Source organism: Diuraphis noxia, unplaced genomic scaffold (genome assembly GCF_037042655.1).
Source record: "Diuraphis noxia isolate RWA-SAM2 unplaced genomic scaffold, SU_Dnox_SAM2 contig0003, whole genome shotgun sequence".
NCBI classification, from domain to species: Eukaryota; Metazoa; Arthropoda; class Insecta; order Hemiptera; family Aphididae; genus Diuraphis; species Diuraphis noxia.
In genome coordinates this window covers 53248633-53320721 of record NW_028301713.1, presented here as the reverse complement: position 1 = coordinate 53320721, position 72089 = coordinate 53248633, and the positions used below count along the sequence as shown (strand labels likewise).

Sequence of the window (72089 nt, the reverse complement as noted above, 5' to 3'; positions counted from 1 at the left end):
GGTGTTTTTCGGCGGTTTAAAGTATAAAAGGGACATACACCTAATTTTGTTTGATTATTTTTAAAATATTATTTTTTATCAAAGTATATTTTGGAATTTTTTACTTTTTTATATTTATATTTAAAAACATTAGATTTTTCTTGCACATGTTACTATGTTAGTAGTTACTAGTTATAGAACTTAACTGCTATTTAATTATTAAATGATTATAAAAATGACTGTTTAGATTTATTGGATAAATATTTGATATTTGTAATTCATAATAATAACATTTTCTAAAAATTCTATTATAGAATGTGAAATTAAAAACATAAAATAAAAACACTGTTTTGATAGGTAGTTTGGTAATTTGGTATATTTTTTATGTCGTGCCTATTTTTATCAACAATTCATCATCAACACGCTTAAAAATATAATATTATAAATTATAATTAATAATAAATATATATTTATGTTTTATTTTAAATTTGAATGATGTAACCAAATCCTGGATGGATTCAATTCTCATGAATACGGTTCATTAGAAAATATATATTATATTTAAACAGTCACCAGCATAATCATATGACAGTGTATTGGTATTAACTATTTTTAACAATCAATTAAAAAATATACAATTTCTCGTAGTACGATAATATAATAATATAATATATATTATGTTAATCAGTATTGTTTACCTTCCACTGTAACATCGTAACGAAATGCATATTTTGCAGTTTGTACTTAGTACGGCTTCTTATATAAGTTATAACCTTATAACCTTGTAACTTATAATAATATAACGTTTGCAGATAATATCTACTATATGTCAATATCTACTAATATTATTATACACTTTGGATACGGCTTATGATTCTATTTTTGCACTTGGACTTCACCAAATCATAAATAACAATAATTAATACAATAATGTACTAATGAAATAATAACTATTGAGTATATTTTACTTTGACCATAGACACCGATGAAACACTGAACTCGCAGTCAACAGTTGTCCACAGACCGAGTCTTTGTGAGGTTTGTACGAACATTATGCAATGTTGTTTGGATATTTTAATGCACGACCAGTTTTATAACAACGATAATGATTTGTTTTAAAATCTAAAGAATTTAATATTATTTCAAAGACAACTATTCTGTTCTATGAAGAAGAGCGTAAATAATATATTATTCAGATAGATCCTATCAACTAAAATTTAAAATCTTCACAAGTCAACAAGTATGGCAGATTTGGCAGGATGTTTCATCGTCACCGGCAGTAACGTTTACCGTAACGATGTTCTTCTGTAAGTAGTGTTTTAGTGTTTATGATTTCATTTTTCGACATTATATGGTAGACTGATTCGATTATTGTTCTTGCCATACTTCAAACTATGTACCTGATAAATAATAATAATAATTTGTCTTAGTATTACTGTGCATAGTTCACTTCATAATTGAATTTGTTTAATGCAGGTATTGTTGTGAAGAAAGATACAAATATTTTATTGAAAACTTATTTTTACAAGTCTTAAGACCCGGGGAAATTATTTGCTTGGCAAATATATGTATATAATATATATTATGTTACTAGTACTTATCATATACTGTTATTTATAATAATTTATTGTATTAATATTTAATGTATACTATTATTTAGGTATTATTAATAATTGTTACAGTTCTATGAAAGATTAACAGTTAATTAATCATGAACATATAAGCAGAACGATTATTTTACATTTAGATGTGCAAATAATTTACAAAAAATAATAATAATTTGTTTAGTATATATTTATTTTTTTCCCAGCTATTTCGAATATATTATTGTTAACTAACCTCTCAGTACTATCTAATAATGGACTATGTCTACATTAATTTTTTGTACAAAATAAATTCTCTTAGATAGACTTATATACAGAATAAAACAACAAATAAAACTCTGAAGTGGATGAACAAAATATGAAATAATGTTCATTAAAGAGCTTGGCTTAAGATTTATGAAAAATTAATTCAGCATGTTTTTAATGAAATGATTATACCTATACATCTAAATCTAAAATAAATCCTAACCTAACCTACCAAACTATACTATATATAAACACAACTAAATTGGTATACAATATATTACATGTACTAGTGAACATCACTATTTATACGTACTTAGAATATATGAATATTATTTTAGGTATTGTGCATAGAGAAGAAATAAGAATTGTTCATTAGAAATGAAGTGTAATTGTATAAAGCTACTGGATGACTTATGCCGATTGCATGAACAATTACTAAACATTTAATGAATCAATATTAAAATGGGTCAATGGTTCCTAAACCATGATTCATTGGTCCATGATTGGTCCATAAAATTTTAGTGAACCATTAAATTAATACATTTTTTATGCAATCCAGCATTTATATATCATAATAGTTAGTGCCATGTTAGTGTTTATCATATCATTAATAATTATTAAATATTAATTAATTTTTATACTTGATAGTTTTTAGTTTAAAAGTCCTTTGTTTATATAGTTATAATGTAACTTCATATTTTTAATTGCTTGGGCAGTTTAAAAAATATTTTCTCCATAATATACTGGATGATCACCAAACATGGATATCCAAATCTTTTTCATTTAATTATAAGTTTATTTACATTTTGATTTTTGGAATTTTTAGCATACTTACTCTTAAGAATCATATTTTTAAATTCTTAAATTTTTTACATCATTTAAGGTACATCTTAGTTTGATGACACAAATAATTTTTTTTCAAATGAGAACCAGTCTTTTTTTATTGTAAATATTATGAAGTGGATGATTTTTCTTGAAAATGTAAGTGTAGCCATGTAGATATAATTGAAATTCAAAAAGTAGTTTTTGAGTTTACTTGTGCCCCTACTAATGAGTGAGGATAATATTAGTCCATAAAATATAATAGATTAAGAAGATATAAGGACAATGATTATTTAAAACATTGTAAATTTGTAAATAATATTAATCTACAACAACTTTTATAAAATAATACATCTATCAAAGGTCTATTAAATTTAATAACATTAATACAGTTATACTGGATAAAATTTTTTTAAATTATAAACATTAATGATTCTTTTTTTAAATGCAAATTACTATTTGCGTATATTTCACCGGGTCTTGTTGTCATGCTCCACGTCCTCATAAAATTATCATTTTTTTTTTTACAATTTCGAAATTAAACTAAATAAAAATGATTGAAAAGTATAATCATGGAAAACAGATTTAAATTACAATATTTCTGATAGGCAATATAAATATAAAATTAATAAAACACAGATGATTAGGATTGATGTTTTAATAGAAAATCTGAAAATATGGTAAGAGAATAATATGAATCATCTGAAATAATATTTTACCACATATATTTATATATAGCTATGTGTACAGTGTACTCTGATTGCTTACTATAATTTAAAGAACTTAATTTTAGGAGCTATTACATCTCGCATGAAGAAATATCGACCAAAAAGATGCAAGATGATATCAAAAAACTATCGACACATATAAAAAAGAAATTGATTCCTGCGACTTATTTGGCAAGATTTACGGACAACTATTATATTAACCGAGTAAAACATCCAACTTTTTAAACATTTCAATATAACAATTATACTTAATGTGAATATCACGTCTATTGAACGTAACATATTTTATACATATATAATATATATTTTTTTTTAATGCTGTTACAAATAATATGTCTTACAACAAAGTGTAACTGATATATTTATGTGACATAACATGATATGCCTTTTATAATTCAATTTTAACATATATAATACTATAGAGACAATTAATTTTACAAATATTGAAAAATTTTTTTCTCATTGACAAAATTCCTTGGTCACCGCGGACGTGTTGCAGTTCTTGCGACATTGTGGGTAGGATAATACCTATCGTGTGCAATATGTTGTATAATATTATTATGTATAGTCGGGTCGACGGTCGAGTGTGTGTCGTGGAACATAATAATATATATGCTATATATTTCGCGTGTGGTCGTCTCTCGAGGTGGCATTAATTACGTAAACACTGTCCCTTTCAAATGGTTTAAAGAAAAAAAAAATTCGGGCGTAAAATAACGAATAATAGGTAAGTACCTTCTCCATGTATATAGTGAGTCTAAACTCTGTAAACCGTGTTGTATATACACATACAATATAGGTGTAACGATAATAATGATGCAGCTGTCTAATATAAAAACACCAAGTACCTACGGGGTAGGTACTTAGTGGATCGTCAATCGACTGTCATATTATTATTCATCGTCGTGTTTGTGTGTGCAGTCAAGTGCGGCTCATATAATATTTGAAGAAGTGGTCGTATCTTGCGTCGAATACACACCTTCTATAATCGTCGTGCATACTATAGTCGAAACCTCTCTGTCCGGTCACGTGTGGTTGTCATCCCCGCAACAGCAGTCACAATAAATAGTATAATAATACGCGCGTGGTATATGTATGACACATATATATATATATATATATATTTATAATACATATCACCTTACTGCACAACATATGTGTTTACTGTGTGTGATAATATATACAGAGTGATTCACGAAACCTGATCTCACATTTTTAGTACTAACTTCTATTTTTCAAATGACAATCCCACTTTCTTACTGCACATTATTTTGTGGAGAATTTTCTGTAAGACTGAAAATATTAACGTATTAAATTATAATTAAAACGCGTACCTAGTTTTTGAGTTATTCAACTTTGTAAACCTACTAATAAGGGATAGAGATTATAGGTTTGACAAATACAGGGTTTATGATTGTTTGAAAATATTTGTCATATATATTAATCTATTTATGTTTATAATTTATAAAAGATGTCCAGGCATAATAAATACTAGATCCGACACTCAAATCTACGTGTACCTACCTATCTAAGTTAGTAAAAACATCTCGATAGGTAGTTTGAAAATGTGATCTTGAAGTTGGTAAATTTAAAAAATTAAAAATTCCGAATTTGAATAAATTCGTCACGAAAAAATGATGAGGAGCATGCTTGGTAAACCTGAAATCACACTGTATATTATATTTTGACCAGACTGTCACGCAAAGGACTTACGGTCGTCTTTATTAATGTGTATGTTTACAATGTATGTATATATATACATATTCTAATAACTATATATTTACGCATTATAAGTATTATAAATATCGGGTGTATTCTGGTGCGTGAAAACCGACACGTTTTTATTTTACTTTTTGTTCGTTCCTAATAAGGTGCAGGTCCCGACTCCCGAGTAGGTAGGTAGGTAGGTATATGTATATAATATTATATATGTATAGAAATATTTGCTGAAAACGTTCTGATTTCCAGTCCCCGTGATATATATAAAGATATTGTGTATAATCCTAAGTATCAAATGTGTGTAGGTATAAGAGCGGACGGGTCATACCGGATAATATATAACGATCTAGTGGACAAAAGTGCCCCACACCAAGATGAGGCGTTAAGAAAATAAATCGATATCATATATATTATATAATATGTTTATATTGAAAATGTGGATAAACAGCCGTTTACTAGTTTTTTTTTGGTACTTGAACGCATTCCTGGAGCATGCGTAGTGGTTCGAATCGCCGATGTTGATAAAAATGTTTATTTTACTATATTATAATATACGTCTGTGTGCTGTACAATAATAATATATATAATACATTGTCATCATATTTTATAAAATAAGTAAATATGAAGTATAACTATTAATTTTTTCTTCGAGTTTTTTCGTCATTCCACTTCAACAAATTATGTAATTATAGGTGCACTAAGTTATTATCTTATATATTACATTGGCGTGTATACAATACCTTTAACACTCGTGTAAATCTCCATTTTACGGCCAGTGTTATGACTAAAAAAAACACAGATAAATACATAATTTAACATTCTAAGGGCGTCCTTAAGAGATGTATAAATATTTTATAGGTGATTTCTGTCACAACATCATAATTTATCCTTTCCGTTATTTACTGAATAGAGGTGTAACCAAAATATAATCGACATAGATTCTTAAAAAAAAATCTTTTCCTAAATGACATTCAAAATAACCATGAATCTAAAATATATAATATGTTTAAATTATATTTTACGTTCATCTAAATCATATTATATATATTATATAATTTATATTAAACGTGTAGCGTGTTTGACTCCGGGATCTTTTGTATTATAGTATTATGTAACTATTAAAAATTAGAATCGACGTTCCAAAAACTATATTTTTGTCAATTTTGTAAGTTACACAAATAATCAGAAAATCATATAGATTTAATTTTGATGATGAATGACATATTATTTCTTTTATACTTATGTAATGTATTGTAGTTATGTTTGTCACACTAACAATATGTAATGTACATGTTTTTTTTTTTGTAAAAGTTCGTTTAACTTTGCTCTCTCATTTCAAAGGTTAAGGATAACGGATAAACGAATTATCACGGTTTTTTTTTTTTTGGTTATAGATAATATTATTTTTTTACCCACTTATGTTTTTTTTTATTTTTAAATTTGAGGATTACGCATTCTAGATAGTGCTGTCCCATTAGAATATGTTATTATGATTAGCACCGATAGAGTACATAATATACACATTATACAATTACCGATAATGTATTACACGTAAAACAATTTACTGTTTTTTTTTATTTATTATAAATAACTGTGATTATAATAATAATTAGAACAATTAAAATCTTGCTAGCCAATATATTATAATGTTTTATCACTGAATTAAGAAAAAAATATCTATGCTATAGATTATAAGTTAAAACAATTATTAATATAATAATATGAGAAATGTGATTTTTATCATCTATAAAGAAATATTTTTTATGATTGTTTTAAAAAATTCTTATTTATTTTTAATGAATTATCATTTATACATACAACAACGCAATACACATAACATATGCTATATAAATACATCAATACTTATAAAAAGCTTTAGATGGCTTTTTTCATACAGTCTGAAAAATAAACTTATTTAGTACATTTTTTTTAAAATAACTTTTTCTTTCCCATTTTGCTGACTTATGTAGTTCGGTACACAATATGTCAAAAAATTATAGTTAAATATTAAGTATATATTTACGTATGGTAAATGTAAAAGATTCTGTGAAACTGAAAATTAAATTTGTAAATGTTTTCTTAAAAAGTTTTCCTTGTTTGCTTCATATTTCTTCGATTTACTGCATTTTAATAAGATCTTTTAGCTACAAGAACACTTATTTTACTATACGTAATATGTATGCGTGTTGGATTTTAGGTAACTGATATGCAATGGTTTTTAATTTTTTATGTATGGCTTTTAATTGTTTAATAATGTTTAGTACAAACTATTTTTATATGCTAACTGGTTACTTTTGACCGTGATATAGACGATATAGTTAAAATTTAGATTGTAGGTATACCTTACCCATATAGTCGTGTGTATAATACTAAACGCTTTATCGTCGTAGTAACTTTTGACTTATCTTAGTATAACAATCATATAATTATGTACTTAATATTTTCTTATTTTGAGTGAAGAAAAGAATTTAATAATAAAATTATGCTATTCAAATTATTTATTTTCTGCTTAAAGAGAGACGTGATCAGAAGTATCAACTCATGCATACGTTATTTTTACTATAGTTTATTTTTTTTAATACAATGATTTGTAAAGAAATAATAATATTATTTCTTCTGGATAGGTATTCAGGTATTCTAATTTATTGTAATATACTTACTTAATAATAGTAAATATTAGAAAACACCGATATCCGGTGCTTTTGCGAGTGTAGTAAGACAAGCGGTCTACATCTGATCTCTCCCAAATTGCTACACACCTATCATGTCTGGACTTTTGTTGCTTTATTAAATCACGTGAAAATTAGATTATATCTTTAACGGCAATGAAATCTTAATGGCCGAAAAGTGAGGCGGTGGAATAACGCAGGAGCAGAGGATAGTAAATGCGTTGCAGATTTGATATCTATCTAATAATATATTATACAGCAGAGGAGCCACCTCATCTTCGCTGCAGCAAGGGGAGGATTAGGGCCGAATTTTATGACCGGAGGTAATAAAGTAGCCCTCCTGTGTGATGTTTGCTTTTAATCTGGACCTTGGGTACGTCATCGATTAAGACAATAAACCGTTCGAGAGCTGATGCTGTTGCGCCGCGTATGTTCCATAAATGCATGTATATATATATATACATACATACATATATATTTATATAACAACTGTGTCGCCGCCACCGCTCGTCGTCTACTACAGCCTCGCGTGGTGTTTGTTTTCTTACTCATCCGCAACCGGAACGCGCCTTTTCTCCTCACAGTTAATTAATAAAATATATAAAACCGTAGTTGGGACATAATCAGGCTGCTCCGATGTTTTGCTAACACATTTACGATTGGTCAACACACACATCTATAGTTTAATATATATATATATACATATTACATATAATATAAATACATAAACGACTTTCGGACGTACACTAAAACGAAAGTCAACAGCAGGAAGTCGTATAATCCGTTTTGATCGTCAAAATAATATTAATATTATTATTAACCGGCGCACTTGAACGTTTCATCGCTCGTGATAAAAGAAACCATTATCAGAGCATCAACATTTTATTTTTATTATTTTAATGTAAATAAGTATAATATTACTAATAAATCTCATGAAATTTCAAATTTTCATACTATTATACTCTATGTATGTATTTTTTGCAATATCGTTTTCCACACCACTCGAACTCGTTTTGTGCATGTAGAAATATAATCCAAAGCTATTTCGGCTTTTAAATAATTTGTTCGACGCAATAGTTTTCAAAAATGCCGTATCATTTTTAGTGAATCACGTCGTTTGACTTAAAAAAAATGAACAGGACATGAATTAAAATGTTTTCAATATACAGTAGGTATAATATATATATAGTGAAATATTAACATTATGTATGGACCGTAAAAATATACTGACTGGACAAACAATCTGCGACAGTGTGACATTCTGCAGTTATGTGCATACGATCGAGCTTTATCGACTGCAAGAACCACGCATATATAGTATATACATACGTATACGTATATGTATATATATTTTAAAGAATCGACTTCCATTCATCGCTGCAGATCGTTATACTATCATCCGTCACGATCTCCAACGACGTTTATTTGTGTACAATAACACAATTAAAATAATAACATTATTATAATATGCATGAATCCTGTGCAGCACATGTAATGTGGTCGGTTCGCAGCAATGGCTTTTCTATTCTATACGATAATTTACGTTATTGTAAACTAATATATAAAAATATTATTATATTTTATGAACACGTAAACACTACACGTTGACAGTAGAAAAGTAACAGTGTGTCTTACTGATGTTCCTCCCCGCGGAGGGCGAAAACCAACCTTGAATTTGTTCTACTGACCCTTATATTATGTATATACAACGTATTGTGCATACGTCATTAGGTCATTTATTTATATATTTATATATACACACTCAACAATAATGGACCTTCAAACGAAAGTGATCAGTTGCAGCATAAACATAAAATGTGTGGCGAGACGATCGAAGGTTTCGCGTCATCTCGTTTTCATATTATCATATTATATAATATATATATATATATATATTTATATATATTACACATTTATACAATCGAATTTTGAACTCAAGGGCGCACATCAATCCCTTATTTTTATCGACCATACAATAATTGGTTCAAGGATTATTATACACGTAACCGATCCAAGGACATTTATTATGGACATATTGTATATTATGGCGATGGCGTACGCCCTGCGTCATCGCATGTCATTGCAATATGTCCCATTATTATTGTTTGATTGTTGTCGATGTAATATACATAAACATTTAATAATATTATTTGTATATGCCCCATCCATATACATAATATTATATTGATATGTTTTGGTTCATTCTTAAAAATATATACAACTCTATAAATTAATTTATTGTATACCTAGTTACCTACCTAATAATTAACATACACATGTTTAGTATCGTATGGAGTGGTTGTGTGAGGTCTAGATACATCTTGCGATATGAATCAAATTTAACGTTTTCAACGCTAGTTTCTCAACTTTGCAATGTGGGTACATATATAAAATTAATCAGCCATTCCACGACAATTTTTACTTGCAGTTTTGCATTGGCTTGGTCTGAATACTTTAGCTGACAGTATATTAATCAAATACGTTGATTTATTCAGAACAGATTCGTATATATGGTGAAAAATAAAAGCTTAATTTAACAAACGTATAAAGAGTAAAGACGTATAATGAGGAGAATCATAACGATATATTACTAAGGCATTCTTATATTTTATCTTATACCTAGGTACAAGAATATCGGTAAAAGATTATATGATTATTGATTTCACAAGTTAAATATATTAATAAATTATATTAAATTATACATCTACATTAAAAGTAATAAATATAATGCCTTTTTTTTTTTATTTATCAATAAAAATTTAAAATTACCATACACAATTTGATAATTACAATACTTGATTATCTATCTCTTTTAAGCATAGTTTGAGTTAGAGATAGAGAGTGTAAAAATGTTCAAAGATCAAAAATATTTAAAAATTTACCATTATATAAATAAATAAATAAATAGTTATTTAAATAAAACACTTTTTAAAATAAAATTATAGAAAAATCAAAATTTCAATAAAGATAATAGATTTAGTTTTAAACATAATTAAAATTTAAAATTAAGATTTTAAATACAAATAATACAAAATACAGAATATTATTCTGACATTATTTGGTTAAATTACTTGAATGTAACTATCTAGTAATATATTCATAATACAGTAATTAGATTAAACTAATTCTAAGAATAAATACTTATAAACACATATTTTAACACTATTTTGATGTTGATGGATGTTTTTGAAACTCGTATGGCATTAAGTTAAAGTACGTACGCCCTAAGTAGTCCACAAATGATTGACCAAAAGATTTTTTAGCATATTTGACGGGAATAAACGTATTATAAAACATATTTTCTCTTTTATTTTCAAAAAATGTGTTATTTTTTTACGTTTATCTAAAAATTTGAAAAATAAACGATGAATCTTTATATATTCTATTTATTTTAATACTATATAACCTAAATATTTTTATAATAAATCTGAATATCTTACATCTTGTAAGTTTAAATTAAAAGCTACTGATAGCATTATAGGGTGTCTTAATTGACTTACAGTTAACTTAATATTTAAAACAATAATAGCTTATAGGGAATAACAAAATTAAGTTTTAATTTTGTTTATATTTTATGCAATGTAATCTTCTGTATTGAATAATGATTTTCAGAATGTTTCTATTCCTAAACATATCTTGAGCTCCTATGGTCATCATAAATTCTTACTATTTAAATTAAATCTTACCATACATACGTCATAATGCCTTTATAACATATACTTGCAGGAAATAAAAATCATTCGCCGTGTGCAACTACATCACACTTGGTATTGGTCAGGGTCATGTATTTTAATTGGATAAATAACAATCATCCATATAAGAGTATATAGAGTACATATAAAGTATACAATGCATAAAAATTAAATAAATCGAAACTACCAATCACTATTATAGTATTATATATAATCATCACTCAAAAAGTATACAATGTATACGTGTAAACATACGTGGGATTTTATTAAATGCGTATAATATACGAAAGTATTCAATTAGTTACATAAAAATATATACATCATACCAGAGCTTGCGCTAAAGAAATATTAGAACTGCACAATATACTGTTTGTATTTCAGAAGTAAAAAAAATAATAATAATATATAATAATATTATATTAAACGTCATAATGTATACATTATTTTATGACCGTAATTTTAATCTTTTGATAATCATAGATAAATATTTATTATTATAATATGCCTTAAAAATAAAAATAATATGTAACAAATATAACAATTTGTGTTGTACTGCACATTAGCGCAAACCCTGCATCATACATAGTATGTAGATGTAGGTATACGATATCAATATATTATCATGCTCATTGATCATACATATACCTAACTACAAATAAAAATAATTGTGCATTTGTGCCTAACAAGACGTTTGCCAAATTTGGGATGTAGCATCTGTTTTCGAGTCGTCATGAAAATCGTGTAATAGACGTGTTGTTTTCTTGTTTTGTTCTAAAAACCATTTTTTCTCCGAACCACCATAACTTAGATATTAATTTAAAAAAAAACATACGTTTGTTTCCATGTGACTAATTGTTTCATATTTTAAAGCCTACTGGTATATTTCATAATTGTGAATGTACTGTCTGAAAAAATTTCAAAACATGCATGGATGTTCCGATAGGAAGGTGGTATAATACAAAATAATAATAAAAGATGCACATTAGTTCAGCTGTGCATAATCATTGTTATATAAAGATTTACTCAATACCTTTAGCAATTTCAATACCATTCTTTCACTTTAATTCTATACAATTTAACCATCGCTATTCGTTAATAGTATATAGGTATATATAGTTACACGGGCACACTGTACACAGGTATATAGAAAGTTTATGATTATAGCTGCAGTAAACCATAAGTATGTAGGTACTTTTCCTATATTTGGCAGGAAGAAATGAATTATTAAAATATAAATACGTATTACAAAATAAAATTTCACATGGCCTATATTACCTATATTTTATTTATATATAGTATATTTGATAATTAAATGATTAATGTGCCCATAATATTGTTAGTTGACCATAGCCGTCTTCGGATGTTGATTTATAGATTAAAGTTATTGTTATTATTTATTATAATTATTATTCATTACCTATTATACTGTTACAGACGTTATAGTACCCAGGCACGTAACTAGACATTTTTCTATAAGGGGGCCAATAGTTTTTGGCCCCTTTCTGTTTTTTGTACCCAATTCCACTCCTCTCCTTATCAGACAATATCTGTAAAAAATATTACTAAATTTCACAATGTATTGTCTGTATTAGTAAAGCGTTATATTTTTGTTATTTATTAATATAGGTATAGGTACAATATACATCTTAAAAAACTATATTAGGAGAAGTCGTCTATTTCTATGGTTCGCTGCTTAGTGCTAAGTCTCTAACTCGATAGATAATAATATTATAATGGGACATATCATTTTGTTAGGCATGTTTATTTTATTATACGATTACCGTATTGGTCTACTATTATATATATAGTATTGTCTGTAGTTGTGTTTATCAAATGTGCGTTCGATACCCGTATTTGGCATTCCTAGATTTCAATAGACGTATTATTGTCTATCTTGTATTATTGACGAATATTTATAAAATTTCGGAATTTAATTTTTGTTATACGATCGTTAACTTTAATATATTATGGAGTACCATATAATATACAATTAGGATTTAACCGGCTTGGGACAATTATATTACACACCATAATATTTAAAAATAAAAAATCAAGGGGGCCAGTCCGAGGCCACTAACATTTCTTAGGGGGCCAGGCCCTCTAAGGCCCCCCCTTGGCGACGTGCCTGATAGTACCTAATATTTATTATTGGTACCTATATATTGCCTATTGGCCTATTGCTTTCCAGTTTGGTGTTTTGCTACCTAATTTCAATTTGCAATTCTTGCTATGAAAAAACTTACGAGATACCAATAAAAAAAATAACCATCAATAATTAATTATTGTTACTTTGCAACAGGCTACAGCCGTGATATTTAGTAGGGCACGCAGTGGCACTGTTAATTATAGTTAGTATACTATCTAGTCTTGATAAGTGGCCCTTAATTTTTTTATTAATCATTTAATAGTGGTTTTTTTGAGATTTAAGATGAAAATTTGTATTTATAAATGCTGTTTGTAAAATTTGTTTATGTTATTATAATATTGTATATGTATTTAAACATTTAAACATAAACAAATCTTTGACGAGAAGGACACATAATATATGCATAACAGCATAACTACGAATAAACAGATAGTATTAACAAATATTATTCATTTAAAAATATAGTTTTAGTTAAATACGTTGGTTGTCTAATAAAGTTTTCTAAAATGTGGAAGGAATTATTTATTGGGATTACATTTGGCGTTATAGGTGCAATGGGGATGGTAAGTTGTTGCTTTTCCAAGTTGAAGAACCGATCAAAAGATAATCAAGGGAAGCAAATAAACGAGGATTTAGAGGTAAACAACATTTTTTTGTCATGTTTATTTTAACCCGTACAATCTGTATAAAATAATTTTACAATAAGTACAATACATGGAGAAAACCATAAGAGGGCTTGATTGGCTTGATAGAAGAAACTATTCAATAATAGTACTTAATGGTGTGGTTAGTAATGGTTAGTCAACTATATTAAACCACGAAAGCAGTTAAGCTTCTAAACAAAATATAATAAATGTATAATATTATAACATAGATAGCTATCTTACAGACTTAGCATAGGCCAGGTTTAAGATAGGAAACGGGTAAAACGTACCTATGAAATCTGCAATAAAATCTGTTATATAATATGATTCATTCTTTAAATAAAATAAAATAGATAGGTAAATATGTTATTTAAAATTTAAAAGTATATTGTATAATGTGGTAAATAATTACCTACCTAAGTTTTAAAATAAAATAGTGATATGATCGTACCTATTGATATTAATAGGATGATGATGGAATAGACGTATTTTATGACGCATAGTCGGAAAGAAGTATTAACATAATCGAAAAGGATACAAATAATATTGTTATAGAGCAAAGATTGAATTCTATATAGAAGATTAGTTATTTTATATATTTAATATATTTTATTAAGTATTTATTGTATTTGAATTAAAAATATTATCACATTAGATACAATCTAATTATTCAAAAAAGAGATTACATCCATAAAACGTAATGTTACAATATATCGATCTACCTACAATAGTATTTAACATTATTTTAGATTCTGAGCGAAGCGATGAATGTATTAATTTTACTATGATGTGTGTGTGTTTTTTTTTTTTGTGTCTGTCATCACGTTTTGGGGAAGTATAAATGCTTCGATTTTTGACTTCAGTACCTCGTTCGATCAGAAAGTGAATCTAGTTGGTACTTTGGGGGGTCAAAAGTAGAAAAATTCTTAATACTTTTCTAAATAATCGAGAAAAACAAACTAAAAATTAAGGGAAAAACTGGAAATTTTGCGCATACTCATTTTTCGACAAAATCGATTTTGGTTTTTGATGTCACTTTAAAACGAATGACCATAGATACATGAAATTTTTACCGAATGTTTATATAAGTATATTCTATCCACCAAGCAAATTTCAAAAAATTTCGACTTAAGTTGAACTATAAATAGGCATTTGAAATTTTCGATCATTATTAGTTTTTTTTTTAAACTTTATGTATTTGTTAGGCAGAAAAGCTTGAAAATTTAATACAAGGCTCTTAACATATTGTTACAATAGCAGTTGAAAAATAAAATAAATTCATAATCACAAATTTTTTTTATAAGCATTCAAAGTATGAATTTTGACAAAATACCTAAAAATCACAAAAATTCGCAAATTATTTTAAGCTAGAAATTAATAAAAAATTTTCTTTTTAAATCTAAGATTTGAAAATTTAATACAAGATTCCTTACAAGTTTGTCAATCTTTATCACAAAAGAAATGTCCACCGGAAATTCAAATTACATTTTTATGAGCATTTGAAATTTAAATTTTTACAACATTGGATTTTCACTTTTAGCGATTTCCTTATTTTAGTGTAACTCTGAAACAAATGACCGCAGATACTTGAAATTTTGACTGAATGTTTATATAGACATTTTATATATTTGATAAATTTAATACAAGGCTCCCAACATATTTTTACAATAGCAGTTGAAAAATTAAAGAAATACATAGTCACAATTTTTTTTATAAGCATTTAAAGTTAAAATTTTGACTAAATACGTAAAAATTACGGCAATGTTCAAATTATCTTAGATAGAAATTCATAAAAGTTTTTCTTTTTAATTCTAATATTTGAAAATTTAATACAAGGCTCCTAACATATTTTTACAATAGCAGTTGCAAAATATAAGGAATATATAGTTACAATTTTTTTTTAAGCATTCAAAGTTTGAGTTTTGACAACATATTATGTAAAAATCACGTAAATTCAAAAATTATTTTAAGCTAGAAATTCATAAGAAATTTTCTTTTTAAATCTAAGATTTGAAAAATTAATACAAGATTCCTTACAAGTTTGTCAATCTTAATCACAAAACAAATGTCCACCGGAAATTCAAATTAAATTTTTATGAGCATTTTGCAATTTAAATTTTTACAATATTGGATTTCCACTGGATTTCACATTTAGTGATTTTCTTATTTTGGTGTAACTCTAAAAGTCTATTTTGTTTTGCTGGTTACTTGTTGATTGAAATACTAGTACCCGAACCTGGTTATAGGTACTCCGTAAAGAGAAAACGCAGTCTCACTACGTTCCCTAACTGGCTTAGAGCACACTATTTAATATTCATATAGTAAGCATTTTTTATTTTTTTTTCGTACCTAACTTAGTATTTTTAAGCATTTAGCTTAATGATAATAAGAAAACAAATAAGAATAATAAATAACTGATAACCAAATAACTAATACATATTTTATTTGCATTCCATATAATATTATAAATAATAATTTGGCCAATTTGGGTAAACCTAATTGAAAAAATAAAGAAGATTTTTACAATAATTAATATAATATATTCAACTACATACCTAATAATACCATAAAATATTTATAATATTAATTTACTTTTTTATGTTAATAATTCAATGTGATTTTGAATTGCATAAAAATGATATTTAAATCAAACATAAAATATTATCCGTAGGAGATAAAAAAAATTATGCAGGAGATATCGTTATTGGTACTAATGCTACCTTGGAAATAGAAAATTCAGGAAAAATATTTTGTTGCATTCTGATGTTTTGAAAAAAAAAATCATTCAACTATTGCAAAAGCATTCGATAAAGCTATGTTTATATTATGGCCTCAAGGAATAAAACTCGAATATGTCCTCATTTTGTATCTGATGCTGCCCTATAGATGGTGAAAGCAGGAAGAGCTATTTTTGCACTCTGTATTCAAAAATGGCGCATGCAATCCATAAATTTGAGAAAAATAAGATTAAATTTTCAAAAAGTCAATAATATAAGTTGTGTAAAAAAAATTTTTAAATTCATCATATCATCCAAGGAAAGCTGAGGCATTTCCCCTCCCTGGATTTTTCAAAATATTTTTTTAAATTTAATGTTTTAAGATAAATTACTATATACTAAACAACAAATTTAAAGTATAAAATAAGTTGTAATATAATAAAATATAATATATTGTATACGAGTATAATAAAAAAGGTTATTATTTTAAAACACCTAGTCAAATTATAATATTTATCCTCAAATCCTAACATTGCCCCCCCCCCCCCATAGAAAAATTTCTGCGGGTGCCTATGTACACGGTACACGCATTTTTAAAACTCTTGTTCCAAGAATTCCATTCCTACCCGAAATGTTACTACAGGATGGAGAATCTGGCTAAATGCTGTAAATTACTATTCTGAGAATTTTCATAATATTTTTTAAAATATGACATATTTTCCATTCAATTATTTTAACTTATGATTTCATTGATTTTTCAGAATAATTAAACCAGGAATAATATAGACTATTAAGTCAACTTGAATTTGAATATATTTGTTCAATTTACTTCTTAAAATGACATTTCATCTATTTTGTGTAATATAAAAAATAAATAAATTATAATAAATAATAAATGATTATTATTATTTTAAATTCAAATTTTCATCCAAGTATAGTTTGCGAATGAAAAAGTTGAGAAAAAACCATTAGAAAGTATTTAATAATAAATTGACAAATTTATATCAGTACTGTTTTTATGACAATAATTTTAATTTTTGTTTTATGAAAAAAAAAAACTATGATGATTAATCTTTTACTTTGAAAAACGAAATAGTAAGACGTTTGTATTTTTGAAAAACGTAAATTATTTACTTTTCATAGACTATACACATTAAAAGAGGAGTAAATCATATCCAATTATAATAAATTAATTTTTATTGTAAACAAATATGTTTACAACAAACTTCATCTCAACTCGTGTAGAACATAAAGTTGTCAAATACAATAACCGTTCTACTCCCACGGCCCCACATTAACTTCACTCGCCTAACTCTAATATAATACAAACAAAATAGTACCAATCAAAAATCATCATACATCAATAATAATATTCAATCTAATATATCCATATCATAGATGTCAAAGGACCAATGTGATAAAAATAACATTTTAAAAACTATATAGCACAATTTTACATATAGGTACCTACTAATTTTTTTTTTGGCGGTTCCATTTTCCTCTAACACGTTCACGGCCACAGTATAATTTAGAAAGTTGGTTAAAAATACCAGGACATAAAAAAAGATTTTTTAGTTACCAAATGACTTTTAAGTATACATCGTGGTACTCATTTGTACATTTTGAAGTTTTTGAAGTTATGTCAACTATAGTTGACATGGGTTTTTTCAAACAGATGTACATTAAAAAAACCAAATGTCAACTATAGTTGACATAGAGATCATTTGCATAAATCCAATAAGTCCAATAAGTTATTTATTGCATCAGGATCCATATTTAACGAGATAGGTACCGTTTTCCTTCACTGTATATTTTCCTCCAAAAAATAAAGGTTCGTTTCTATTTAGCTCCAAAGTATTCTCGACTAAAATTATGACTATTTTCCTTCAATATTTTAGCCAAAGTTGTAGTATTAAATTCCGTATTATAAAGATAGACTTAAGACTAGATAGAGTAGGGGTACGATCAAACTAGTTTGTTGGTTAATGATTTTGTCTGGTATCGACTATCGAAAAACACTAGTCCGAGCAATTACAAAAAGTAAAATAATTATTCACATTATATTTAATTTTTCTTTTCTTTAAACAAGTATTCATTTGTTCCTAAAATGTCCTATAATTATAAAAAAAATATTATATTATAATCAATTTATCTATTTTTTTTTTCTATGTATAAATTATTTATACTGACTATTTTATTATTTTATTTATTATTTATTGGAGGAAAATGGCTATTTTAAATTTTTTTGTAACTATATACCTGTAGTCATCAACTATTAAAAAATATATAATATACATTTTTAATAATTATAAATAACTTGGTTTATTTATTTTTTCTATAAAGATAAGCTTGTGTTGTATGTAAAAATGTACATAGTAAATTTACAAACACAATACTATAATAGATAAAAAAAAAATTATATTATTTATATATATTTAAATATTTTAAGTTTTGATCATAATGAGAATTAATAATTTAAAATAAAAACCAATAACGGAAGCGTTTAAAATATGTTTGTATATGGACGGGTAATAATTGTCGCTAAGCATTGAAAACTCGTTTGCTGGTATAAAACTGCTGATTAAAATAAAAAATGATTTTCGTCGTATCCAGTCCTATAGTGTATTTATGAAAACATTGTAACAGACGTCTTTCAAAAGACACTTGTGAAGATGTATTTTTTGTTCGGCTATTGATTGGTTGGTATCAAATTCCACTTATTTTGTTCATTTGTCACATTACACTGATATACTGATTGAAAAAAATATATAAACGGTATGATATATTAAAATGTATAAGTATTAATCGCATGTATAAACGTTTATAATACTTTACAGTAGCGTGGCAAATATAGATCCCAAACGGGCAATCGCCATTGTCTAATTTTGAAGGTGGGTTACCCAGTACCACTATATTGGACCAACATTCCTGTTAACTGTAATTAATACATTTTGATAACTAAAATTGTGTAAATATTTAAAAAATATTGGTATTTAATATTTTTATTTTTTAGGGGGGGGGGGGGGGTGTTAGGGAGGGGGATCTAAAAATATGCAGTATTTGCCTACGATTTATATATCACTCACCACGCGATACTTATTTATATTTTACTCATGCAAATCAAATATGTATGGGTATTTCACCACTTTCCAGGGCTCGAAATGGACCGGAACGCACCGGAACGCAGTTCCGGTTCACGGCAAAAAAATTGTTAGCGTTCCGGTTCAAACAAATTTTTACTGTACCTACCATATTTTTGTAAAATTTAAACATTTTGCAGAATTTATTGTGCATTGTAAAATATTTAATAAACGACAAACGACTGCGACGCGACTTTTTGAGTTATAAATATAGAATTTAAATAAATATAAGTTTACAAGTAGTTCTTTAAACATTTTATATTTTTATTTTTATTTTATATACCTAATATATACATATTCGTAAGTAAGTAAAAGAAGGTAAAAATATATTTAAATTTTTAAAAGGACTGAAAATATAAAGTAAGTTTCATAAAATAATAGATACAACTTATATATTATTAAAAAAGGGTTAGTATTTCAGGAAGAAGAAATTATAATTTTGGTTGGGTGAAGCCCCCAATTCTATGGTATGTACTCAAAAAAAAGCGTTCCGGTTGGCGGTTCAGAAAATGTTCCATTTCGAGCACTGCCACTTTCCTACGTGAAAATTCGAAATCACAGATCATCACAGGTTATAATAGCCAATAGGTTAGGTTAGGACCTGTCTACGACTTAGTTATAGACTTTATATATAAAATTTTCGGTTCGATTCTTGGAATATCTGACCATTAATACGAAAAAATTATTGTTGGTTTTACAGGTTTTAGTCTAGATATGTACGTAGGTGCAAATGCATGAATAAACTTATTACTTAGGGAATTTATATAAGATAGATCATAATATTAATATAACTTATATAACTTGATATACATTTTTTTTAAATTAGTGTAATAAGTTGGATAAAATTTGAATTTTCAAAATGTTCTTTTTAGTTAATACTTAATTCTAGAGATGTTACGAACCATAACATTTAAGGTCGAACCGAACCCGAACCCAACTTTTCTCTAAATTAACGAACTTGAACAGATCCGAACCTACACACTTTTAATCGAACCCGAACCGAACCGAACACTTCAAATATTTTATCGAACTCGAACCGAACATTAAAAGTTAAATTGGGTATTATTTTATTTAATATTTAATATTTATTTATTTATTTATTTATCATTTAGCCACCATACCTCAGAATTATTGAATAAAGATTTTACTACTATTTACTTAAATACTTTAAATACTTTAATAGTTAATAATTATACATGAGATTTTTAATTTTTAATTATTAATAAGATGATAACTGATAAGAAAAAACGAAAACATCAATATCAGCAAACATTAAACAACTAATAACAATCTATTTTTGTATCGAGGGTTTTCATAACTAAGTCCCCCTTCCCCACCGCACGGAGTATCTACTATTTTGACATTCTCGGATAATGCGCTGAATGGTCATTGGCTATGGGTGGTAGGAAAGGTGTGCGGCGGCCGGTTGAAACACGCAATTAACAATAACAATAGTAATAACTTATAAATAATAAATATTAATTATTAATTTTTTAATAATAATTTATAATTTTAGCCGTTACTCCATCGACTTTTAGTTTTATTTCTCTGGTTCGATTATCGAACGGAACTATTAGATATTTGGTTCGGTTCGATTATTTGGAATTTCCAGTTCGGTTTTCGAACCGAACTCTGGGTGTTCGGTTCGGTTCGAAAATCGAACAGTTCGTAACATCTCTACTTAATTCAAATGCTATAATATTATATTGTGACTTATGAGCAAATCAATAATTTAAGTTCAAGATATTTGAATAAAACTTAAGTTCTAAGCACAATTTTTCTAATAAAACTACAAACATTATATATTATTAAACATACAAATCATATAACTTTCTCTGGTTTTTTTGTATGTGTTTCGTGACATTCAATAATATTCTAACAATACAAATTATACAATGTATGATAACTATAATAGTATAATACGACACCTACCACTATAGCCATATAATTATAATATTCAATTGTATGTTATCAAAGGGTTATAACTCACGATGATGTCGATATCGCGGTTTCTCTTGATGGTGGTTTTGGTGTCTTCGACGGTGGTTTTGATGTCTTCGGCGACGGCGACGGCGGCGGCGGCGTCGTACTATCCGTCACATATTTTAGGGCTCCAGGACAACAATCTCGTGAAGGACCAGTTGAAGGCGCAGCAGAACGGTGGAAAAGCGGACGACGGCCTCGCGGTGGCGTACTTGCCAGCCTACGTTATACCCGATGGGTCACCGGTGGACCCGTGTGTGACATGCAGGCCTCGCCGGACCACGTACAATTGCCGCCGAAACACCGGTGACGGGTGTCCGGGTCGATCTAGTTCGACCTGCACTACGAAAAGTTGCATTTCAACTCAATCCTTAACTGCAGGGTCTAAAAAACACTTCAGTTATTCCACGTCGAATCCTCGTCCTGCTGTTCCTTCATCCTTGTCCTCCGCCGCTGGATACACGACGAAAAGTAGCCATCATTTTTCCATCACCCTCGCGGTCAAATCAAAACGGCAGCGAACATAATGTATCGTGTCCAATATATTATGATAAATAACTCTTGCAGGTACGTGTTATTTATAATATTAAGTATAGATGCCCATATATATTATTTTGATAAACATCAACAATCACAATCGTGTGTGTTTTTTTTATTAGATATATATGATGAATTAAAATAATTAAAAAAAATTAAATGTAAGTATTTATGATGGGCTGATCTTAAACAATAAATTCATATCATAAAAGGGTAGGAAGTAGGTAATCTATCTTCTGTACAGTAGATTTCAACTATTTCGAGTATTCGAGTGTAAACTTCGTGATTGAGTAGGTCAATTATCTAGGTATGAGTTTAATTTGAATTAAATTATAAATTATAAAAATATAAAAATTCTAAGCTTAACGTTTATAAAAAAAAATATTAAACAACTTATCAAGAACCAATTGTATTACATTTTTGAGGTCTTATAGTTTTTGAAACGGTGAAGAATTTTTTTTAGCATATTTTATAGAAAAAATAATTATAAAATAAAATACAAAATTTCAAATGCTGATAATATGTAGCTAAAAGTATCAAAATATTTAAAAAAAATTATCACTCTATGAAATTATAATACGTATAAACATTTGGTTATAATTTAAAGTATTGACAGTTATTCATTTTTGTTACACGAAAAAAACAAAATGCATCATGTCAAAATAAACAGGTTTTACTTAAAAAATGTTTGTTTTGTTATTTTGAAAAGTTACAGGAATTTATGTAACTTGACCACCTAAAGTGCTAATTAGATCTAATTTCCTGGTAGAATCCAACCTCAAAATTAAAAATTAAAGCATTTTTACTGTTCTAAAAGGCGATAACAGTCAGAAAAAAGGCATCATTGTAATAATAAAAAAATAAAAAATGGAATAAACAAAGAGTTTAATAATATTATATAGAAATTTCCTGTAAAATTTTATTAAATTGTGAACAATATTATAAAAATCATGCTGAAAAAAGGATCATTATAGTAGCGCTTAGCGCACTCTCGTTTGTGAATTGGGACCGTGTACCTATGTGTGAAAAGAATCATTAATCGTCCGTATAAGATCACTCTACATTACCATTTCTAGATACATATTACTATTGTTAACATGTAACTGATGAGTTACATTAATTATTACAAAACTATTTTGAATTTTTAAATGCAATATTGTACCTTTGTACCAATAACATTTATTAAAGATCAACCCGCTGCAACCAGCTGGCACGGCTACTAAAATTCAAGTGATCCACGTTAAAATATTTTAATATCAATATGACTATAATATATAAGATATAACATTAAACGATAATTAAGATACAGTACTCATTCGTTGATTATACACGGGTAGTTCATTCAAACAAACACATAAATGTTATATGTGGGTATATTTGGAATATATATCGTAATATTGATAGGAATAGAAGTTATATTATAAAACATAGGCAGGTTGTAGGCAGGGCTTTTATGTTTAAAACATTTTGTTTTAATCAGACGTTTAAAACAAGTCTTTAATAAAAAACCTTATACTTTAAAATAAAACAAACAAAACAGTGTTTAAATCAATGTGTTGAATGTAAACAACACACCTATAGTAATATAGTATGTAGATTATAAGTAAAATTATTCACACTGTAGTACAGAAGACGCTGAATAGGCATTTTGTATTAAAAGCATATTCGTTTTATATAGTAGCCTGTAGGACGATTAGTCGTTGTTTTATATTACGCCTCGGAGCACTATAGTTATTCGTATCAATTATACATATTATTATATTATTACATATATCCGATCTTATTATTATTTACCTTTAGCTTCTGTGTATCTGGTGTACTTCAACACAATGGGTTTTTATCAATATGTTTTAAACATAAAAAAATAATAATAATATTTTGTAAATAGTTAATTGTATTTTTATTTGTATGTATTAACATTGATTATAAATATATAAATACTATTTATAATCAATGGTATTAAATACAAATAAGTAATTACTAATTATAGTGTTTAAAATTAAAATAAATAAACGTAACTTTCTTTTAGTTTTACCTTTAATAATAATATATTAATATGATAAAAAATTTAAAACAAAATTTGAAATTTGTTGTAGTTGTAAATTATAATACTTACAAGTTATGAAAACATGATATACTAATAACATAATATTATAAACTGTATAGAATTTAAAAAAAAAACTTCCCCTTATATAATGAAAACATAACTTGAAATAAAATAACCGACATGATACATAATAATACATAATATTATAAACAGTATACAATTAAAATAAACATACAATATTGATTTTTTTATGATGAAAACAAAACTTTAAATAATAAATAACATAATATTGTAAACTAGGGACTAGGTTGGAAGTACTCGCACTGACGTTAATAAGTATGAAAAACTTTTATATATTAATTAAGTTTTAGTAAAATTATGAACACTGGCGTCACAAAGAAGAGCTATTATTCTAGATCTTAGCTATAGATTCTAGCTAGAACGTCACGCGGTACCACCATCTAGTATTCTAGTGATTAAAAAATTGTTATTTTGAAAACCAATATTCCAAAAAATCGATTTTTTGGGCACCGATTTAAATCAATTCACCGACATGAATCAGCTGAATTTAAAAATGTGACTTTTATTTTAAAAAGTATAGGTACGTTTAAAACATAATATAAAACGTGTTTAAAACATTTTATACATAAATTATCATGTTGTAATAAAAACATGTTTCAAACATAAAAACCACGTTTAAAACAAAGTTTTTTCTTAAAACATGATTTTTAACAACCCTGGTTGTAGGTAAAAAATTAATGTTGAGTGTAATGTAGAATCTGATTCATGTGCCAAAAATGATTTTTCTAAAGAACAATTTGACGTTGTATTGTTTATTTGTGATGGCTTTGTGCATCACAATATTTTTGTAAAATGTAGTTTTCATTTCATATTTAAATTTGAATTTAAAATTGTTTAATACAATTAACTGTTAGTAGTTCTGACTAAACATAATAGTAAATTCCACCATGTTAAATTAAATGTTATACTTTTGTCTTTTATTAACTATTTCTATATGTATACAATATACGTCTAACACTAGTAATAAGGTACTCAGTAGTATTATCAAAAGTAAAGGTATCAATATTAAAATTAAGCTAAAACTCAAAAATAAATTTGAATTTATCTCACCAGTTTGTACACAAGACAGTAAGACACAAGCACACAACATAACATTGTAATGTAGACACAATACTCGCGTTGTATCCGTTTTAAAAATGTATAACATAACAAAAACTATATTGCACGGGAAAGAACCGAGAAGTCATGGCTAAGAAACATAATTCACCTCATAAAAAGGATAACATTGACTATAAAATATCGTTTTTACTTTTTTCATGCCGTACCTAATTAAAAAAAGAGTACCTAATTCAAGTTAAAAAAAAAAAATAATGGATTTTGAAACAATAAAAACTTTTTTTGTATACGTCACGTAGTAAACTAATAAAAACGATATTTCACAGTTCTTAACTATATTTTATAAAAATTTAAAGTCTTAACTAACACGCTTAACAGCCAAAAGTGGTTCAACCCCGCAAAATACAGTTTTTAGTTTTTTTTAATGTACATTTGTAAGACTTAGACAGAGACATCACATGCGGGTATAGCGTCCTCTTAAACGATAAATGTGTATAGGTAAACATAGTTAGGTACTAAAATAGTATATAATAATATATTAATATAGTAGGTATATAAAATAAATTGACATATAGTCACAGAGTGTGTATTAGGTATGTAGGTATGTATCTTATCGGTATTTGTCGCAGATTGTATAATGTCGATTTTTTTTGTTTCAGTTTACACATCAACTTTTAAACATTTTTTATTACAGTTTACCCCCACCAAAAAAAAGACCATATTAAAATTTTTTTCTAAAATACTACAAACAGTAATCTGAGTATCATTCATTATATACTGTCCAATAACCATATGCGAGTATGCATATATTTTTCTGTTTATCCTATCAGATTTTAATAGATAAACTTATTACAAATTACAATAACCAATAGATAACTAACATTAATGTTAATAAACGAGTAACTTAAAATAATTACATAATCACCACTATAAAAACTATCATCCATCCCTATACTAGTTGAAAGTTAAAACTAATTTTTTGTAATTTTTTCTTTGCAAACATGTAGCTTTATGATGCCTTAAACTTTTTTGATTAGTATAGAAACCCACACTGAATTTTCACAACAAAATTCCAAAACATGAGAAATTTGTGTTGAAATGGACATTAACAAGGGTCACCAAGACCTAATAAAAAAAAAGCGGGTAAGTCGTGGATGTCGCTCTGCTGTACAGTAGGTTACTGTAATGGATGGATTAAATTTGAATGTAATGATAGGTATCATTGTATACGAAAAACGATTCTGAACGGAGATGATTTGTCAGTCTAGGATATATTATATTTGTCGGTTCAAACGGAAAAAAAAAAAAAAAGGATATATTATATTTAAATATTGTCATATATTCTATTTTAAAACAAATATTTTATTTTTCAATTAAGACGCATTTTGCATAAGGCATGGTTAATCAATTAGTGTAGTTATCATAATTCATAATACCTTATATTATCATAGATATACATATACCTGGTTTGATGAAAAATCGTTATCATTACGCGATTTCATAAAAATTTAAAACTCAAACGCTCAAAACATTTTTCCTATAATGACGCTTCAAATTTTCTCTATAGCTATTTGAAGCAAAACTTATAGAAAACTTATTGTTGAATTTTATAACCTTAGATAAAAATACAAACAATATTATGAATTTTGATCTACTAATTCGCAAATATTCATGGTTTTGACAAATTTTTGTCAATATTTGAAATTCAAATGCTAATAAAAATTTAATTTGCATTTCCGGTGGACATGTTTTTTGTGATAAAGATTGAAAAACTTGTAAGGAATCTTAAATTAAATTTTTAAATCTTAGTTTAAAAAAGAACATTTTTTATTAATTTATAGCTTAAAATAATTTGTGAATTTTTGTGATTTTTACGTATTTTGTCAAAATTCAAACTTTTAATGCTTATAAAAAAAAAATTGTAACTATGAATTTATTTTATTTTTTAACTGCTGTTGTAATAATATGTTAAGAGACTTGTATTAAATTTTCAAGATTTTCAAATTTTTATCGATTTTAATTTAAAAAAAAACTAATAATGATTAAAAATTGAATATACCTATGAATAGTTCAAATTAAGTCAAATTTTTTTTAAAATTTCATGGTGGATAGAACATGGGTACTTATATAAACATTCGGTCAGAATTTCAAATATCAATGGTCCATCATTTTAAAGTTACATAAAAAATCAAAATTGATTTTGTCGAAAACTGATTGTACGTAAATTCCCTGTTTTTCCGTTAATTTTTAGTTTGTTTATCCCGATTATTTAGAAAAATATTCCCCAAAGTATCAACAAGATTCACTTTCTGGTTTGACAAGGTACTGAAGTTAAAAGTCAAAGCATTTTTACTGCCCCAAAACGTAATGACAAACACAAAAAAAAAATATTCATGGTTTTGACGAATTTTTGTCAATATTTGAACTTCAAATGCTAATAAAAAAAAATTGTGGCTATGTATTCTTATAACTTTTTATTCACTATAAGAATAACTTATGAGGAATTCTGTATTAAATTTTCAAGTATTTTGAGCCAAAAAAATTTTATCGACACTTCAAAAAAAAATGTTCAGACAAATTGAAAATTTCAGTCGTCTATAAATATCTCATTAAAAGTCAAAATATTTTGAAAATTAAATGATGTAAAGAAAATGCCAATCTAAATAACTGATAAAATTTTCAAGTATCTATGACTTATACTTTTTGAATAATAACAAATATTTAAAATCGTTTCAGGATAAATCGTTATCGTTACGCTATTTCGTAAAAATTTAAAATTCAAACGTACTTAAAATTTTTCCTATAATGATGCTTCGAGTTTTCTGTATAGCTACTTGAAGGAAAACTTATCGAAAACTTAGTGTTGTATTTTTAATCCTTAGTTATAAACTCAAAAAATTTTAAGATTTTTCAACTTCAAAATTACTTGCAAATTTTCGACAGATTTCGTAAAATTTTGAACTATAAACGCTTATTAAAAAAAATTGTGACTTACGATTTTTAATTTTTTTAGCTACAATAAGAACAACTCATAATGAACCTTGTATTAAATTTTCAAGTTTTTTTGGTCGTCCGACATTTTTTTACCGACACTTAAAAAAAAAATTCTCAAAAAAATTGAAAATTTCAGTGGTCTATAAATAACTCAAAAAAAGTCAAATTTTTTTGAAAATTAAACTGTATATAGATAACACTAACATAAACATTTGGTGAAAATTTAAAGTATTTACAGTGATTATTTTTTGAATTACAACCATATAAAAAAAATCGATTTGGTCGAAAACTGATTTTTCGTAAAAATTCCCGTTTTTTGTCATTTTTTTTTAGTTTTTCTCGATTTTTTTGAAAACTGTTGGAAAATGTTTACTTTTGACCTCTATAATGCACCAAGGATCTTCAATTTTACATCGGAAACCACCCCCATTAACTGTTTAGAATTTTTGTAGTTTCGTATTACTAGAATGAACCAATAATAAAACAAAAATTGTAATCATGTACTAATTATTCAAATGATATTTTAATTATTTGTGAATTGGAAGGCCAATACAAAAGAAATATGTCAAATGTTTTTATTGTTTACACCAACTAAATACTCTATTAATAAAATAATATTAATCACAAAATAGTGATTTGTTACATTTTTCAATTTCTTTGACGATAAAACCACCTTGCACATTTATATCCTCAATGAACGCATCTAAATTAAATTCAACCTGTTTTATACTATTTGAAGACTTGTGTAATTTCTTACCATTGACATTAGTTATCTAAAAACCAAAAATATAAACTTCATTATGAAATGTTGAATAAAACTTAAATAAAATTTTAGCAATTACCTTAAAGTCAATTTTTTTAAATACATTTGGCTTGAAAACAACTCCTATAATATTGCCACCATATGTGTCATGGAAGAACAATGCATACTCAGAATAGCTATCCTAAAATTAATAGTTAATAGTTTTAATAAAAATTATTAATAAAGTTTTACAGTATACATACCCTTAACACATTCAATAATTCTTTAACTGGATTTAACCCAACAATTGGTATTTTTTCATTATCTTCAGGTGGTTCTAATGTATAAATTTTTGCCATTTTTGCATCAATTGCCATGTGTCTTAGAGGATTCATTATGTTTCTTAGCCTTATCAATATATCATATTTTTCTAACGAAGGCCTAAATATTTGCTATTCAATAAAAAAAAAAACCATGCTTAAATATATTTTTTTTAAATTTATCTAATTAGTAGTTACTTTTAAACTTTCTACAGTGCCATTTTTTAGTAAGCTTTCTTCAGCTATATCTAAAGCTTTTCTAGACAAATGCATGAGACGAGCAAGTATTGTGAATGTAGGGCTTTCTTTTGTCCATGCTGTACCATCTAAATCATAAGGTGTAACTAGTAACATTGCAGGCCTTGAAGACATTTTTTGCTGGCTAGCAATAGAGCATTCCAAAGATGAAATATGTTCTTCTAAATGAAAAAAATTGATAATTAATTACCATAATATTAAAATTTTGTTAATGTAAAATAATTAAGTACTTGGAATATCATTGTTAAAATTAATAACAATAAATTCTCTAAACCAGTCAGTTGTTGCTAATTTGCGTAAAAAGTGTAGCAAACCAATAGTAGGTTGACAGGTTACTTTAAATGGCTCTGGCTGCAAGAAGTAGCTAGCCACTAGCAATTCAATACACATTTCTGGGAAATGAAAATCATCAATTAACTGACTTCTAAGCCATCGTTTAGCTAAACAGCAAGTTGGTCCATAAGATGGATATTGAGAGCTAAGACTAAAAACAAATAACTTATAATTAGTTCATGAAAATATTAAGCTAAATTTTAATTACCCGTGCAATGAGCTTGTTAATGTAGGTAATTGCACCATTGCTCTTTCTAAATTCAGCGATTCTTCAGTATCTCTATACCGGATCATACCATCAGGCATAAGTTCTTTTTTAATAAGCGATATTTCACCAGGATAATATATACGCAAACGAAAAACAAAACCATTCTAAAATTGAAACAAAAATCATTAAATATAATTAGTACAAATTCAGATAATATTTAGAGCATACTTTCATGATGTCTATATAATCAACAAATGGCTGACAAGTTAAATTGTAATCTTTTTTTAACCGTGCTGCTAGATTTATATAAAAAGCTGTAATCATTCTTCTAACAGCATTTAGTTCATTAGGCCATTTCCCACTGGATGCAAATTGTAATACACCTATAAATTTAAAATAGTTTAATTTGAGTTATACTATGTATACATAATTCAGATGTACACGCCTTCAATTGGTTCGACAAGTCCAGGTGTTATTTTTATTTCCTCTTCCGTTGGCGCAATAATACAATTTCCTTTAATTTTCTTTTGTTTTTTATTGTCAACATGAGTTCTAGATAATGGTGGTATAACATCAGCAAATCTCAACACAGGTGATATTCCTTGTACTGAGCTCACAGTTAAAGGTAATCCTTCAAGTTGACGAATTAATTTTCCAACATCATTAAAATTATCAATACAACATAAACTTGCTGCTTCTCCAGTACCATAATCAAATCCAATTGGTACTACCTGAAATTTTGAAAATTGATACATATTATACTATAATATTATATAACACATATTATAATACATTATTATTATATTATAATACATATTATATTATATTATTATTATATTAAATATTATATTATAGTGCACACAAAATATAATGGGCAAAATGATATAAATAATAATGTAAACTAAATACTATCAGTTATTTATACATAATATTAATAGCTAATAGAACTAAAGCAGTTATTCACAACAATTAGGCAAGTACATAGGAAAAAAAAATAAGGAGTGGTAACTGTTAAGTGTGGATTATAATTGTTTAACAATTTAGATTACTATTTTAAATCTTATAGCAAAAAATACTTTTGTTTTAAATTTCATGTGGCATTAAACACTCATTATGTGTGTCAATGCTATCATTATTTTAGGACCAATTAATTGAAATAAAGCAATACTTGCAATATGAAATTATAATGTAAATAATTATACAACTGTTGATATATTGATGAATACTTACAAATGGATTCTCTAGAACTGATTCTGCTTGATCCGCAATATAAATAAATTTTTCTGAACAAATTGATAATTTATGTAAAAATACATAATGCACAATATCTCTAACAATACAACGTTTTTTACTAATAGCTGCTTTGCTATCAGACCATACAACGGCTTCGCAAACATCTCCGTCTTTAAAACGTCTTAATTGAGACTTATCACCCCAAAATGAGCGAAATTCTTTGGCCTTCAGTTTATAACATACATTAAATAATATTTATATTAATATAAACTAATGTACTTGACAAAATACTACCTCAGGTAAATTTGCAATTGGACCACGTTCAACCACTGAATTAGCTTTTTGAGTATTTAACTTTAAGCCAATTAAGAAATTACTGAATGGTTCTTGAGTTTTCCCAACATCAACAGGGTCTTGAAAAACATTGAAACACATTTCAGTAATACGATCTCCAAGGCTAGAGAGCAATAACGGTTCTATAATGTACTGGAATTGCAATGCCAAATCTTCTCTTAAATCCAATTTCAATTTTTTATCACCGTGCTGACTAATTATTTCTTTTACTACCTTAATGTCATTGAAACTAAAATAAATTATAATAATGATTATTGAATATATATATTTATAAACACTTGTGAGTAATGAGTATGTATAACTATACTTAATAAGATGATCAAACTGTTGAATAAAAGAAGCTTTAGTTAAAAACAGACATGGGAATGAATTCATATTTGAGTTATCTAACATTTCTACAGCAAAATTACATTCGTTTTTAATCTGAAAAAATCAGTAAATAATTAATGTTGATTATTAAAAAATATTAACTATTTAATAATTTATTATTAAATAAAACTATTTAACTTACATGAATATAATTCGACTTAAAAACATTGGCACACAAATTCAAATACCCTGAAGAATCGACAAACACAACTTGAAATGATGAGTGGAAATCAGACATTAAAGGTAGTTTTACATCCTTTTTACTTTCATTATCAACTAAACTAATACCATCACTAAGCCAATTAGATTGTCCTAAAAACAAAAAAACATTTAAATTTGCAAATTATAATAATTTAAAAAAAAAAAAATTATGTACCAAAATTCAGCCAAACATTTCTTATTATTTGATAGCTACTCATAAATTTGTTTATTTTATGTTTTCTAAACAAATACACTACATACATTGATAATATATAGTTTGTGATATTTCCAATTCCCTAAAAGTGATATAATACAAATAAAACTTTAAATTATTAAACAAATAAATATAAATAAAGATAATACTAACTCCAAGATTTTTTTGTACAAGCCAAATTTTTAACAAAATCAAAGCATCTTGAACATTTTGATTGATATCAAAGATTTCCTTCAGTAAAATTTCATTTTCATCCATTACCAAATCTTGTAAAATTAGTGAATTGTAATAAGGTGTTGAATCATTTTTTGAATCTATATTACCTATATATTTTAAGGCAATTTTTACATTTCATGTTTAAAAATATAATATGTTATATTTAAATTACCATTCTTCACATTTGTATTAAAATACCACTGAGAATTGATGTTGTTAGTAGTTGGAGAAAACTTATGTAAACTGTAAATATCTTTTTCAGGAACAACTCTTAAACAAAAGCAGCACTTTTTACCTAATGTACCGATTGGTTTAACAATAAGTGCAGGTAAATAATATGGATGACTCCCAAAAGAAAATTGTACATCATTGTCAATCATAAATGGTATTTTTGTTAATTCTTTAGCAAGACAGTGCAGGTAAAAAGCTTTTTTACGTAAATATTTTTCATCAGCATAGTCTTTTTTATGGAAAAATGTCTAAACATTTCATTAAAATTAATACAACTAAAGATTTCAGTTTTAAACAATTTATAATATACTTACTTTTCCCATTACAATAGAAACATCAACTTTAATTAATGGCATTAATGTTGTACCTATAGAATGGGAACCAACAATTTTTACCAAACTTGGCTTTGTAAAACGAAAAGTTCCATCGGTATTATTTTGAGGGTGTAGATGGAATGGTATACTTAATTCAGATGTATTTATATTTGATAATAATTCCTGAAAACAATAAGTGAATATTATTTCAGATAAAAATTGACTATACAGAAACTAAAAGAAATATCACAATTTGAATTAAAAAACATTTTAGACTTATGAATTGGAATACTTTAAACTAAACTAACTATAAGTTTAACATTAAAAATAACAACTATCAACAATATCATTTCAAAAATGAGAACCTAATTAATATTGGACTTTAAAAAAATTAGTTGGTTTTTTCTATTTACTGAAATATAAAAATTTCAATAGCCAAAAAATGTACTTTTTTATATTCTGTGGTGTCCATATCTTGTAAAACAGCTATGCTAAACTTATCGAACCATTCTTGGATTTTCTCCAAAGTAGATTGTTTTGGTTTTACTTCTTTCAACATTTCTTCTATTTGCATACGAAACATATTTGACAAGAAGAGGTTTTCCGTTTCCCGGAGCTTATTCAATTCTTCAGCAGTAGGTGGCTTAATCCTCTTTCCCCCGTCACTGTTTTGTTTCTTTTTACGTTTCTTGCCACACTCGTCGCCGGTGGTCGGCTCCATCATTGGAACAGTGTCTAAAGTCATAATAAAAATGTCAACTGATAGTCTGAAAGGCTGAATTTAGCAACTGGATCTCATAGAACCAAAATGCAGTACTGCAGTATAGTGGGCTTGCAAGAGACAACTGAGACAAGAGTACTAAGAGTATAAGCGCAAGTGCACGTGTTTATTCAAGTATTCACACTATTCAGTCTAAACGGGCACATGGCACATTTCAACAGTTTAGTGTTTTGTTGATAATAAACAAAAACAAATGATTAAATGTTTATTAAACGATAACAGAAAGTCAGTATCGGTCGACAGTGTAGGCAATGTTCCAGTACGATAGTGCGCAGTAGGTGAAACATCTTTGGCAGCGATTTTCTGCCAGGATACGCCCCCACCATTTCGTCTTTATCACAAATCACAATCACCATCTCCCGAAATCGCATTGAATTCTGAGAATTATTATTTTTTTTTATTTTAATAAGCGCTCGTATTCGCCAACAGGTAGACGTCGTTATCGCACGCGATCGTTTTCCTTCGTCTCCGTCGCCGAAGTGCCGAACATTTATATTTGATATTATATTATTATTTTGTTGATTTCATTATTGTATTTACTGTCAATAGTGTAATATTTACACCTAATACTATTAATCGACAGTTCTCCGTCGTCGTTTTTTTTTTATGATTGTTCGACATGTTAGCGATTCTGCTGTTGTCGCAAGTGCGTGCCAATGGTTCCGATATTTCGTCTGTGTTTTCGGTTTTCGTGACGACATTATGTCACGAATATCGCGCGATACGTAGTATGTTATTATAATATTTAATCGATTCGTGTGGCTTATATTATAGTATTTTTTTTCTCGCTGTTCCCCGATTTTTGCGATTTTCAGCGTGAAGCCGCAGTGATGAGAAAATGTTTATTATATTATAGCAACATCGCATCATGTAAATGTAATGCCCTCATTTTATTGAAATTGTGTTAATGTCCAGGCAAACGTATAACAGCTACCGTTACTCTTTGTCCGCGAACGAATAAAGTGTCAATTGTTGACTGTCCCCGGAAAGTGAACAATTATTATGGCAAACCCAAGAAAATTTAGCGAAAAGATTGCTTTGCACAATCAGAAACAAGCAGAGGAAACTGCTGCTTTTGAAAAAATCATGCGTGAAGTATCTGATGCCACTAATGTTAAGGTATGATGACATTATGACTTGTACACAACTTGTATATTCTTTTTTTATCCCTTACCACCAACTTCTCCTTTCCCACACCAATAAATGTTACCTATGATAAGACCCAACTGTACCTTCAAAAACCACTAATTAAATATAATGATTTTGAAGACTGCATGTAATATGGGCTCATATATTTCACCTGGACTTTGAAAAAAAGTAATCACCATTATTGTTTGTCTTTAAATTTTTGATTTACTGATGTTAAATAACATTTGGAACCTCAGAAATCATAATTATTGTTCAAAACCTATTAGCTAACTTACCTAAGTAACTAATAATAATCAGAATCATCTAACTTTATTTAGCCAATTTAAATGCTTTGGATTATTAATTTACTGTTTTGCAAACTGTAAATGAGTATTTAAATTATTTTAAAATATTGTTATGGACTGCTATACAAAGTAGATAAACAAATAAGTAGATAATTGAAATGGTAAACTATGTTTATTATGTGTCTACCTACCTATCTATTTAAATGTTTATTAATTACAATCAATGAAATAAAATGTTTTGTAAAATATATAATCAAGTTTTTCTAACAAATTTTCTTAAAACTAGCAATGTTTATATTTAATATTATTATTATTATTACTGTTAGGTAATGTATAAAGTATACCTCAATTGATTATAATTTTTTTGTTTCCAAATAAGTTGTTTATTAACAATAAATTGGTCTTCCGTTTAAACTGTGATTATGTAATCTATAGTATGAATATATATTATGTAAAATGTAGGTTTTTAATTTTGTAAACAAATATGTAAATAATTACCTACCTTTTTATTTTTTATTTATTGTAACTTATGTTGGCACCTGTTTAAAATATTTGGTACATTTTATATTTCAATATAATGATTTGTATTACTTATGTACTAATTATATATAGGTATCTACATTCTACTTAATTAAAATGTATTTTGAACTTTTTGTTTTTTAGAAAATTGCTATGAAATTATAATTAGAAACTTTGAAATTCACATATATATTTTTATAAACTAAAAATATTATTAAAATTTTAAATTTAGACTATTCTCTTGATAACTGTTTATATAGGAAGACTGGAAGAGTATTTAGGTACCTTATAGTAATTTAAAAACCAAAAACCATTAAAATTTTTTTTTTTATTTATAATATCAATTTCTTATTTATTTGACATTTAAGTAAGTACACATGCTTACAGGTTTATTGAAAAATAAATATTGACTATTGACAAATTTGTAACATGAAAAAAAGTTTGAAATGGAGGTATTTTAATAATTAATAGTCAGTAGTATGGACACAGGTACCTAATATTATCTTGAAAGTGTCAATTAGAAGGTCAAGGAAAACACCTATTATTTAAATATCTAAATATCTGAGTTTTATTTAGGAAGCTAAATATTCCTCAAGATAATTATTGTCAGTACCTACCCATGCAAAATTAATTTATTGCAGGCTATATACCTACTTGTGTATTGTATTTTATAAATATCTAAATATTAATCTAAGGCTCATGAGTATCAGCAGGCTTGATTCAAAAGTATTTGATATTTAAAATATTGGAATATCTAATCTTGTTTGTGCTAGGTACAACTTTTTTGTTTGAAACTAAATCTGATTTACTTAGATTCAATACTATAAAATTTGATTTGAAACTTTTTAATGATTACATAAGTATATGACTACGAACAAACTATGAATATTAATTTATGATTTATTTGTCTGTACCACCAATTAAGATTGGCAACAGTGCTGTAGATGTGCGGTAATTTTAAGTAGATGTTGGGTTAAGCTTTTGTCATTTAATCACTGTTTGATTCTTGTTTGAAGCCATGTGAAACTTATTTTAGATTGAGTAGGTTCAACAATTATAGTTAATAATTTAGTCCTACAAACCACTAACATAACATTTTTGAAAACAAAAGGGTTGCACTTTGTTGAATTTATACCCATGGCCTTAGCTGGAACAAATTTTCGTGTGGGTGGGGGGTGAAATAAAATAATATTTTCATTTTAAGTAATTAAAAAAAAAAATCACGTTTTTCTATGTTAGTGCATTATAATTCTTTTAAAGTAAATTTATATTATATATAATATACAATGTTATAAATTAAATTTATTAGTCGTAAAATATTTCATGGGGGCTGTTGACCCCACCCCCACCCCCTCCCATATACAGCTTTGTTTATACCTTCCTATGTTCAATATGCTAGTAGTTGGGTGCAATTGCCTTCTATCAACACACATATATACTGTTTTTTTCTTCATTACACTGTAACCCTACTTTCACTGCTGTTTTCTCTAATTTAAGGAATACATTCTTTAAACTTCCTCACGATTCTTCTTATAAAACTACATCATCCGCCATACACTAGTAATTAATATAATGTATTATATGAATATCAGTAAATTATTATAATACCAAATGATAATCTATAATAAATAATTATTTTATTAGTATCATGCTGCTTATATTTTAAATCACGATCTACTTAAAATTTCTATACAAAATATTACAAATAATTTTGAATGTTGATTTTTTAAGAGAATATTATTTTGTGCTAATTTTTTGTAGAATATGACTTATAACTTTAACAATTTGTAGTTTAGATTAAAGGAATGTGGAGGGATTAACATTTGTTATCAATTTTTATGCTCTTTGCCAGAAGAAAACAACCATGATCCGACCTAAACTCGTCCGAATTCACGTAACACCCACTCACTACGGTTTGTAGTGTTTAGTACATTCAGCAATACTCAACGCATAAATTTAAAAATATACAACATATTCTTATGATGTAAGAAGAAATTGTGCCTAGGACCGGTTGCTGCCTTCAATCTTTATGCGCCAATTGTTAATGGTCTCTCCTGGCATAGAGTATTGATGACACTTCTCAACTCCTCCAACTTAAAGTTTAGATTATTATATTTGCAAAAATAATACAATGAATTAAAAATTTAATTTAATTTAATACAATGAATTAAATAATAGTGATCTGTACAGTTAATTCCCTATAAAAAATTTAAAATATATATCCTCAGTCATGTGTCCAAGATTTGGTTTTGCGGGTGATTTTAATGTTTTTAAATATAATATATGATTTTATTTTATAAATAAATAAGTTTAAAAAATTAAGAAAGTCAATTTGAGGGTGGTTACAACCTCCAAAACCACCTCCTGGGCATGCCTTTGCATATATTCCTATTTAAATTAATTTTAAAACTGTAAAGTGACATTTTAAATAGAAACTTGATAAGAAACACTTTCAATAAGAATGGGGATATAAGTTTTTAATTTAATATTTTATAGAAAAAATTATATGATTAAAAGTTAAAAAAATGTATATAAACGTGTACCTTTTAAATTATTGGCTGATTCACATTATTATTTAATTATATAGCTTGAGCCTTGAAGACTACTGGTTGAGGAGTTGTAGTAAATATTATTTTTATTATTTCAACTTTCAAAAAAGACCCTAAATCAGTAAATTAATTTCAAAATAGGTGAATTGTATTTAATCATGGTATACAATCCTTCAGATCATTCATAACTTATGTTTTGGATTATACCTCGGATTATACCAATTGTTTTTCATTAAACAAATTCCACCTTGATAATCCAATATATCCCTGAGTGATTATTTATTATCCTATACAATTAAATATGAGGAAAATATAAAATAACATTGAAAACTATGTCTATAAATGTTATAAAAGTTTTTTTTAATTACATTTTTTTTTGTGTTATAATTTTAGATTAAGGATAAATAACTGTGAACCTAACTGATGTATTATAAAATTATAATATAGGGTATTATTTTGATATAATAAAATTTTTATTATATCAAAATATATATATATATTTTGATTATAAAAATATATATCTCTGTTGATATTTTTAAAAATTGAAGTAGTTACTTGTTATGTCATGAAACTGTGCATGTCAAATGAATATTACACTGTAAAGTTGCCAGTATATTGACTATCAAGGTAAACATTAAAACTGTCTACAAATGTAATATAAAAATAAATAACTGCTGTTTGATTAAAACAATTATATAGTTAGGAATGTGTTTTTTTCATTAATTTACCTACCAGTAAGTAGTAGCTCAACATGCCAATTTATTTAATATTTTGATTAAAAATTACTTTTAAAAATAAATGTAAGTACTTTTATGTTACATTCGGAGTTACATTTAAAAATCCAAACAAGATAATAGACATAGACATATGGTTGTTAGTTATTTAACTAATCAACTCCTTTAGATTATCCAGTGTAAGATCTACCTATTTTTATTACACATTTGACACCAATATTCTTTATTTAAAATCTCTTGAAAAAAATTAAAATAATTAAAATATTAAAATAATGATGTTAATAGAAATCTTTTAAAATTGTAAGTTTAGATCTCTAACTAAATTAAAAATAATTAACATTGGATAGAGTACTGATTAATAAATATATATGAATTATGTATGAAAATGCTATATATTAACAAACATTTCAAACTGGAGTACCTATAATGATGTAACAAAAGCATTCAAATTCAAAATCTTTTATAATCCATAAAAAACATCAAAAATAATTTCACATAAATATAATACAAATTCCTTGACTTAGGACAATTATTTTTTTAAATTTTTTTTTTATTGATCTGAAATATACATCGACAACTAGGCCATTGGTACACAAATTTTTTTTGATTACATTGTTAGTATTTTAGTATTTACATGATTACATTAAATTAAATTGTACAATTCTGTTTTTTTTTAAGAATAAAATTAAGCTTTTAACGTCCTGTGGGTTTGGTCCTAGTGCTTGACAAATTTGTTCTGAGATGTGGTATTGATTTCAATACTGGTTATATTTTTGACATTCTGTAATGATGTGGTTGACCGTTAAAAGTACATTGCATGAGTCGCATAGTGGAGGATCGTCTTTGCTCATCAAGTAGCTGTGTGTTAGGTGTGTGTGACCAATTTGGAGGCGGTTTATTCAATTATTTTTTAAACTATATACAATAATAAACTGTGAAATAATAACAAAATCAAATCTTATAAAATTAAAATTGTTGCTAATTTATTGTATTTATTTTGTACATGTTTAATAATGTCGATAAAATAAAGTTGGCATGATAATAAAAATACATTGCTTAAAAAAGTTTTTTAATAGTTCTATGGGTCAGGAACTCAATTCCAATCATTTTTATAATTTATTATCATATTTATTTAGCCAGTCTTTAATATTAGTTAACAATTGAATAAAAACTTAGAACTAAGAAATCTCGTAAGAAATTTACTAATGAAAATTATCCATAATCTATTGATAAGTCGAGAAACATTATAATATATAGCCTAATGCGATAATTATAATCATTGATTTAAAAGTATGTCTGAAAGTATGAGTGTAACAAATAAAACTGAGACTTGTAGTTTCTGCATTTTATTTTAATTCACAATAATTTTTGTTTTTATTTGCAAATAAGTTACGTAGTACCTATATTAGTTTTTTTTATAGATCATGTATGATTATTCCGTAACTGACTATGTACAATAATTTGAATCTATTCTATAAATATATAATTATTAGAATGTTGGTGTTTTAATTGAAAATTAAATAAAAACTAACTAATAACAAGTGCTGACTTATAGCTAATTTTATAAATTGCCAAACCAATAAAGTTTATTTTATTCTGACAAAATATAATACATCATTTTATCTCTAAAATTTAAATTTACATTGTAATTATATATTGATGACGATAATGTGTTTCCATCATAATACTAATAAATAACAATCATTTCAATCAAAAGTATGTTTATAATAATTTAGGTTATGTATTAATTTATATAATTAGTTATTTCAAAAACCAATGTTTAATTTAAAATTGTTTAACATTAAAGTTTATCTACTTAAAATGAAGTCCATGTTATAAACTAATGTTAAATTTATTTTTTTAATATAGTTTTTATTTAGACTGAATTTTACTAAACATTGCTTTTTTTTAAATGCTATTTATTTAAATACATTATACTTAGTACCTGTGTGACTATGTGTAACATAGTGTAATGTAAACGTTTTCTAAATTAATAATTAATTGTAATTTATATTTGATTGGTTGATACTAATTATGTGTAAATTTTATACTACCCAATTTTTAGGAAATCAATAAACCTATACAAAACTTAGGATACCACTCTACTGTATTATAGGTTTTAGGTGTACCTTTATATCACTGAACAGGTAAGTCATTAGTGAAATGGATGTATTAAATTAATTGACAAAGTACCTATTCTATACAAAAATTGATTTCAAGTTTCTATGTTTAATATTTTTTGAACAGCAACAAAATAGCAAAATAGCAAAAAAAAAAAAATGTTTAGAATAAATTGTTATTATAATATGTTTGTCCTATAATGATATATTTATAAAGGTACCAAATATCGTGAAAATTTTAACTTCTAAGGTTTATAAAAATATTTTTTTTTAAATTCCAATAAAAATAATTAATAATTTACATAGTATTTTGATGATTTTGATTTTACATTTGATCTTTAAACGTTGTTAAAAAAGACAAATATCTGAAGTTTTAGTATTTTTAAATTACAGTAAGAACAACTTATGAGAACTTAACAAAAAATGTTATCATACATAAACCACTCTATTAACCAATTATACTATTATTTGAGGTTTCTGTATTATATTTGTGATAAACGGTGACTGTAAGTCTGTAATAATAAAATATTGTAGTAAAAAGTGAATACTAGACGGATGTCTATAATTTTAATTGACTTCGCTCGTTTAATTTTACAAATAAATGAATACATAATAAAATTTTAAACTAGCATAAATTACTCAAAAACGGGTAAAATATTTTGAACATTTTAGGGATCATCCAAATTCTAATTTGAATATGTTTTAAAATTACCAAATATACTGTCATTCATTTTTTAAATTAAACCAAAAATCAAACTTACTCTATTTTATTTTATTTTTTCCTATTATTTTGGAAAATACTCCGAAATTTGAAATTCCAAATTTCCAATTTATCCAATCTTCTACCAAAAATCGTTTTAAACTAAGTGAAGCTTTTTACTTCTCTAAAAATCCAAAGCGCATAACTATAAAACCTATATATTCATCTCCGTGATCGAATAGTTAAAAGGATAGTAACGAACCCTTACCACATTTTTCATTCGTTCAGCACCCTGTCAAATACATAAAAAATACCGTTTCATGTAGAGTTGAAAATACCTGCTCGACTTATTGTATTTTTTAGGTGTTACTGATATTTTTTTATCTGCTCAACACAGCCGCGATACCATGTAGTGAAAACCCAACTTCAGTTAGTAATCTTGTATAGATATCATAGTATAATTATATTCACTGATTTAACGTTATTTTAAATATAGTGTCAATACATTTATTTCAGTATTTCGGTTTTTTATTATTCTACTTAACTTTACTACTTTACTGTAATAAGTTAGTAAGTTTATTTGTGTATTAAATGATATGAATGTATGCGTTTATTAAATAAATAGGTATGTTCTAATACAAAACAATCGTATGATGGATGGAACGAGTTCAGCTATTCCAAAACGATTTTTGTGTATTCTCAAGGCCAGTAGGTACTTTACTAAATTGTACGTGTTACAGAGAAATTATTTTATATGATTTCTATAGTTCCTTTTACAGAACATGATAATAAATAAAAACATTGTTATTATTATCGATAGCAAAACGCTAGTTAATGAGCTAATAAAAACATTTTGTTTTTTAGTTAATGCTTTTGTGAGTATTTAGCGGGTATTTTATTTTTTTGTAATGTGCGTATATTATGTTATTCAACAAGATTACTGAATGACGTTTTGGATCAAGCTGATCGATGATAATAAACTAATAGGTACACATAAATGTGTTGAATGTGTATATTATACAGAGCGGGCATAATCTTTATTTGATAATTAAAATAAAAAGTATATTAAAAAAGGCCTTATCGTCATATATAAATTATTCAGAAGTCTATTTATTAGAAAATATAAAAATAAACATTTTAGGTACCTACTTAGTACTTATACTAATTCAGATACTCGCATTTACGGCTTCCATCTTTGTACACAAAAAAAGGTGGCAGGCATAAGAACTTTAATGATATTTTATTCAATTATTGGAGTAGTATGAATATAAAATAATGCTCATCGAAATATTTTACGTGGGTACCCATTATTATATGTTTAGACCCCGATGTATATATTTGGCCGATTCTTTTTGAATACGGTCAAAGATCAATCAATTTCACCACAGTTGATAATATTTGAATTCCGTCTTGTTTTTGTTAACGTTATGTGTTTTATTATATATTTTTGATAAAATTAATTTTGGTACTGTTTGTATCAGCTAAGTTTTAAGTGCATTGCTTATTGGTATTCATGAATACAATATATAAGTTGTACGAGTACTAAAAGAGGAACATATTAACTATGTTTTCAAAAAGAAAAAATGTTCTTGTATCCTTATTTACAAAAATCCATAACTAATGCATTTTATACACATTATTGCACTTGTATAAATAGACATAATGTTACAATTGATTTGTTTTAACCTAACCTATAGGTACGTAAATACATTCTGCAACCTCGACACTATTGGTGGGACAATGACGTCATATATATTACTTGATTTATATGAATTACTATTTTTTCATCAATTTTGATAATTATTTTTAGTTAAATAACCTAAAATTTCTATCCAATTATTAATTTTGTTAAAATTGTTTTAAAAACCATTATCAATTAGGTACTTTGCTTTCCTGGGAGAATTTAAATTTAAGTTACGAATTTGATAGCTAAAAATTAAATTTTAGAAAAGCAATGACCACCGTGGCTAACCGTATCAACAAATACTTTTAAGTGTGTAATTTTCCTATATTTTCCGCAATGTTTAGAATTTTTATGTATAAAATCACTAAAATGATGTAAGATAGTATTCTTTAACATATTTAAAAATTAAATGGTTTATATTGTGGTTCATTTATTCTTATAGTGACGCTATTATAGATGCATCTTCCTTGCACGTACCGAAATGAACATCATCATCATTTATGTCCTGAAATTCATGTATTTAACTTTATGTTGAATAAAGAAACCTATAGTAAAAATAAGTAGTCCAAATACTGAGCAATGTTTTTAAAGAAAAGTAACGAGTATTCTGTAGTAAATACTAAATTTACCATAAAAAATCGTAAAACGATTAAATAAGATTTGAGGTTAAATGGCGTATTCAAATTTAAGGGAATCGTCATTTATTATAATATATAAGAATTTATAATTTATATTCATTGGTTTGTATTTATTACAACTTCTTACTACTACTTTTGCTTGTAAACTCCATCAATATTTTCATGACGGCCAATGGTGGTTTTTTTTTGCATATTTTGAAAAAATTTGTATCATTGCATATTTTAACTACAAAGATGCGAAAAATACGTCATGTTTTATGATATATTTCATTCCAGTTCATTTTTTCACTGTATAAAAATACTTAAAAGCAATTTAAACTATATTTGAAAATGCATCATTTTTACTCAATGAGTTTGCAGGAGATCGAAAACACTATAATTCAAAAGACCCATTGTTGAAAAAATCGTCAAAAAAAATAAAAGGCGTGTTAGAAAAATATACTAGACTAAAATCTATGTTTACGATATTATAGTACATTTTAAATAGCAACATCTAGAATCTAGATGAAGATTTCCCAAGTATAACTACTGGAGGGAGAAGTAACAAAATTTAAATATGCGATAATTACGTTATGTGGTGTTGAATTCTAATAAATATAAAAATTTATTAAGATTAAACAGAAGATCGTTCACTTTTGAAAATTTAAAACACCATACCTATTATTTTAAATTTTAAAATTTATTTTAATGTTTTTGCATTAAGCGTTCATTTTATCAAATTTTTTTTGTGCATTTTAACATATTTATCTAAAGTAATTTTTAATAATACAAATGTGTATTTCATCATTTTTATTGCATATAAATCCTAGCCCTAGTAGTGTATCAATATATATGTGTTAAATTTTAATTCAATGATAAATCATTGCATACGAAAAATAGTTTACTGAGACGAAGACGGTCCGACAGCAGTGGTGGTCAAACGGGGATGAGGGAATAGCTTCCCCATGCTTTAACTTTTTTCTTTCAAAATTTACAATAGATTTAGGTGTAAAATAATAACCCTAAATATTATACTTTTAATGTTCAAATAATGTACGTTTAAAAATCGGCCATATCTACCCCCCTCAGTCCATGAAAAAACTATTTGTCTACCACCGTCCTTCAGTCTAATTTATAAATTAGCATAACATTAAACTGAATATTTTGTAAATGCCTTCGTTTAAATAAAAAATTCAAATACATAAACATTACAAGTTCCCTCGAATATTTTTTCTAAATTACAACTTACTAAAGAAAATCAGTAAATCTATAATTAGGTATGTTAAAAACTAGTTTTTCCCATTATTAAAAAAAGTACTGACAATTTGTACTTTCAATCCTTCCCCCTAAGTTTTTATCAGAATGATATTAAAGTTGAAAACCTAAGCATTATTACTACTACAAAAAGTGATAAATGATGATAGATACAAAAATAATAATTTTAGGTACCTTTAATATATAAAGTTTTAAGAAGCATATACGTTTTTAATAAATTAATGAACTATAATAATTACTGATAAAGTAATAAGTTAATTATTCAGTATTAAATGTTTAACATAATAAAATATGTCTATGTACAAAATAATTATACGAACACTATACAATATAAATAGGTATTAAGTACTAATTACCAAGTTTAACAAAATTAAAATGTTTAGTTATTACTTATTAACTAAATTTTAGTATAATGTTTTTTTATTGTGCCAACATGTAGCCCAGTCATGATCTAAAATATAATAGTATATTGTACTACTACATTACAACTTGATATCTTTATAAATAATTCTACCATAATTGTAGATTTATAAGCCATAACTTATAAGTTATAACATATTATTAATTAAAGATACTTTTGAAGTACTAAACTTCAGCTATTCACTATACAATGGTGTATTAACGGTGTATGATTATCTTATGCCGAGTCCTGAATAACCGGATATCATTAATTTTCAAGGCCCTAATCCAAGGTAAAAAACGAAAATCATAGGTGTTCCACAGTTAAGTATTAATACACTTTAACAAGACTGTAGGTATATTCGCCGTAATCAAAAGATTTTTCTTTATGAACTGGTTGTATTGATTGTAAGTTATTATAACCTGCCATAATTGTTTTCTAGAAGAAAAACATTTGTATAAATTCAGGTATAATATGCCTATTTCACCATGAATATGATCGGTACGGAATAATATAATATCATAATATCTATATATATATTTCGATGAAATACAATTATTTTTACTTTAAAATTGTTCTCGTTTCCTAAATAAAAATGCATATAATTATAATTCGTAACTAATAAATTATATCTTTAGTATTATTCAGATTTTAGACACGTTATTTTTACATGATATTCAATTTTTCCTCAAACGTGAAGGTCATTTATCTTAATATTATATTATGCTTTTACAATATTGGCATCATACACATAGTTATTGTCAGTGTATTAAAAAAAAAAAACGAAATTACTTTTGAATAACTAGTAATATAAACTTAAAGCTAGGGTTATAGTTTTAATCGTATTAATCACTAATAAATTTATACAGATCTTGCAACTATGATCATTATAATAACCAAAATAGTGATAAAAATGTAACAACTCCAGTATAGCCGTATATAGGGTAACTCAATATTTCGAAATTTTTCGTATACCATTGAAATAATTGATAATCAATAATCCAAAATTTGATATTAATTTAATAAACATGGTATCAATTAATCAAATATAACCTATTTTAATAAGTTATCCATAATTAATAGTTACTCAAAAAGAAAAGATTTTTTAGTTTTATGTACTAATTTAAAAATATACTGCATTTTTTAAACTTCCATAGCTGTTACTGATTTTAAATATTCGATAAATAAAGAAAACTGGTATTATTTTTGTTATCATTACCATACTTCATTCAATCTGTTGCAAAAAAGAACAATAACAACAACTGAGATTTACCATACTTATCTTTTTTTGAACATATTAGATGGGTTTTGTGAGTAGGTATGACAAGGTATTTCTTCAAATACTTACCTTAACAGGTTCAATATAAAACGTGGGCTGTTCTTATTTTATAAAATATCCCCCCCTCCCCCAAAAAAAAAAAAAATCATCTCGATTGTTCATATAGTTACATAAGTTTTTACCATTATGAATGTTGATGAGATCTTACTGAGGGCTACATATTGTAATTGTAAGAGTATTGGGTGCCGTATATTATATTAAGTATTAACTATTATTCTTCCTTACTTTTTCTTTTTTTTTAAAAATACCTCTACGGAAATAGAATACGGAAATAATTTGGTTATAATTATTATTCATATAACCCTGAGAACTAATATGTTTGTGTAAAATATGTTTTTATTTCTACAAATTTAGAAACATTTTAATTATACTTATGCCAAATCTATCAATTTAGGGATGTTATTCTTATCTTATTCAAATCATAATAATTTAAAAAATGAATCATTGTTTTTTTTAATGGGGTCCCACAATTTTCGATAATTTTCTTGAAACATTTCTTGTAGTTAATATTTTTACGTCATAAATTTCATTAGTTTTTTTTTTTGTGGGAAGTGACTTGACTATTATTTTAAGGGGGCTTAGCCCTTCTCCCCTTCAGTTACCTTTTTTTCTGTTATGGAAATTACTACTGAAGTATTAATAAAAAAAAAATTTTTTTGAATACTTAATATATTAAAATTTGAAAAATCTAAGACTTTAGTTTTACCAATTTCACTAAAATATAGACACAAAGTTCATTTTCTCAAACACGTTTTCTTATTTATAGAACAACATGCTTATATTTTAAGAAGATTGATGTGGTGTTCGATAAAATTAGTGACTTCTTTCTAATATTAAATGAAAGAATCTCTTTAAATTATTTCTTCAAGAGATACTCTATAATGTACATGCAAATACAGTTTTTCAATATTTTCAATAAATATTTCAATAATACCTTTTATCGAGTGGCCCGCCCATAGAGGAAGTATTTCCCACTATTTTATTAATTTATTTCCTAGATAAATTTGTTGTTTATTATTTATTGAAATAATCATTAAACACTTACTTAGGTAATTTTATTAGTTATTCTTATTACTTATCTGGAAACGTAGTACTTATGCTACCGACCTGGTGGCCTGTGAGCTATGGTTAGTTTTTTCAATTATTATTATTTATCAACCTATCATTATTATTCATATAAATTATGTATTTAATAGAACTAGAATCTAGAATTACTATATAGAATATGCAAGTCATCAATAAAATTATAAAAACATTTCCTAATATTTCATTATACATTAATACCTATAACTCAATAAGAGTTAAACTTAGTAGTTATTATTAAATCATTAACTTCAGAAAAATCTAGAAACTATGGATGATAAAATAAAAAGATCTTAATTCCTAATGTAAGTAATTATAGCAAATATACTAAACAAATGTTATACATTAAAAAAAAACTAATTTTATTTTTTATTTTACAGTAAATATTGTTTCAACTTTTTTCGAGAGTAGGTTGGATTTTTATTTTTTAACTAATGCAGTAAATTAAGGTTTAAAATTTTGTGTAAAACTAACTGAATATTTTTATGTAATACAATAACTTATAATATTTGTTATTGAAACATATATAAAGCTGCTGGTATAACCTACGTATTATTCAATTAAGAAAAACGTAAATATTATTTTACTTAATTTTGTTGATATTTTTATGTTAATGGGATTAGAAAATGCGGGGTATCTTTAGTCATCATTAATTTATAGCTACAAAATAAATAGACAATCTTAAAACTACTCAATATTAAGGTCTTATACTCCAAAACATTCCGTAAGTTTCCGTTTCGTTAGTACTAAGTTTCGTGTGTAATATAAATAATATAATATGATGTAGGTTGTTGTTCATTAATTTCGGATATGTCGAAAACGTCCAATGAAAAACACTTTCAATCACGTACAATTCGAACAAACTAAGATAACAGAAAGATACAATGGCTTTTTGTTTTATAAGACAAACGTGTGTAGTACTTCAATTTTTTATGTGATTTCTTATCTAGACTGATAATAATTTATTATAATTTTTTAAATATAACAGTTTTGGTTCCGGAACTTATTGAACAGATTTTATATACACTATAAAATATAATAATTTATAATCTACATAAGTAATCACAATATTTATCAATTATATGTTTATCTATAGAAATAACAATTTAAAAAGGTCTATCTTCGAGGTGTTTTCTAATGATACATTTTACATTTTAACTTAATGACGATATTTAAAATCACTTTTACATGATATTCTTGTGGTTTTCGATAAATAGGTATATACTTATAAATATTTTAACTGAAGTCAGCTGTTGAGTTTAGGTTGTTGAAGAAAAATTATCAATCATTGAGGTATTTATAATTAAAAAACAACGTGGTGAACTCGTTATAATAATATATACATAATACAAATATTATCTATTACCGGATTAATAATATTTTCCTAATTCATCAAGAAAGTGGCGCCCAGGCTATATATTTTTTTATTAATATTAATTAATTTGTTCGTAACAATACACTAAGTATTTTTACAATGTTATATATTTTTTAACACCACTCCACATTATTCCCCTTCTATATATATTATCTCATCAAACACTAAAATAAGTTAGTCAATCATAAATTCCTAACAGCTAACACAGTTTATTAATTTAATAAATAATTTTTTTATTAAGACAGTCTATTGAAGTGGTGTAGAAGGGACACATTTTAGGGAAATATCTAGTCTTCCAAAAAAATCCAGATGGATTTTTTATTATTAAAACAATTTTAAATAAGTCAGATCAATCCCATATATTATATTATGATTACGATCACTTTACGTTACCTATTGGGTATTGGCTATTAGAACAGTGTTTCCCAAAGTGAGTACGAAGTATATGTTTTTAGATCCTAAGTTGTTATTTATTGGCAATATTTCAAAGCTTAACGCGACTTATTTTATTATATATAATTTTATAATATAACATGCCAGGATAAGAAAGTTTGGGTGTTACTGTACTAAAACCTGTATATATAACTATATTACTATATTTTAGTTAGTGAAATCAATAATATTGTTTTATTTTATCATAGTTGTTATAATTCAAATTAAATAACTAAAACTAAATAAGCAAGCAACGTTTTCAGTAAGTACTCAATTATTGAATATAATAATTGTAATTTATTATTGTTGCGGTTCTGAAATGCGAAAATTAATGAAAAAATTTGGTATCGTAAGTATCGATACGACGTAGCAGAACTAGAATATTTTTTAGTTTATTACCTATATGAGCTCAATTAATGTTAAATATTGTTCTTAAAATGTATCATTAATTATTTAGTTTGGCTTACCTAGTATTATTATCAGAGTATTATTATTTTAATACTGAAGACTTGTTATATTTTAACGCCAATATCATAAAATATTAAATAACCTTGTTTAGTCACATTTGTTAACATTTTGCTAATCTTGGTAACCTCTTTTATCATCACATAGTTTATTATGATAATTGAAGGGGGCCCTGCATCACTTTGCCACTAACCTCAAAAAACTTTGGAACTGCTCTGCTAACGCCTTACAACTCATCTCGTCAGCCGCTGTATATGTGAGTTACCTAAACTTGTACATTCAATTTATCAATATTTTTAATCGTTTCTGATTAGTATGCTTGAACATCTACCGAATAGTTTGATATTAATATTTATTAACAGTTAATATTTTTGGGAACATTTGATGGTGATTTATTACATATCCATAAATGTATATAAACGACCTGTCATCTATCTCACCGCTGCGCTAGCGTGTATCACTTTAAGGTGTTTGTCCTAGTATGAGTATACCCACACACTATTATAAATTATGGGACTATTAAATTTTTCAGTTACACAGCATGACGACATTAAAAAGTTCCAACTGATAATTTTTATAGTTAGTAGATAGGTATCAATTTTTCTTATTTTTATATTTGAATTTATAAATAGAATTTGTGTAGTTAATCACCAGTCATATTAAATATTAGTGATATTAAACGTACAGTCAAATCTGCTTATGACTATCTTCCAGGGATCTAAAGAATCAGATCGTTATATTCAAACATCGTTACATCCTGATAGACCTTATGACAAATACATGTACTGGACGTGAGGTATAAGACCAACCCCTTGGTGGAGATGGCTGAGAATCGTTTTATCCAGAATATCGTTGTATACGGCATCGTAATTAGCGGATTAAACTGTATTATATAATATGCCTATTTTATCATGTTTAAACTTAAATCTAACTATTTATTTTTAACTTTTAAAATATAATGCAATAATTGATATGGTAGGATATAACATATAATATATTTGAAAAATACTTTTTCAAAGGGTTATAAATTATTTATAATTTATAATTTTCATCAAATAAATACACTAAAATAATACTAATGACGATTATTATTGTATGACACTAAAATTATGTTAAATTGAAGTTCCAAAACAAGTATAATATACATTTTTTCATACTTCTAGTTCTAATAATAAGTAATAAACAATAATCAAATTATTTTTGAATTGTTGTATCAATTTTTCCCATTGATGCATCGAAAAATAATTTCGTTGATAAAATGTTCCATTTCCATTCATGCAGTGGGTTCACGAAGGCCTATTCAATATTTCGCGTTTCTGGACCGGCCGGGATCACTTAGTTGAGCCTGCGTCATGGCCTACATTCATGTTTTTACTTGGGCTCTCGTGCCATTATCCATTGACAACTTTGTCTTGCAACTATATGATCTGGGCCCTGAATACTTTTCTGTCGCACCTGTTATACTTTTTTTATTTCCATTATATATAGGTACATTGTAACATTTATTTATTCTAATAATTAATATACGATCAATTAAGCAGTTTATATTTTTTGTCTATAATTAAATTTTAATCAATAAACTACAAATATATTCGATTCATTCAATTGAATTATTATTGTTTTTTTATTTGGTTGTTGGTTGTTTTAAATATCTCTAGTCATACCTATATAATTAGTGCGTTTTTGTTTCGTAATGTTTTTAGTTATTTATTTTAAACACAAAACTACCTCTATTATTTACGTGTTTTCACCTACATTTTAATAAAACTAATTTTTTATTGGCACATATACTAGTTTGCATGTATAATTATTTATGGATGTATATTTTAGTTTATTTTATTGATATACTTAGGTTATTAAACAAGTATAATTAATAATTATATTGCCTAAAACCTTCGTAAATTAATTGTACACAAATTACCATAGAATGCAATTGATGGTGTTCAAACATTATTCATCCATTATTATTAACTGACGTGTATTATACTTGTTGCGAACATGTGTGTCCGTTGGCCGCTGCAAGCATTTTTAATATATTTTGCAATTTGCTGCAGTAACTGTGTATACGTCCCATCCGGCGGACATCGGCAGTTCACTCTGCAGCATACTAATTGTGTAACACTATCTGTTATGCATAATATTTTCTAGCTACCAATGCATTTATAAGCAATTTGGATCTTTTAATCTTTATGTCAACGCTTTAATTTGTTTTAAAATATTTGAATAACTACATGGTTTAGATAAAATATAGTGCAACACTATCATCGCTTTGCCACGTACTCAATGATAAAACTATAATATAAAATTGAAATAATAAACAAGCTACTGTTTTATTAGGTAGCAAGGTATATATAGCTACTCGAAACGTAATAAGATTTGTATTTATTTTATACATTATACAGCAGTCATCATAATGTAATCAAATTCTTAAGCATTCATATTGCGTTTCGCAAATACCAATATACACGAATTAGATCAATTATATCATCGAATTCAAGTACCTAATTGTTAAAAAAACGACATTACTACTCAGCTTTTTAATATTTACCAAATTATTATTTTTTAATATATTACAATTCATCTTATAGTTATAAATAAAAATATTAACAGAATATGTATTTGAATTGAATTCCATCAACAATAAATTTTCTAGAATAACTATATTTAATTTACCTAACAACAGATTATTACGTCCCATTGTAGACACTATAGACTAAAAGATTTAAAAAATTATAGTAATATACATAGGTATGTAAATCAATGATTATTTATGTAGGTTCATATAGAGGTTAGTGTTCCAATTGAAAAAAAAAAAACAAAGAATCAATCAGTTATATTATATTTATATTGTATTGAAAAATTTTCATTTTCGAAATGAAAATAAAATTTTACTGTGGCACAAATGCGAGACCATTATTATAAATAAATGAAATAATAATGGCACCAAATTTACGCCAATTCATTAATATGATATATTAGGTATTTAATTTAATGAATTACAGTTAAAAAGTATTTTATGTAATTATTTATTTTCTTATAAATACTTAAGTCTAAAATACAATAACGATATAAATAAATTTATGTAACCTTTACGGTTACGTGCAATGAAAGCCCCAAATCTGTATTTTTGTTATTTTATTTTTCTACATTCGAAAAATTGAAATAAACGAAATTTGGTAAATATTCAGATAGTGTGGTATTGTAATTTGTAGGCAATGATTCTGTGAAATAAACCAACTACGTTATCGATCTTTGTGCGCACACAACACTCAATAATAATAATATTATAACGTATAGTATTTCACAAATAATAACAATAACGTAACTGTAAAAATAAGATCAATAAAAATAATAAGTCGCAATTAATAATATGACGTATTATAGTATCAATCTGGCAGGGAAAACGTTATTATTTGTGAACCACGAGCTCGAATTCCGTTTGGGGTACGCGCGTCTTGTATAACGGGGTGGGTATACGCTTATTATTTTTGCAACAACAACGTCATCGTCGCGTAGTATACACAATAATATAATATTGCTACATACGTCCGTGTTAACGCGTAATATTAACAATAATTATTGTTATGCAATGCTTACATATTTACATATAGAATTTGTATTATAATATTGTGCCAACAAAATAATGGCCACGCGACGTTATCGCACCGAACGTTTTTATCCTGAATTAAACCGCGAATAAGAGGAAGCAGGCCGGGCCGGCTTTATTTTTTTCCCCACTATAGTTTGTTTTTCGTCCTGCCTCTAGCCGGCACCGCTTCCGCGCGTTGGCACGTGGCCCGCGGTGCCCTACTTCCGGAGTGCCGTCGTCGGTGCATTTTCCGCGGAGACAGACGGACAGCATTCGGTCGGGCGCGCGCGCGCGCACCCATCGGCCGTACGAGCGGCTGTGGCGACACGCGCGCGCACGCACGCACGCATCACACAGGTCTGTTCGGTAATCGTGGCGGTGGCAGTAACGGTGGATGACCTACTTGTGATCACGCGTCCGCATAGAACGCAACTTTGCTTGCCTACACCACAATCAATATCGCAAGGGACGCGACGCACGCGAAACCCGCCTCTTCCACACCGCCGTCGGATTCGTGATCCCTAAAATAAATACCGCAAAAAAAAAAAAAAAAATGTTAAATAATCATTTGCGATTGGCACAATGTACCTATAATGTTATAATATTGTTTTGGGTGCTTGTAGAGTTATTAAAGTTCAGTTACCGATATTCATCCTAACGTTAATCGTTTCTCATATAAATTATATTAATGTTGTTATTATTGTTATTATTATTATAAATTTATTTAACAAGTTTCTATATTTACCCTACGCCACCCTTGTTAATCAATGCTCTTTGCGCACTACCCACAAGCGGCACAAGCTACTCACATCGTCTGTCATGTGATACTAAAATATCATCTAACGTAGAATATTTTATAATTATACATTATGCCTACAGAAATTGTTTGTGGTGTGCGGCAGAAAAGCAGTACAACTCCGGTGTAATTTAGACAAGTGGGGGAGGGGCTAATTTCACACACTTCAAGTAATGTCTCCGTTTTAAGCCTTTAAAAATAAAACTTTTTTTTATGAGCGTTATTTTATATGATATTTTCAATTTTCTTTACTATCGTCACTCAAAAAAACGTAGAATAGAATCATTTTTAAGTGATTTCGTAAAGCTCAACAATATATTTTAAAATTTTTTCATTAAGGTTTACAGATACGTCATTGTATAAAATTATGTATTTACAAAGATATTTTGGTTTTTATTTTTTTTTTAGTACGATAATACGTTTGAACATCAAAATAATTTAAATTAACCATCATACCAGTTTTTATCTGAGGTCTATCGTTTGAACCAGCCGCAACTGTTTACGTTTTACTTCAAAAGTAAAGGGTATAATAATATGCATGCTATAACCTATACTTGATAGATATTTATAATTATTATAGATACATTTATACAATTAACAGTATTAACACTCATAATGAGATTGCATAAAATTCCAAAACTCAAGCATAATACTATTTCACTAATGTGAGCCTAATTTAGCAGAAATTATCTTAAGGCTCTCCCAATATTTCTCCTACTATGAAAAAGTGAGTTGCACTTATGCCATATGGTAACATTTCGATTTATCTTAGAATTTGTTTTGAAAATTCTATTAAAATGTAATCACCGTTGAAAATAAAATAAATATATGAAATGTAAATATTCTCTACTTTGATACTTATAATGTGTGTTTTATGTTATGATTAAAACAAAATAATTCTGTGTAGCCCCTTACCTCTGCAAGTACGTAGCGTATACTGATTTCATTATTTAAAATTTGACAGTTTAATCTTTGGAAAGTCTCATAATACCAGTTGCGTAATAACAATGAACAATTGTAAAAATTAAATTGGATTTATATTAAAAGAATTTATAAAATGTTAATTATAAAACAAGTTTATGGATTTTGAAATTTATTTTTCTATTCAAACTTTAAATTTATGTTCTTGTTATATTTAACATTAAATTATAGTACTTAGTTTAGTATGGTTTTATCATTAAAATTAAATAATAATCACAATAGTTTTTTTTATTGAAAAGTAATATTAAAAACATTGCGAATTTAGGTCCATAATCAATGCTACAGCACTTATTTAAAAATAATTCTTTACACTTTTCTGTATGTACCAAACTTATAAGCTTATGGTTTGTTTGGAGGGACAATGTCATAAACATATTTTTTAAATGTTATAATATTTATAATATTTATCATTGATATAAATAATTTATAATGAAAGCTACATACTTTTTGATCTCTTACTACCAACTCATTTGTTTATTCGTACTGTACACTAAAATTGCGGCTGCAGTGATCGATAAATCTGTATATATATATATTATATATATTATATATGTTAGCGTTGATGTATGAAATTCCGTAATTCTATAAAATAACTAGTCTACATAAATAACTATTCTACATACCAACTAGATATTTTATAAACTAACAATATGGGTTTAGTTAATGTATTTAAAACTATTATTGAATAAAAGTTATAATTAAATTACAAAAAAAAATCAAATGTTATAGTATTAAGTCAAACGAGCCTCACAATATTATATAAAATATTAATATTAATTTATTTCACATCAATTTATTAGAATAATTATTAAAATCTTAATCAATTTACAAATTATAAAATCAAATGTTAGTATAAGTCAAACACACCTTACATTATTATATAACATATTAATGTTAATTTTTTTTTCACGTCAATGTATTTGTATAATTTTTTTTTTTAAATTTACTATTTATTTATTAGTACAGGAACTTTTTGGGTGACAATTACAAAGTAAATTATTTTTTAAACATGTGCACCGTTTTGTGGTGCACTTTTGTTGGCATGTACATTAAAAGCACCATTGTCCATTACCAATTGATTGGGATTCGGATGCTTTTCGAAGGCAAATATCTTCATCTGGAACGTCATTAAGCGTAATAAACTTTTCTGTGCATAAATTAAATTGCGGTACACTGTCACACGAATGAGTTTAGTCTATGCCAAATGGTGTGGTTCAATACTATCTTATCTTATTATTTTTATTAATAAAACAACAACGGTAACAAATTTTGTATGTTATCTAATCCAGTCTCGGTCATCTACCTAATGATATAAATTTCATACATTAACGAAAACCCAATCGGTATTTTATATATTAACTAGTAAAATCGTGTAATTTATATATTAACGAACATATTTGAATTTTTATAGAATAACTAGTTATTTAATAAAATAACGTATTACATGCATTACCGCTAACATATATACATCGATACAACTGTCTGTCAGTTCATAAATCGCTTAAACAGCAATTACAAATATTTATATAACTAAACAGGAAGATTATTCCTCGTCCGCGTTTGACTTCAAAATTTAGGTTAGAAATTTTATAAAATTGTGTTATCTGTCCAAATTCCAGTATCTAGTATCTAATAAAATATCATAAATAATGTAAGATATTAGGTTTGTTGATTGGTATAAGTATCAACGTATCATAGACATCGTGCAGTATCACTGCGACAGCTTATATCAATATTCAATATCTATTCAATGTTTTGGTAATGAATAATAATGACGTTTATGAAGTATTATAATTTATAATACTACAATATTTCAACTTTGCAATTTATGGATGAAATATGAGAAATTTGGGCATGATTTGAAAAAAAACTTGTAAATATTAAAATTGATTTTATTTTATTTACTATTAAATAAAAATAAAAAAGTATACGATTGGTGACTAGTGTCATTAAACTTATTATTGTACTTCAATTAATTAAGGTATAAATTTGCGTTAAAATATTTAATGAAATAATATATTTAAAACTTATATTTTCACTAAGTAGGTAATCTAACCTCTTAAAATTTTGATAGTTAGATAGCTAAAATAGTAAAATTTCAATCATGTTTCATGATCAATATTACTTACTATCATTATTATGTATTCTATTATAGCTTATAGGTATCAATAATCATTATTTTCCGTTTAAATTAATTCTAAATATAGACTCACTACGATATACATAAAGGTCTTGGTGGCATATTTTGTTTATATTGCTACCAAATCGAAGGCCAGAATCAAATAAAAATGTTTTACTCTATAGACTGTTCCTTTAAAATAAATACAATTATTGGTTAAATTAAATTAGTAAGTATATAAATTGTATTTTTGTTGCTCGCCTTTTCCATCCGCAATTACTATTAATTTATGTGTATTGTGTAATCAAAATAGTAATTATTAATATATAAATATTTAAAATAAAATTCGACGTTGAACGAAAGAAAAAATACTGGATTTCCTCATGGTATATTCATTTAATCATTGCGATATACAACGAGTGTTAAATTTATTTCCACCCTTTATTTTTATTAACTTCATATTTATATATCATCCGATAGAAAAAAAGTTTCAATAAATAATGAGCGCATTTATTATTGCTTGCACGAAATAAAAAAAAAAAACACGAAAATGTAAAATTTGTCTGGACTGAGTTATACTACTATTATAGTAACTCCATGTCCATATCCTTACTGCTTAATACCATAGTGATAGTGATTGAATAAGCTGAAATGCTCTAGAAATGATTGATTGCACTTATTCCTTAGTCTCTTCCTTTTTATTCTATCAATGATTTTGATTTGATCTTATAATAATAATAATAATAATAATAATAATAATAATAATTATAATATAATATAATACTTACAGTTACTGGCTAATGGTTGTGAAGAAGTCGTTGTTAATCCTAATCAACAAGTCCGAGGTCGATCAGTTGGTTACCGAGAGCGTGGCCGTAGTGTTGGTTCAGTAGGCCCAATGCGATCAGAAAAACGATCGGCTGATAAGTCCCCTTACTCTAGCGGACCTTATTTATCACCTCCTCCACCTGATACCAGCTGGAGGCGTACTCATTCAGATTCAGCTTTACATCAGAGTGTGTCACAGAGCAGTTCTACTGAATCGTTGGCCCACCTACACAGTCCTGGCTCTCAGCGCAGAAGTAAGCCAGGTCCAATATTACATTATTACATTTTTTTTTTTTTTTTTAATCGTAGTGTATCAATTTGTATCGTTTTATACAATAAGACTATACAGATAATATATGCTAAAAGTAACAAATATGACATGATGATAAACATTTTTGATGAAAGGAGACACCCATTTATGACACTTACTAATATATTATTTTTTATTATTATAAAATCGTTTAACAGATCACGACACTGCTGCACTAGTTGCACTTTAAGCGTCTTAGTCCTTGGAGATTATCCAGTATTGAAGCGGAGGAGGGGGTGGTAAAATATTGAATGAGTGGTTGTGAATTTTTTTATAAAATATATGGCTTCATCGTTATGATGTCATAAGGAGGAGGAAGACATTTTTAAGCTTTTACAAAAGGCCATCGTGCCGCACGTAATCAAAAGCTCTCTATATCTGTGTACAATTGCTGATCTAGAAAGTGCGATGTAGGATCTACTAATATGTACACATTGTACACGTAATGTCTATATTGCTTTCCAGAGACCAAGATCTACAAATAAATTAATGTTGAACGAAAATTTAGATGAGGAAAAAATTTAAAAATGTATTTGATTGTACCCTTCCCTTAATAAAATTCTTAGCTATGCCTTTGCCAGAGATAATAGATCTTTAGAAGAAATATTCGTTAGATAACTTACAAGGTCATGGAATGATGAATTTGTAATTATTTTTTTAAATAAATCTACTAAATGGTTATAGTTTTATTTGAAGGTTTGCAAATTGAAACAATAGTTAGTTCTCTGCTTTTCAATAATTTTCGTACTTAATATATGTATTTAAAAAAAAATCTAAAATGAAAGGGGCTGTGTTCTGGAAACAAAATTTTAACTAAAGCTAGGTAAAGGATGAAATATAATTGTGGATTTAACAAAAATAGCATAACTCTGTATTGCAGTTCTGAGTGGTTAGTTTTGAATTTTTGATTATTATATAAAACCTTGGTCCTGACTCCTGGGATATGAACATAAACATATTGCATGAAGTGCATTTTTGTTATTAGGGTAATATCAATGAGGTTGTTAATAAAAATAGTTTGTTCATGGACATTGTTGTTGAGTCCATTGGAGTTGAATTGTAATATTAAGAAAGATTTGTCTGTAACAAAGTTATTATTGTTATTATTAGACATTTTTTCATGACCTGAAATAAGGCTACGCGCGTCGTCGTGAGTATTAATAGACAATGCCAATACTGTTTATTGACGTTCTCAGTATAAATGTAAACGTTGACCTATTCGATTTTCATATAGAAATAACAGTTTGCCGCTAGTAACGGACAACTTCCACCAAGGAACTGATTTTAGTTTTTTCTTAAATAATTTCACTAACATTTATAATATTTGTTTTATTTAGCATTGATTGATAGCCAGCAATATGATAAGAAAAGGTACTTGTCAGCATCACCAGATAAAAGACCTAGATCTTGTTGTGACGTACCTAGAGTTCCTGGAATTCAGTAAGCTATTATTTTTTTATTTTTAGGCATAAAAAAAATTTTTATTATTTATTTTTCTAGCGTTTTTACCACTCAACAAGAACCAGGTGTTGTTCAAATACCCATTGGTAACAATACTGGTTCATTACCAGACCTTACTAATTTTCAATTTTCTCAGCCGATCCATGCCCCTCTTGATCAGGATGACCAGTATAATTTATCGTCTCCTTATAATAGCAACGTAAGATCAATATTATATCATATTAAATTGTTTTGTTCTTTTTATTTCTTTTTAGCATATTTAATAGGTACTAACTACAATACTACATGTATTCAAAATTAACAATTTAGATCTTTTTATACATAAATTAAGAAGGAACCTAGTTCCTTGATAGTATGTGATTAGATTAGATGGTTGTTTCAGCAGAGTCCACTAACGACAGATGGGTGTAGTCCACAAGGTTCTCAAGGCTCTCAAGGTACTCCGAGCCAGAGTCCAAGTGTCCTATCCCCAGTATCAATTAACAGCCGTACACCACCTACACGATTTTCATTTACAAGTTCACCACCACCTGATTCTCCTAACCAAACTACTGTGGTCACTTGTGACATTGTGTTGCCAGTGAGTTACTCAAAAAAATGTCTTCAGAAAATTTCATCCCAGATAGATTTTAAGACATGTTCATTTTTCTGTTTTGTAGATAGATCGCTTGAGTTATTTTTGGTAGCCAACATTTGTTATGCTAAATTGATACATTCAAACCTCACTAGATATTTATAGAAAATATTTGTTTGCTTTAATTCTCTTTTTTTCAAATTTAGAGTTGTTTATAGTTTATATCTGAAAATGTGTCATGTGCTCAAACTTTATGATAGTTATTTTTTTTATTTTTTTTTTTTTATTGCTTGCTTATTTTTGTGATGCATGGTTTCATAAAATGTTATCAATTTTGCACCAATTTAGTAATATAGCCAATTTGTATTTAGCTGAACTTTTGTTGTAAACTTTAGTATTAAAGTGATTTGAACTAATTTCAAACTGAAAGTTGAGAACATTATCTGTTTTCTTAAGTTGGCTATTTTATGATATTTCACTTTTAAAGAGAAGTATGAGTTTCTATAATGTTACAATTTAAAAATACTCATATCTTACTATTGTTAAATATCTAAAATAAGAACACAGATTAAATATTAAAATTCAAATTTGACGATACCTCAATTCACTCTAGTACTAAAGCTATAAACACAAAGTTGGTTCTGTTGACTGCAAATTTACCACATTGTGCATGTGTCAGAGAGAGAAAACAAATTATGTGTTGACATCCTGACAATTTTATTTTAAAAGTATATATTTAATAAACATATGTTTTGCTTTGCAACTGATTCTTCTTTTATTTATTAAGAATTATTTAGATATTTGGTTATTCATTTTAAGTACCTTGATATGATTGCAGAATCACCTTAGTGTTCCTTACTTTATGAACCATAGGTTACAACGCACATGTAAGGTTAGTTGCACGCAGTTTAATTCATTTAATATATTTTTTTAATTTATGTACCTAATACTTTTTTTATGTATTATGTAAGTTTGTTTATATATTTTGTTTTGCTTACAAATTTAAAATTACTTTGCCTGTATCAGCACGATACTAGACAGAAAAATTTAAGTACATTTAAAAATGTGTGAAGTATATTGATGATTATTTATATCTATATATAAACTTTTTTCTTACAGGGATTTACTGTAGATAATAGTCCAGGAAATGGTAATTCAGGAGAAAACTGCAACAACAACATTAAAATGCAAATGTTAGGTCAAAATTCAAGTATGAACTGTGTAACTGGCCAAATGAATGGCATCAAAATGAACCCTGTACAAACACTTATGTATCAGCATATTCCATTGTCACCAGCACAACAACAAACTCACCAGTCCTGTGGTATTATTGATGGTCAAACTGACATAAATTCCTCACATGTAAGTTTTCATATCAAAACATTTATGTATAGTATATACTTTAACATTTGTTGTGATTTCAGTTAAACATAGGAAATTCCCAGCTTAACAATATAAACACATTAGGATCATATAGAAATCAACAATCTAACAGGCCAAGTCCACAATCATCTCCAGGACTTACAATTCAAGTATGTATATTATTATTTTTAGTTGATGTAAATATGTACAATTTTACATATAAGTATCACACTGGCTTAATTATTTAGTGCCTATTATACATTCCATTTATGACTTTGAATAACAATTATTTGAGTTTTTATAGTTTGACTCTAATTTTCAGAATGTTTTATTTTATTTAAAATATAAAATAAAGTAAAATATTTTATAAACAAAATTATCGTTTTAACACTATAAAATTGAGCTATACCACCATTAAGTTTTAGTTGAGTAAAGCCGACAAAACCGTATGTATGCTCCTGACTCTTATTACTCAAACTTCGAGACACATAATATATTTATAACCTTGTTATTTCAGATGTTCTATTTGAAAATTCTGAATTTCCTTGTATCAATTTGATTTCTACATCATTATTATCATGGTTATTAATTATTAATTTACACATGTTTAAAGATTTCTTGTATGCATTCTCAGTTGGTAGTCCTTTTAACTCAATGGATTTCACACATATTAATTCTAGAAAATGAAAATCTGAAAATGCCTGCTTATTATCTTAGGGTGATAAACAATTATATGCTAGACCAGTGATAATAATCCTGCAGCTCTCAATGGAACTAAATGTGGCTCAAGTTAGATTTTTAAGTTTAAACATAATAATTATTCGTAAATTACAGTCATGTAAAATGACTAAGAACATTTTTTTATTACAACTTAAACAAATTTATTTTTAATTATTTTATAATGTATTTAATATTTACATCAACATTTATCGAATTTATACGGACATTCAATATTGTATTGTATAATATTTATGTAATATATATATAATATATATATAATATATAATTATTAAATATATTATGTGTAATATACTAAATTGTTTATTATTTTTAGTATGGAAGTTCCAGTCCATTGTGTGGCAGTCCACAAAGCCCATCCTCTCCTAGTAATTCTTCAGTCAGTAGTACTAATCAACATCAAAACTATCAAACGCAAAAAGATTTTTATGCAAATCTGACGCAAACCAACAATCTCCAACACCATTTTGAAAATTTCTCTATGGTGAGCCTATGAATCAAGATGTTTTATACAGTATTTTTATAGTAATAACAAATCAAAAAAAATTATTTTAAATTTTTATTTGAATATAAATCAAATAAATTATCTAAATTATAAAACAACTTTACTAGAATTTAGATTTATTAATCAGTATGATTAATTATAATTTATTTTGGTTTATGCTTATATTAAAAAGGATATGATGGTAAGTAAAACAATCATTGTAGTTCCTACTCTAATGCTTAATAACACTTAACATATGTCACAAAAATGATTGTTACCTGTTGTCATATTTTTTTTGTTATTATAAATATAAAATAGGTAATAATTCTGGACTTGATTTTTAATTTTAATTGGTGTTCAAATATTGTGTTTGTTCTGTTCTATTTTTTATATTGAATTTTTAATATAATTTAATACTTATTAATTCTGTTAAGTCCAGTCATTAATTATATATTTAAATACTTTAAAATTATCAATTTTGATTACCTATAATGTTTATAAATTCCCCCCCCCCCCAAAAAAAAAGAAGGAAATTACTGAATTTAAAATATATTTGTTGTAATTTTGTTAACGATTTAAAATTTTAGAAAAAAATAGTATAATGGGTTCAAAAGTTATTAATGGCAATTGGTGGTGAACATAATATTAAGTTAAGGAGTATCACTCACTAATTTAATAATTTTAAAATTCTCATAACTTGCTTCGATATTAAAATATCAAAAACACCTATTGAGGCGCTCTAGATAATATTCTTATCTTTAAGTCTCACATTTGGTTAATTTACTCTATTATTTATAAGATCAGTGCAAAACGGATTCTTCTTAACATAAATTTTCCCTATTATGCATTAATAAGATGGAAACAACACATCTAGGTGTTTTTATATAACAATAATGAAATAAATGCACAACATAAAACTTATGCTAAAATACCACTAGACCTTTGCTTTACTTGAAATATCAAACAGTTAATTATATTTTGGTTCCGCTATCATAAAGCTGGACTGGAATCAGGTGATGCAATCGCTAAAAGATTCAAATCCATCAGCTTGGATAACTGCCCAAATCCAGGTAAAATGGTCAAAAATAGATTGTAAAATGTGTACCTTATATAGTTATATGGTACACATTATATTTTCTAGTTGCTTATCAATAACAAAAAATTAATTAAAAAAAATAAGGGTTGTTTTAGTAGGTACCTTGCATATCTATTGTGTTTACATAATATAAATACTAATGTTGATATTAGATAACTGCATGTTTATTGGTAATTTTCTAAACAATTTTCTTGATATTAAAATCCTTTTTTTAAAAACTAACTAAACTTAATTTTTTTATTTATTTGTGTTTTTAATTAGCTCGATAGTCCTGTATCTACAGGATTGGAATACATAGGCTCTCCCACTAACACATACTTGCAACAGGTAAATATGTACATGCATTCATACATTTATATATTCTACTTGTTACTGGCCTAGACACTTATATATTGTTTTTTAGAATGAGGAATATGTGAATTCAGAAATGACAGCTGATTTGGGATATTTTAGTACTTCACCATCACAGTCTCTCCAATTTCCCAACCAAACCCATACAACACCTAATACTCCTTCCAGTATTCCTGACATTATACTTACAGGTAATAGTTTGTATTATTAATACTATTTTGTTAGATTTACATATTTGGTGCAGTTTATCAGACAGATAACTTCAATTATTTGTTAGATATGCTAAACATATGTTTTGTTTGTATTTGGTTATCTTTATGTTAATTAAGTAAAGTTTGCATTTGTAATAAAAATATCTGTCGTGAAATAAAATAGTTAGCAAAACTCCTGGCTAAAAGTAAAATGTTAAAATGATTTTTTAAAGCTTACTTATCGAATAATAACAAAAAATATAATGTAAAGTAATCTAGAAAAATTTCATAAATGTACTCTGCAAATTCATTTCAATGTTAATTTTATTTAAAAAATAGTACTTGCTAAATTAATTTGAAAACTAAAATACTTCACATAACATTTACCTCAGTATTCTTGATTAATACATTTTGTTTATGTCTTATGTAGATTTTTCTAATGGAGATCAATTGGATAACCAAAATAATTTTGTGAAAGAATTAAATTCCACAAACGCATTTGATGCTGACTTCTTCACCAATGAAGAAAGCATTAGACAGGGTCTTGTTGATCAGATTGACCTAGATCACTTGGAACATTTACAAATGTTAGCTGAACCAATCAATGATGAATCAACTAACAATGATCATAATGGTCACTTTCAAATTTAACTAATTATATTGAGATTTTTATTCTTTTTTTTTTATCTGTGATTAATTGATAAATTGTATTCTTAGAAATGGATAGTAATAGTTATTATTTTTAACACACAAAAGTGCCAGGAAACTTTGATTATAACTAAGCTATTGTAATATTTTCTTGCTATTTTCATTTTTCAGTGCCAAAGACTTAAATTTTTACTTTTTTCTTATTATATTGAATTTGTGTTGTTTTTTTTATGTAGTTACCATCTGATACTCTAATCATTGTTGCATTTTATAACTAATGTTATACCTTTTTCATATTTCTGGAGTTTTTTATAAATATATTATAATGTACTGCACAAATTTAAATATCCTTAGCTGCCGAATCACAATTTTAGAACCTATGGTGCATATATTGTAAGTTTATTATGACAAATATGTATTTTTTATACAGTATATATTTAATACTTAATTATAATATAATTTTAATAAAGTCCCTTTCCCACCCTTAATCATTTTTGTAATATAATATTTTTTTTTTACTAATAAAATATTAAATTCTACAATTAAAAGACAAATGTTCAATTAAATTTAAAGATCTCGTGTTAGATGTATTTTTATTAATATTTTATGTGTACATACGTACTTGCATACATATATTATACAATAGTATATGCACACACACACATGTATATATTCTATGTATGTATGTATGTATGTATGTATGTATGTAAGTATTTAAGTATGTATAATTTAATATGTTTGTATTTGTGTGTGCATGTAATAATTTGTATAAGCCTTTCCATGGCGAATTTGGTATGCATGTTTATAATTGTGTTCGTTTAAATGTGCCTTTTAATTTTTATTTTTAAAATTTTACTCAAAATGAATGTTGAAATTAATGGAAGACAATTATCATTATACATAATTTATCTTATATATGAGAAAAATATTAAATCTAAAATTTTAATTAAAAATATTGGATGTTACAAAATATATTTAGGAAAATTTGTTCTTTATTTAAATTCATACTTTCTTTCAGTTTTTAAACCATGTAAATTTTCCCATGCATATTATGTAATAATATTTTTCTTTCATAAAGACTAAGTTATGTTATTCATAAATTTTTTTAACTTTGCTTTTATTTCGATTGATTTATTATAGATAAAAAAAAATACTTAGTTATCATTTGTAAATATTTGTACAACATGATTGTACATATGTATTACATTAATTGGTTAGGTAAAGTATTTGGAACTCTGTCATGTTTTTTATAATATTTAGTATTACATATTTTATGTATTAAAACCATAAACAATTTTAATAAAAGTACAGCATTTATTGGTGTTGAAATATTAAATTTATCATTCATATTTTTAAATCATTGCTTGTTAATTATCCAGAATTATTGATATTTCGAACAAGATATAACATTATTACAAAATTACTTGAACAATAAATTATAAATAGATAGTAAATAACTATAGATACAAACATAAAAGAGTTTTAAATCCTTTATTTAGTTATTTAATAAGCTATGTTGAAAAATTCTTATGACTAAGAATTTCTACTTACTTGTTTTACATTTTTTATAATTATTCGAAGAATAAAGTTTAGGTTTAATATAAATTTGGAATTTGTATTGTTCATTAAAAAGGAAACAAACCCAATTTTTAATTTTTTTGATTTTGTTGTTTATATAGTGTTGATGTGCAAAACTGTTTGTTGAACATTTCATGAATGGAATTGTTTTTATTTCTGTACTTACTAAATACTAAATACTAGTCAATAAAAATCAATAAAATAAAAATCCTGTTTTTTATTATTATTATTATTATTATTATTATTGTGAATTATTTATTATGTGAAGTGTTTTTATTTGTTATAATTGTCTTAAAAATATATATATTTATAATGTTAAGAACTTAAAAAAAATATTGTAAAAGAATTTAATTGAATTAGATCAGTGTTTCTCAAATGGTAGTAAGATTTTGGCTCTAGAAGAATCAATAAGACATAAATTTGTGAAGTAAATGTTTAATTTGAAGTATTCTTGTGCAAGAACGTCTTTCCACTTAGTTGGGGTTTTTTCTGAAAATAATAAGACTGTCGACTTTATGGGGTAATTTTAAGAATATTTTATTCCCTTAGATTTTTCTTAATAGCAGATCCTTTTGCGCACACGATATACTTAAATTGATACGATAAAAAAATTGAGAATCACAGGGTTTTCGTTCGGAAACACGCCAAACGTCGTGGTGCCAAAGATCAATTGAGAAACGCTTAGAAACCATTGACAACACTAGTCAAATTTACTTTGTACTTTTTTTTTTTTTTACGTAGGTAATTGATTGATAAATAACGAAAACCTTATTTGTACATTGTCATTTTTTTACTATTAAATTAATTTTTAATTCTTTAAACTTATACATAGTTCATAATACATGATTGGTGGTATTTTTATTATTATTACTATAAATATTATTGTCATCGTCGTCGTCTATCTGTCTATATTATTTTCCATAACCCCCGTTATTGTTGCTGAAACCGTGTCCACCGTGAACGGCGTAGTTGGAGAAGTCGACTTGTGCGGCCGGCTGGCTAGCTGGTGGACATGGAGCCGGAGCTGGCGCCGGTTTCACAACGGGCTCGGGCTGTTCGTTGTATCCGCCATAACTGGCCGGCGGGCCGTACGACGGTACTGGCTTGATGACGACAGGTGCGGGCTGTTCGCTGTATCCGACGTAAGTGACCGACCCGTATGACGGTGCCGGTTTGACGACGGGCGCGGCCTGTTCGCTGTATCCGCTATAACTGGCCGGCGGACCGTACGACGGGTAGCTGGGCGTTTGCGGGACATACGCCGGTGCCGGTTTGACGTAAGTCGCGGCCTGTTCGCTGTATCCGCTGTAACTGGCCGGCGGACCGTACGACGGGTAGCTGGGCGTTTGTGGACCGTAAGCCGGGTAGCTGACCTGTGGTTGGGGCTGGGACGGTAACGGCCGCGGCTGCGGGTGGTGTTGATATTGGCCACCGTAATAGATGTACTGCGTCGTTTGGCCGGACGGTGGTGCAGGTGCGGCGAATCCGTGTTTGAGTAACATTTTTTTCGCGATCAATTGGCTGGCGAATGGCTCCAGGAACGCGTCCGTAGCAATTGGTACTTCGGTGACTGCGATCATGGCTACTGCAACCTGCCGGGTTGATTACAAATTATATAATATGACGTTGAAATAATATTTGAGAAAATTCGAGTCCAAAACAGTATATTGTATAATATACTGTTAATAGTGTTAAATGACTATACCATAACACACATTAACACACTGTATACTTGAACCAATAATGATGATTGACCTTTAAGTCGGTTCGCATCTTATATTCCATAATACATAGGTTAGGTTTGACCTATAGTCAATACTCATTTGTAATTAATAATGTACCTAATACATGTACAATGTACGTAATAGTCCATTTACAAAACAAGTAATACTTCTAAATCATCCTTTACTGTAAAGGATAAATAGCAGTAGGGTATCTATGTATTTAAGAACAGGGGTGCACCTAATTTTTCGGCCCCCTTATAAAGTTTCAGTTGCTACTTGTTGATTAAGCCGATTAGGGGCTCAAGGGCCCCATTTATAAAACACAGCTTAAGGGCTCTGGTTCCATGCACCTCCTGCACGCCCTCTAAGTATTCCTCTGATAAATAATATAACACTATATAGCTAGTAGGTACGTATTATGTACCGATAAATAATAATAATATAATAATTTGAGATTATTGCCAAAATATGGTCTACGAGAGTGGGAATTATTAGTTTCTGTCAAATTTAGCCATACATAGGTGCGTACTATATTTTATGCATAGGTGTATAGACACTGTCTTCAAAAACTTTGAGCAGGTAATATCTATTCTGTGGTAATATATTTTAGTTTTATACTTAATCATTGCAGTTACCGTGTTAATCAATCTGTTTTGAATATTTTATCTTTTGGTTTTTGGATATTTCATTCAAAACTGTTAGTTGGCTCTTTTTACGTTGTTAGTTTGAAATTCAAACTTTGAATACTTGAAATTTAAGTTTTTAAAAATATATTCGGATACGATCTGGTGGATTCATTATCGGATATTTTTAGAATTTTTTTTTTTGGGTGTAAATATAAAGATTTTTCCACAGTCTACGGATGTATGTGAAATATTTTGATGAATACCTACGATCCATCACTTGTTGATTATCTTGTAAATACATTTCCTCAGAATATAATGTATAAATACCTACTACCCCATCATAAGTTCTCGTAGATCATGATTCATGCCAGTATTCCACCTATAGAGTATCAGACGTCTGCAAGATTCTAATATATAGACACTTAGGGCTAGCATCATTATTATTATTTAATATTATATAAATATGAATTTATTATATAGGAGTAATTATAGGCATAAGTGTCAGTAAAAGAAGTGTCCGAGATACGAGGAATACCTATAGGTACCTACTTTGCTTCCCCAAAATTTTAACTCTATATAATATCTATTTTGTAGACTTTTATATAGTATAACTTATATAGGTAGCTATGATTGACTGGCAATAAATTAAATGAACAATGATAATCGGCTTTATATAAAATACAATAAATGTAGGTATAGGTATTGTGTTATACTTACGGTGCAAAAGACGAACACTCCGGTGGACTTGCCCATCTTGTACGAGTTCGCGCAATCGAGTGTGTCGGCGAATAAAAACCACAAGCACCCGATCGTCGCGCTTATATAGCTAGTCAGCGAGCTGCACGTGCCAAGTAGGCATACCTACCGTAATTATTATGCCCAAGTATAAAACACTTCTACCTAGGTATATCCCACCGGCGCGAGTACCTCATCATCTCTACATGTTTGATATGCCTATACATATATGTCGTTCGCACTAACATATTATAGGCCTATACACGCACATTTCTTGATATAATAGCAGGCGCGTGCACCTATATGATGGCATCGTGGGTAATATAATATAATATATAGGAGACGCATTAACCTTGACCCTGGGGCCGCGAAGACGGTTTTTTCGGGCAGTTCAACAAACCCGGCATAAAACCAGATTCCTATCGACTACTCTTCGTCGTTACGAAATCGCCGTCTTGTTATATATTATAGGTATTATACATGTGCACATAATATATTACGATATGCATCATATATAATATATACCTATAACTGCAGCATCATTATAATGCCTATGTCGTGGAGACGGATGCGCCCGCCGCCCGTGCGTTTTCCC

At 27.0% G+C, this 72089-nt stretch overlaps 3 protein-coding genes and 1 long non-coding RNA gene across 11 annotated transcripts; 2 read left to right on the top strand and 2 right to left on the bottom strand.

Moving 5' to 3' along the window:
* Positions 1 to 968: 968 nt before the first annotated feature.
* On the top strand, positions 969 to 3820 carry LOC149057526 (uncharacterized). Its single transcript, XR_016190979.1, has 2 exons — positions 969 to 1286; positions 3445 to 3820. It is a non-coding gene; the product is annotated as an uncharacterized LOC149057526 (long non-coding RNA).
* A 25545-nt stretch (positions 3821 to 29365) lies between these two features.
* Mat89Ba (nucleolar protein 6 Mat89Ba) lies at positions 29366 to 34750 on the bottom strand. Its single transcript, XM_015524446.2, has 17 exons — positions 34246 to 34750; positions 33798 to 33980; positions 33425 to 33731; positions 33190 to 33359; positions 32998 to 33118; positions 32764 to 32933; positions 32560 to 32675; positions 32193 to 32481; positions 31896 to 32123; positions 31111 to 31396; positions 30894 to 31048; positions 30666 to 30829; positions 30355 to 30608; positions 30065 to 30285; positions 29810 to 29998; positions 29647 to 29748; positions 29366 to 29577 (listed from the first exon to the last, which is right to left on the bottom strand). The coding sequence occupies exons 1-17, from the start codon at positions 34540 to 34542 to the stop codon at positions 29422 to 29424; spliced, it is 3408 nt and encodes a 1135-aa protein (XP_015379932.1). The 5' UTR covers positions 34543 to 34750; the 3' UTR covers positions 29366 to 29421.
* A 228-nt stretch (positions 34751 to 34978) lies between these two features.
* Positions 34979 to 69310, top strand: Crtc (CREB-regulated transcription coactivator). 8 transcript variants are annotated; one of them, XM_089222288.1, is made up of 14 exons: positions 34979 to 35697; positions 59579 to 59879; positions 61264 to 61366; positions 61427 to 61586; positions 61773 to 61967; positions 62800 to 62853; positions 63081 to 63323; positions 63386 to 63493; positions 64378 to 64545; positions 64739 to 64747; positions 65544 to 65615; positions 65903 to 65968; positions 66045 to 66183; positions 66614 to 69310. In XM_089222288.1, the coding sequence occupies exons 1-14, from the start codon at positions 35581 to 35583 to the stop codon at positions 66832 to 66834; spliced, it is 1956 nt and encodes a 651-aa protein (XP_089078414.1). In that variant the 5' UTR covers positions 34979 to 35580; the 3' UTR covers positions 66835 to 69310. The 8 variants fall into 8 exon arrangements, with proteins under 8 accessions (XP_089078414.1, XP_089078413.1, XP_089078415.1 ...); XM_089222287.1 differs by having other exon boundaries at positions 61770 to 61967; XM_015524325.2 differs by having other exon boundaries at positions 34980 to 35697; positions 59579 to 59870.
* Positions 69178 to 71636, bottom strand: LOC107173769 (uncharacterized). The gene is made up of 2 exons (XM_015524437.2): positions 71477 to 71636; positions 69178 to 70001 (listed from the first exon to the last, which is right to left on the bottom strand). Exons 1-2 carry the CDS (start codon positions 71510 to 71512, stop codon positions 69321 to 69323), a joined length of 717 nt encoding a protein of 238 aa, XP_015379923.1. The 5' UTR covers positions 71513 to 71636; the 3' UTR covers positions 69178 to 69320.
* Between the last annotated feature and the right edge of the window lie 453 nt (positions 71637 to 72089).

Excerpts from the sequence above, each read along its gene's own strand:
- Mat89Ba (XM_015524446.2), bottom strand. The coding sequence starts at position 34,542 with ATGACTTTAGACACTGTTCCAATGATGGAGCCGACCACCGGCGACGAG. Across the intron at positions 32,676-32,763 it reads TTAAGTCGAATTATATTCAT|ATTAAAAACGAATGTAATTT; the intron begins GTAAGTTAAATA and ends TGATTTTTTCAG. Across the intron at positions 30,830-30,893 it reads ATTATATAGACATCATGAAA|AATGGTTTTGTTTTTCGTTT; the intron begins GTATGCTCTAAA and ends TTTCAATTTTAG.
- Crtc (XM_089222287.1), top strand. The coding sequence starts at position 35,581 with ATGGCAAACCCAAGAAAATTTAGCGAAAAGATTGCTTTGCACAATCAG. Across the intron at positions 63,494-64,377 it reads CTCCAGGACTTACAATTCAA|TATGGAAGTTCCAGTCCATT; the intron begins GTATGTATATTA and ends TATTATTTTTAG. Across the intron at positions 65,616-65,902 it reads GGATAACTGCCCAAATCCAG|CTCGATAGTCCTGTATCTAC; the intron begins GTAAAATGGTCA and ends GTTTTTAATTAG.
- LOC107173769 (XM_015524437.2), bottom strand. The coding sequence starts at position 71,512 with ATGGGCAAGTCCACCGGAGTGTTCGTCTTTTGCACC. Across the intron at positions 70,002-71,476 it reads GAGTGTTCGTCTTTTGCACC|GTTGCAGTAGCCATGATCGC; the intron begins GTAAGTATAACA and ends TCAACCCGGCAG.